Source organism: Conger conger, chromosome 7 (assembly GCF_963514075.1).
Source record: "Conger conger chromosome 7, fConCon1.1, whole genome shotgun sequence".
Classification (NCBI taxonomy): Eukaryota; Metazoa; Chordata; class Actinopteri; order Anguilliformes; family Congridae; genus Conger; species Conger conger.
The window spans coordinates 33,332,036-33,392,983 of record NC_083766.1 but is presented as its reverse complement, the minus strand read 5'-3'; the positions used below and the strand labels follow the sequence as shown (position 1 = coordinate 33,392,983).

The following is a 60,948-nucleotide window of genomic DNA, read 5'->3' as shown; positions in this document are numbered from 1 at the left end:
AAGAGAAAGTATGGCTGTAAGCAGCATCAATCAAGGGGTGTCCCATTCTAATCTCAGAGCACTGTTAGCCCAAATTACAGGAACAAAATACCTATGATCAAATGCCATTCTGAAATTACATTAGCTCCATCCACTTGCCTGCTCATTTAAATGTCAACTAATTATCACCCTTTTTTACCTTTGTAAAGCAACAATTCTGGTAAGAAAGAATTCCTTGAGATTTGAATCTTGATTTAAATAAAACAGGAGAAAAAATTGAAAGGCAGAAAAATGACTTGCCAAAGCCAAGTGTAATCTTGTTGTATGTCTCGTGTTAAATCCATTACGAAATGTTCTCATCAAATACACACTTGCCCCGCACACACCATACTGATACCCCAGATGCAGACGGAGAACATGCTGTGTGGCCTTAATGCGGCCAGACTGATTGTCCAATTAATACACTCCTTACAACAAATTCCAACAGAATGAAGAATATATGGTGTATTTAACGTAGAATATATATGAATACATACATATCATTCATCTCATTGAGTCACACAGACAAAAAAAATGAAGATAAGAACACAAAGGTTCATTACATGAGCTCTGTAGTAGCTCGAAATTAAACTATATTGAATGACTTTGCCATTTGTAGTTATTTCCTTTGAATAAAAGTATTTTTACATCAAATAATTGTGAAATTATAACAGAAACTGTGGAGGAAAATACATTTGCTTTGTTCAGTTGTCTTCCCAATGCATTTTTCAACTGACGCCATTTCAGTCCTTTCTACATATGCGATTAGAAATGTACAAACATTAACCAAAACATTTTAGTAAGATATCTATAAAATACCAGAAATTTAACAATACTGGATGAATTATACAGAAATATAAAACCACTGTAAATGTTAGGGTATGGCTTTTTGGAGGAACTAAATTTTCAGTTTATAAGTGATCCCTAGGAAAGTCAGTATACTCAAACTCAAGTTATTAGCAGTGTCTTATGGCAGCAGACTTATGTACAAAGATACAATGGGGTGCAAAGATTTGGGCACCCGTGGTTTAAATGTCTGTTACAATAAATCTGTATGTGATCAAAAGCAAACCTGAACTCTAAATGAGTTAAACATAATTTTATAGATTATTTTTGGGAACCTTTTTGGATTATTCTTTAAAAAGATGATTCCTAAGGCCCAGCTCGAGTTGATTTACTTCAATGAGTCAGGTGAGTATAATTTCAGGGCTTTTTATTCTGAAGTAACTCCATGCCTTCTAAAGTATCCAACTGCAGGGGCTGTTCAAAATTAAGTGTCTGAAGTATGCAAAAGAAAACATTGTACTTTGAACTGATGAAACCAAAATTGAAGGTATGTTTGGAGAAAAAATGGTGAAGTGTTTGTAGAGAAGAACATCTTGCCAACTGTGAAGCATGGAGGTGGATCCATTATGCTTTGGGGTTGTGTGGCTTCCAGGAAGAATGCATTCCACCCAATATCAAGAAATTCTAGAGGCTAATGTTCAAAGGTCAGTCCAGACATTGAATTTGAAGAGAGGTTGGGTATTCCAGCAAGACAATGAACCAAAGCATACCTGGAAATCAACCATGAAAGACAGATGAAGGTTTTGGAATGGCCACTACAGTCCCCAGACTGTAGTGGCCAGATGCCGAAGAATATTTCTGAGCTAAAGCTGTTCTGCCAGGAAGAATGGGGAAAAATTCCAAATGGGAGAATTGAAAGACTCTTACCTGGCAACAGAAAGCATTTACAAGCTGTTATAGTTGCCTGAGGAGGAGTTCCAAAATTTTGCACAGGGCCTTTTTTCTTTGTTGATTATTTTGAAACAAAAAAATGTAAATAGAAAGTAATCTTGCTTTAAATTTTTAAGCAATGTGTCATGTTTAACGTTTAGAGGTCAGGTTTGCTTCTGTTCACTTAGATATTAATTGTAAAAGGCTTTTTGACCAGGGGTGCCCACATTTTTGCAGACTGCTGTATATCCAAAAAAGAAATGACAAACAGAAAAGCACAATGTTATTAAAAGCGATAAAAAATATATTTCAGGAAAAACCTGACAATAACCATTCCTATTATTGTTTGGCATTTGACAACTGAAAAAATTATTTTATATTTGTGCTATAATAGAAAATCAGAGTAAGGTTTATTTTACACCTAAAACATGATGTGATTTGTACAAATACCCAGTCAATTTGAGAGCAAAGAAAATAAAATACAGAACACACTTAGCAAGGTGCAGAATATATATTTTTTGTCCTCCATTAAAATGGCTTTCTTTGTGTGGATTCTCTGACCCGCTGTCTGTGATGAGAAGTTTTAAAGAGCACTTGTAGGTATGGATTACTTTAAGATCTCTCCCACATTTGTGACGATGTATGTACAGGTTGGCCAGCTGTACTGAAACACTCAAGCCCCCTCTTGCCCCTGTGAGACACCTGTTTGCTGCTGTGTGCACTTATCTCCCATAATCCCTGCTTGCCCTATGTGCACGCCAGCCCTCCCTCCATTAATCACCATCTACAGGGAGCTGCTAGGGACTGTCGATTGCTTCCCGCACTTTGGCCTTTTGTCTCTCTCCCTAGGGGTGTCCATCAGTGACAGGGCCCCGCAGCAGAATCTGCAGTGCTGGGGAAGAGCGCTGTGCGGAGCTGGAGTCTCTCAGCAATGGAAGGAGATCTCCATTCATGTTTTTTGCTGCTGCTTCCACCCTGAAATATGAATGGGCAGCGAGGCCCAGCTCGCCTACGGAAAGGAAGCCTCATTGCAGTGACAGCACCGGCCCTGTTTCAGGAAGGGAATATGGGCAAACTCACTCCTGCCTCATAGAAGCCAGTGACTGGGGCCCCTGTTTGGAAAATAATGAGAGTAGCTGTACATGATGGACATTCTGTTTGCCTTTTTTTGCCCTATTCTGGGGAACAGGTGCTGCCACATCACCCAGTGACATGCGCGTAAGGAGCTCAAGCTCACAGCTTCCTGTGCAAAGAGACGTATTAGCCTCTCACGACATGCCTGATGCAGCACAATGCAACAAGCTCATTGGTGGATCCCATAAGCGACTCTGAAGGAGGGGGAGAGCTGGAGAAGGAGGGAGTGAGTGGAACCAGTCTCCTTCCTCAGGGTAACTGCTAACCTCTTCATCTGAACAGCTGATGCACTCAACAATATGCAAATGATGGACATAGACACAAAAGAGCGAAGATTTCTTATTGGTCTGACATGCTATTTGCAACCATGTAGGCCTATTTTCATATCTATCCAGGAAGAAATAGCTGACTGTAAGTTGTGTTTCAGCCTTCAGTGGTTCAGTAACCACCCTCTTTGTTTAATCTTAACAACTATTACACTCCCTGGTGTAAAATCCAGCATGACCAGCTTGAAATGACCAGCTACCTGCTGTTTCAAAATATAGCTTGTGCTGTATTTTTTCAGCAGGGTTTCCATTAAACAGACTAAAAACCCTGACAAATTCCGGAAGAAGGTCTGATATTATTATTATTATTATTATTATTATTATTATTAGTAGTAGTAGTAGTAATAGTAGTAGTAGTAGTAGTAGTAGTAGTAGTAGTAGCAGTAGTAGTAGTTGTAGTAGTAGTAGTAGTAGTAGTAACAAAAACACTGACTTTTGCTTAATTACTCTCAGTGGTAACCAATCGTAACTGGGACATATTCTAACAGTTCCAAAATTCCAAATTGTTCTGTCCCATTCGCTGCCATTACAGCCAAAGCACATGGTTGTTTGGTGAATGCCATTTGGCAGTCAGAGTGGTGCTGAGGTTTAAGAAGGGAGGACAGCTATGAACACTGGACCACAGCTTGCCACCGATGCTGTTCCACAGCTTTGTCTGCTAAACCTTTCATTGCTTCCAGTTTTAACTTCTAGAACCTCTGTTCTTCGGGGGAGAAAGGTTAACGGGTTGTCCTGTGTTGTGACGTCATCAGAATGGACTGAAGTGACAAATCACACACGCAGAACTTCCAGCAGGTGGCACAATTTAGAAACAGTATTGTGATGACATTTTTTTGTGGGGCTGAACACCCGTTTGCAAAGGCTTCACAGTAAGGTGTCAGCGTCCTTCAGGCCGGCCCGGAAGAAGCCGAGGAGGTCTTCCCCTCGCAGACGGCCACTCGTGTGACACAAACAGCATTACTGAAAGTAAACAGCAGTCCTGCTCTTCCCTATGCTGTCTGTTTTCATTCTGCTCAGGCTAAAAATAGCACAATGTCACTTCATCATGGGCTCCAAGGCAGTCCTCTCATTTCTGCAGATCGGATTCTCAACGGGCGCATTAAAAGCTGCGTAGACATTAACAACAAAAACAACAAGGGACAGCGAAATGGGGAGCAAGACACTTTCCCAGCAACTGTGGCCAGCGGTAGAAAGAAAATACACAAACCAGTTCATTCTTCCCAAACGTCATATACAAATTAAAGGGCCTGTAACAAAACACATGGACACACGGGAGTAGAGAGGGACTGAAAGGGGGAAACTGTATCCGGTAATGGAGCCTCTTTAACAGGATTATAGGCACGCAGACTCTGTGGAACACACAGAAACATGCACAGCCAGGGTCAGACGCACCTCCACAACACCGGGTCCGCATCCCAGAACAATAGTCTAATCTATATTTTTTGCATCCAGTATTGAGGAGAAGTATTATGTCTATAGCTACTTACATTATTGTTATGTACATTATATAGAATAATTTAACAATGTAGATTTTTTTTGTACATGCGTGTCTTTAAAAAAAACCCTAACGTAAAGAAAGCTTATTACATAAGGCATATGTACAGAATGATTCCTGCCCTTGTCTAACTGACTTGGTATCAAACAGCCGCCTATCAAATCTACAGGACCTTACTAGCTGGCTAGTTACAAGTATTGAAATATGTACAAAAAATACAAATGCAAATGCCCTAGAATATATATTTATATTTATATATATGTATATATATAGGTTAAATCTTTCAATTAAAAAATGAATGAAAATTATATCAACTCTTTAAGAAAAATGCTGTTTCAAAAGCATGCGTTTGCCCTCAGACTTTCCTGTCTCAGATTGATCACTTCAGCATTCTGAAGGGCAATGGTTTGGGGTGAGGAACGGCTCGTCACAAAGTGATGCCTGCCCTTCCTGCATCTCCCTTTAGACCTCGACTCCAGGCCATCTACCCTCTTTCCCCCTGCTCACCGGGGTCCATTGCACTAACAGACAATGTATAGAGAGGCTGCGCTGCGCGTGTGTCCTTCCATCCCGCCTACACTTTAGACTCGCTCTCCACGTTGGCGATGTCCCCGTTGCGCTCCGTCTGGTCCTCGCCCTCGCGTCCGCCCTTCTCCGGTCGCTCTTTCTCCCCGTCCGGCGGCGCCTGCTGGTTGAGCTTACTCGCTACGGACCAGGTGAGCGGGAGGCGCGCCCGCGCAGCCATCTCGGCCAGCTCCCGTGCGCTGCACGTGGGCGTGTTGGTCTCGTACACCTCGTGGAAGCTGTTGTAGTCCACCTCGTAGAAGCCGTCCTCCAGTGTCAGCACCGGCGTGAAGCGGTAGCCCCACTTGATCTCGCTCGCCACGTAGGAGCTGCGCGCCTGGCAAGTCATTCCTGAGAAGCGGGAAGAAGCGCAAAAAAAAGAGCCGTCACCCTCCGGTCACGTGCTAATCTGCCATCACGGTTTGCATGGTGAAGCTAGCGAGGAGCCTGACAGTGCGTTTGCAGCTCAACCCGACTTGAGCGGAACCTGCAGCATATCCAGCCGTGGTACTTAGCTGACTTCTCTATACCGCTCTGCATAAGCTGTATTAATGTTGTCATTACCCAATTGCCTCCTTTTAAAGAGGCAGCTATAACCTAGTTTTTACTGTCCTTTATTCACAGCGTTCTATGTGGTCTACCTGTGGCCATGCTGCTTGTTTCTCTTCCAGTACCTTCCTCCCCATACAAACCTCATACAGTAAATATTCAGAGATGCTCTTTGATGGACAGGCAGCAAGGCACTGACAGTTGGCACAAAATGAGTTGTGGAATGCAAAGCAGTGCATAATGTAAATCCACAGGATGGCAGCCTACCGAACGCTACGGATACGGGGTGGGTTGAAAGGGAACTATTTATCATTTCAATTGGAGGATCTGTTGGATGGATACTCAATTAAATGCTGACATGTTCCTTTTCAGAATGAGCGCTGGGTATTTGATCAGTGATTCCATTATGTATGTGTTGCATTGGCTTTATGAAACATGCATGGGAAATCCTAAAAAATGAATAAATCCCATTTATTTATTTGTTGTGTGAAACATGTCTGTATGCATTTGAATATCAAAATCAAGGGCCCAAGATGACAAAAGCCCTGGCCTACTTAAAAAGACCAGCTGTTGATAAGTGGTTACTACGGGTGATGTAACAGGAAGCTGCGATACTACTGTTATTGATCATGGACATGTTCACATCTTCAGATGTTATGGGGGAGAGTATCTGGGGTTAGGGTTATCATCACGTGTGATTTCCAGTTATGCAGTTTTATAATTACACAACCTAAATATGCAAAGTACAGTCTAGCTCTGCAATTCTGTTTTTCTGTTTGGCAGTTTATTTTCCATAATTCTGTGTGATTCCTTGAAAGAAACCTGGTAAGTCTGGGCCCTCTAGTGTCTACCTCTGTTGAAGCTGAATTAACAGTCAGCATTCAGCACCCCTGCATCCTGATTAAGACAACTATATTGAGACCCTTCCCATACTGTATAAATCAACAAGAATGGGTGGGAACTGAATACCAGCATATTGTTACTGAAAATATCTACTGTAACTCAACTGGAAATGTATAAGGCACCAAGCAATTGTAATAATCATTCAAATTAATGCATAACACTAGATTTAAAATAGTGTGGTAGTTAACAGTGCTGGAGTTTATTTCAACAGGCAGAAAACAATATGAATCCAGTCCACAAGGTTGTAAGGAGAGTTAATGAACAATATTTGCACTGGTTCAAGTCAATTTTATTACTGAGTTGAAAGCCATTTTATTACAGTGCTCAGTCACACAAACACACACACACACACGAGTGCACACACACACACACACCCAGGGAGGCGGAATATTTGGCTCATGCTGGAAACAATTTTATCTTTATGACAGATGATAGCTGCACAGCACAATAGCACATATTGATTTGGATAGAACATGTTTTTACAGTGAGCATGTTTATCCAGTTATGACGGTGGTTGTTCAGTCCATTAGATCACTTATCCAGCTGAAAACTGCTGCAGGGGATTACAGCCTGAAAGCTGACCTGCTGCAGTGGGGACCACATCGCATTGAGCTTCAAGTTACAGCAGAGATGAGACTGATCTGCTTAAGCACAAAATACAATGATTTGTTTCACATATTTCCTTTTAGTAATTGTTTAACATTGTATTGTGCTGCTGAGTGAAAGTAGAATGGTAGGCACTGTCCCTAATAAGGAAGGTTGTACAGGAAGAAGCAAGTAAGGACAGTAATTTATGAGAACAAAAGTTGAAAGGTACAGGATGTGTCAAAGATTCTATCAGGGAGGAAAAGGGCATTTTGTCTTAATTCAAGTCCTACATTAAGCATTTTATTTCTTCCCTGCAGGAGTGAATGAGATGAAAGGCCTGGCACTGGGGACCATGTCAGATGACTCGTGAACACATTCTGAACAGTTTCACCCATCCAGTCTCTGCTAGCGGGGGCCTAGGCATGATGAGAAACAACCTTTAAAAACATACTGCCGTACAGAAAATAATCTTTGGATGTACAGACGTTTCATCATCTCATTGTGGCATGAAGAGCTCTTAGTCTGTAACGAATATTTAGGTTTCCCTTTTTCAGGGATCCTCATTTTGGGGTCACCATGTAGAAACGACACGTTTTATACATACTGTAACCCCCCCCCCCTCCTTTTCAGGGCACCATAACATTTGGGACAAATATCTTCACAGCTGTTTTTGATTAGTCAGGGGTATTTAATTGCATCGTTTGTGCAGGTATATGAGAGCTTTAGGCATCGACTCTTGATTCTAGGATTAGGTTGCCTTTGGAGTTATTGGTGTTTGTCAACATGAGGACCAGAGTTGTGCAGGAAGCCAATGTGAGGCTGAGAAATGAGAAAATAAATAGTCAGAGATGTAGGCCAAGCAATAGGCTTACCAAAATAAACAGTTTCAACCATGATTTTTCAACCATAATTAGCCATCGTTTTCCCTGAGGGATGAATTCATCCTCTGCCTTATTGCACATTGGCGACTCCTCTGGCAAATCGCATGGCTGCACTCTGTCTGCACCAGAGGTGCAATCCACTGAATGGCAGCCCAGTTCAGCATGCGGACTGCAGAGAGAAACCAAGTTCTGGCTAGCTGGACATGCGTCAGAGGATACAGTACACGTGCTTGTCTGCGCTCTCCCAAACTGACCCACTAATATAATTGTGCACTCCAAATTTACAGAAATGAAAACATATTATTAAAAATGCACAATTATGTCAACTGGGCAAGTACTGTTTTTTTGGTAAGCAACTGCTATTTTCTAAAATATCCCCTTGGATAGAAGAAAAAGCCTGACAGTTAATCCACAGCAGAGCTAAAATCTGTACAGTAATGTCAAATCATTACAAAGCTGCCCAAGTCACAAATTATTCCTGACAACTCCACAAGGCGTCAGCTTCCATACTAAATGAGAGACATCCTTTCCTTTGACAAATAATGGCTGCATTAAACTCTGTGCTAGTTACTTTATGTATTGCACATATAATGTGCCATTCTTGTACAGGCAGACTTGTGCAGCAAAATGTCCAATTATCCTGAGATTTTACTGTCTGCCAGTAAGGCAACAACATATCTGCATTTAATGAACAAACTTGTTCCTGATTTGGCTTTGTATGATTTTGCCCTGCATAGCTGAATACAATTTAATGCAGTTGAAACCAAATGTGAGTAGGATTCACATGGACCACCTTTTGTCTAACACAGAATAATTCTTGCTGCAATGGACTAATATGCTTTTACTTGGCAAAACCTTTTTAATTTTAAATTAAGGTAAAGTGATAAATAAAATAAGCCCTGCACTTTTATGGTTACGATAACCCTTCATAAAGCCGCCAGGATTGTAAATCACGAAAAACAACCTTTATTATCATTTTACTAAATGTAAAGGTAACTTATCTGCCTAGCTATTTATAGCTCGCCAGCCTGCAGCTTATTGTAACTGCACACCCTTGTGACTGAACCTTATCAAATTTTAAATCCCCAGCCGAACAGCTTTTGTTTACAGGAGCAAATGTGCTGTTTCAGGCCTGTGGGTAAAAACACTAGGACCACCTGGGAGGTGAACTCACTGGCCTTGGATCAGCAGGATGCCACCTGTACGCAGCCTGTTTACAAATCCAATTCAAACATTGGAGATGTGGCCTAGCTCTAAATGTTGTCTAAAGCGTCTTAATTTCAGAGAAGCTCTTAGATTGTCTCAAATCTTTAGTGGCTAGCTAACTTCGGCTAACTCCTCCTTACAGATGCCTTGCTAACTAAAGCAGCATGTAGTGTGGTGTGGAATCCCACTCAGGAAACTGATCTTGGATCCCTGATGCTAATCTGCTTTACCTCAGCTGTATCAGTGAACTGCAGAACATGCACATCACATAGTTGGGCCCATGGACACGGCATTCAGCGAAGAATGAAACAAATGCGGTTTAAAGCAAAGTGTAAGAGAATGATCTGTGATTCAAACAAAGGCTTAGTTCAAAAGCAACAGGCATTACACCTTTCAAAGTGATTTTATTTTTTTTGTTGTACCTGCGATTTTCAGAAGAATGTGAAGTGTAACTTTTCACCTCTCGCCCCGCCCCCTGCAGGAACACAGGAGGGAGACTCAGGTAACTGAATTATCTGAACGATGACTGTTTTGGGGTGGGATCCCCAATGTTCCTATGCCAGCAATTTGTCTCAACTGCCTTCAAGACCCTTCAATAATTTAGTAGCAAGAAGGAGATAACTTGTCCTGTAATGTCACTTTCATATAAAAGACTCTCTTGTAAGAAAGACTAGATTTCATGACAGATTTTCGTAATGTCTCGATTTAAGCTTCTGCAAAAGGCTGCAAAAGACGGAAGGAGAGGTGAGATTAGGGTCTCATACAACAATAGTGTTTTAGGATTATTTTACTTGTTTCATGGAGAGGCCACATAGCATAATCCTGGATAAAAGCACTCAAACGCCTTCAGAAGCAGGAACTTAAAATAACATCAGTAGCCCAGAGGTAAATAGAAGAGGCAGATGCCCACGCAGACCAACCCCAATGCATTTATGTAACTGGCGCTTCAGAGACTGGGCTAGGCTGGGCATCCAGTCTCTGGCAGGCGAGCAGAAAGAGTCCTGACCGTGGAGCCAAGCATGGACACACGCTACCACCTATGCGTGTGTGCTTGTGTGTGTGCGTGTTTGTGTACGCGTGTGCATGTGTGTGTGCGTGCGCATGTGCGTTTGTTTATGCGTGTGTTTGTGTGTGTGTGTGCATGTGTGTGCGCATGTGCGTGTGTTTGTGTGTGCGTGTGGGTGTGCATGTGCATGTGTGTGTGTGGGGGGGGTCTGTTTCTGTGGGAGTGTGTGTTACTGCATGTGATGCCCAATGCAGCTCATAGTACAAACACAATTGACAGGTAAAAATAGTCTTATAGTACTGTATATCAAAATCCATTCCCAAGTCATCAAAGCATTTTCCAGTCAAAAAGACATCCAGCACAGTATGAACATTAAACAAATCAAACAATATCACCAATATAAAAAAATACAATAAACAAAATGAACACATGGGCAATATGAGATGCCCAGTGGGGATGAACAGGTCCCCCCCTCTCCCACCTTGGTGAGCACGGTATTGGCGGTGCTGTGATTGATATGCTGGTGTTCCTTGAACAATGACAAGAGCAGTTAGTCTGTTAGTCTCACAGTGTGATCTGACCCTTTAAGGTTCTTCTCCCCAAATGTACACAGCTTTCTCTCTCTCTCTCTCTCTCCCCCTCTGTCTCTCCTTGTTCACACACTCAATCACTTCAATTCAGTATATTCAATAATGTTTTAAAAGCATGACTGCATACAATAGAGTTCCAAAACCACAATAATGAAACAAGACGTAATACAGATTCAGTACAATTCCACTGAAATAAATACATTCAAATAAAGGAAATGAAGAAAATGATGATGAGGATGATGATGAAAATGAACCATTAAATAACAGCAATAAAAATGAACTCCCTATCCCTGTCTTGTTCTCTCTCTCACACACAAATACGCAATCTTTTTCCAACACACAATCTCAATCTCCTCACCTCTCTCTCACACTCTCTAAGTGATACCTATGTGAATCTAGCAGAATAACACCAGTATTGACAGATCTCCAGGAGAGTGTGTGCAACGGTATTGAGTGACTTACAAACCTACGCCACATCTTACGGCGCAGCTGCCTGAAAGCAATGCATAAAAACCACTGCAAACTCAATCATTTTTCTTTTCTATTTTTTCTATTGGAACAGTGGACAAACAATTGATTGTGTATACAGCTTATCTGTCAAGTACAACGTTTGAACTAGTTTATTATGCAGGTTTGCAATTTCCACATAAGATGCATCTGAAGGGGGGGAAGGGAGATGATTCATTGTTGGTCTCAAAACACAACAATGCATTAGACTGCACAGTTTCATACAGATATATTCCATAATCATGTGTGTGTGTGTGTGTGTGTGTGTTTTTCTTCAAGTTTGAGGAAGTGATTTCTGCTCTTGGCTTCATGTAACATTCTATTCTGGCCTCTCTCTCTCTTTCACTCTCTCTCTCTCTCTCACTCTCCATCCCTCTCAGCTGAAAACTGCTGCAGAGGTAAAATTGTGAGACCATATGTCTTTGAGCTTGGCGTTTATGTTTCAAACTGCATCTGTTATCAGCCTCCAGCAGGCTCTGATCAAAGTTCCCCATAACTCTATCATGTCAAACCAGAGCCACAGCAGGAATGACTGCCTCAAACCCATCCCTCTGCTCTGAGCATTCAAATGCCCTGTCTCATTGGTCATCAGCTTGGCCAATAGAAAATTGCAGCTGGTTTGCAGGATGGTCACTAGAACAACCATCAGGACTTTCCTACTAGCCTGTACAGAACAGAAAAGCTCATATAATAGCCTGTAACCTTTTCATATATGTCTATAGAATAGCTTGCAGAAGAATCATAGCTTTTTCCTATTGGACTGAAGCTTTCACAGCTGACCAATGAGGAAGACGTTTTAGAGGACGAAACAATGAACCAAGGCTACCATGCTGAGAGAACACTGCTCGGCAACCTGTCTTTCCCAGTGCGCCAGGCCGCAAAGCCAGCCTGTGGCTGAGAATGAATAATGCAGGCAGATGACCAACCACTACCACACAAATGCGGCTCATAGGGACATGCAAACAAACTGGACTTCATGTCTGGAAACCATGTAGTATTCCTGCAGGAGTGCCAAAGGGGACCATACCATCAACAGGGAACAAGTCACTGGAGATTGCCTGTGGGCTGTCCATGTGCCCTTGTATTCCCACCAACGTCCTGCCCACATTACTGCAGGCCAATAACAGCCTCTGATCTGGGAGTAGGAGGGGCTTGGGGAGCAGCTTTGTTTGGATGACAGGGCGAGATAATTACTGACATTGATGCTGACCAGATATGATGTGACCTGCGCTTTGCTGCCTGTCAAGTATGCTTATGACAAGTTAGTGTGCATTTATTTATTACATTTTTTAAAATGATTTTATTAGCTAATTCCTGTGGACCCCAGACAGGTGTTTCTCTCATAAAGCGTGTGATGTGCTCCTCCTGCAAGGCCGCAGACTGTCGGCCTTTAGTTCATCGGCTCACATATTCCTTGCTGTGTCTATCCCCTCCCAAAATCCTAAAAGCTCCCTGGCATGCCTCTCCTCCCTGCCCTCAGTCCTGGCCGGTGTGCCTGGCTCCTGTCGGCCTGTGTATCTCTCACACATAATGGTAAATGGTAAATGGTTGGCATTTATATAGCGCCTTTATCCAAAGCGCTGCACAACTGATGCTTCTCATTCACCCTTTCATACACACACTCGCACACTGACGGCGATTGGCTGCCATGCAAGGCACCGACCAGCTCGTCAGGAGCATTTGGGGGTTAGGTGTCTTGCTCAGGGACACTTCGACAGCGGGGGATCGAACCGGCAACCCTCCAACTGCCAGACGACTGCTCTTACTGCCATGTCATCCCCCACACAACACCCCCCGCACAAGTCACAAGCAGCAAATGTGACAATTACATGGCTCTCAGACGCAGGTGCGTGCAAACAGTCATTATCAAATAAAACACAAGAGTTGAACATGCTATCCCTGGAGCCTTTCTTGTGATTCCACCACTCCCAAGCTACATGGACAGGGCCATACACAGAGATAGAAGGAGGACACCTGAGTAATTGTCGTTTCGGTCTGGTTGATAAAGGCAAACTAGAGAAATTCGATTAGCAAGCCTGCATTTTTATCCTTTAGATTGATCCTTTTCGTGTCGTTCCTGGGAATTTCATTTTGTCGAGGACCAGATGTGGGTGCTATGAACTGCTTGGTGCTTTTATGACATAGGATCACGTGAGCTGTAAGGGTCCTGGAGTGGAGGTGCAGCACCATTGGGCAGCTGAACCTCAAATGTGTCCATCTGACAATGAAATCTCACCTCACCCCATATTCATATGAGAGATATTTCAGATTCTTCTATAGTATCACCCAAAAATTAGGCTACAGCGTACACACCAACAAAGAGGAACCAAGAGGCATGCACAATTCTCGCACAGCTTTTTCTGCTGTTTGCTTTCCGATTCCAGCAAGGAAAACCGTTTCTTTTTCCTGATCACCCAAGTCAAACCGTCTGGTGAGACAGATCACTATATCCATGTTACTGCACGATGTATCGGGCTGTAACTGTTCTGAAGCTGCCTCAAGCATTCACAAGGGCAGAGCCCATGTACAGTACAAGAGCAGATATCCAATGTACCTGTAAAGTGCTTGTTTCAACGACTGTTTAAAAAATGAAGCCTACTGGGTAACAGGGGGGACCGCCTACTTGCAGATTCACTTGTGTAGGAGGGCTAATAATAAAATGATACCCACTGGCTGGTGTGCCCTGCCTTTTAGATAATACCACTTACATAATGACAGTGGGCTTTCCTGCCTGCTCATTTTGGTTCTACCAGCGATGCATCCCTGACTGTGCTCACGCAGCAGCTACTGTCACCATGGCAACGCCTTAAACGACTGCCAACAGGGGTACACTGGCCTAGAGAGAATGGCTTTTTTCTTCTTTTCCTGAAATTCCTGGCAAGACACAAGTGAAATTCAGCCGCTAAAGATTCTGTTGTTGTAGCTTCTTCTTCTTCTTCTTCTTCTTCTTCTTGACCTTGAATTGGTGCATATCTCTCAAACTGTAAAATGGAAGCATTTGCATTCCACATTGGCTGAATGGGTTTAAAACTGCTGGTTTGCTTTTGTGTGTGTTTGCAGGAGCCTGCTTGCATTGTGAAGTGAAAAGGCCAGAGTCTGTTTGCTCATGCTTTCTCATCTGGTTTATTCACAAAGCATCACTGAACTGAGCCCACATTGCCCTGTCAGAGCTCACTAAAGGCCAGTCAGCTGTGCTACCATTCCCCCTGCATGCAGGCTATTGTCCAGTAAGCAAAATCCTTTTTCGTTTGCTGGGGTGGCCGACACTTAGTGTGAGACCCGTGAGAGGTTTTTGCACACTACTGTACATGCATGTTCTTTTTTAAATTGCTAGTCTGTAACAGAAAATATCTTTATATCAGATGACATCCTGGTTGGTTGCTTTCAAGCTCAAAGTCATAATCAGACCACATATGTTCCATCAAAAAGCGAGAATGTATCACGTCAATCAAATGTAATTAGAAAAAAGGGAGATGTCACCCCATAAACACCATTTTATTGCGGCCGAGGCTAACAGAGCTCTGACGAAGGCTTCACGCTGAAACGCCACGGCTGCAATAGCATGGTGTTTATCAGGTGATGTCTCTCTCTTTTCTATTTAAAGTTGGTGTGTCACAATCTCCATAACTTTATACTACGCTATTTTTCTCTCATTGATTGCTTTTTAGTAATAGCATACCTAGCCAGCAGGCATTATGAGGAAGTGCACCTGGCACCAATATTTGGCATCATGTTGATCTTTTGAGATTATTTTAGTATTTTTGTTGTTACAATGTCACTGGACTAAGTCAGGACAGTATAATTACCTTTCTCTTCCACTCACACAACCATTCCCTGCCCTTTCACACCCACAATAATTGCGTTGTGCTATATTTACTTCATTCCTGACTGACGGTGGGAGAGACAGAGGAGGTGGATGTGTGCTTACTGTGAGAGAGACAACGCAGCAGAGAGGGGACAAGTTCATCAGTCAGTAGGTGTTTTCTTCCACTCCCTCTGGATGTTGTTGGAGATAATGTGGGAGGATATGAATTAATGAAGACATAATAAAAAGACTGTAATTAGGCTTTCGAAGCTCATTTGCCCCAGTGCCACCAATTACACACACACACACACACACACACACACAATGAAGCGTATATGCACAGGGCCACACTCATATACAGTACATGTGAACTACTGCATGCATTTGAACAAGCTGACACTCTCTCAGAAGTACCCATTTTTTACCACCACTTTAGAATAACACCAAACAACCTAATGCAACAGTGTAGAGATTTACCCAGGAGAATGGTGCTGGCGTATCTCTCTGGGAATCGTTGAATTATTAATGTCTCACGTCACAGCTACCGTCTCATGGGATGTGACACAAACAGATGAACAGCATAAGAAAATCTGACGTCAACCATTCAATTGCTAAAGCAGTCGCAGTGCAAATAATGTTCTTACGTATTACTACACGGTGGCTTCTAAAAATTCGGAACAACTTTTGGGAAATTAATGGTCAGACTCTGAATGGAAAATGCCCATTTGATCTGTTTTTGACTGCAGGGTTCCAGTGAGGACCACAGTGGATGTTATTATTTTACATTTAAAAAAAACCTTTATTTAACCAGTGTAGTCGCACTGAGATTGACATATTTTCTTTGCGAGTCAGGCCTGGAGCCTGTATGTCTTTGGACTGAGGAGGGAAGTCAGAGTACCCAGAGGAAACCTGCACAAACACAAGAAGAACATACAGAGGGGATCCAGCTAGCTGAGACTTAAACCTGGATGGAGCCTCCCTGCTAACCACTGTGCCACCCCAAATCTGAGACTGAAGGGTTCCTATTTTCCTATTTTCATTCCTATTTTCTTACACTGGTGAGATGGCAGAAACACAATGTACAATGTAAAACTGTCCCATTTTATCATTTCCATATAACTGATTTCCAAGTCATACGAACAAGTCAATTATTCAGAGCTTTATTCAGAATATTGTGCCTTGTTCTGTTTGAACTGCTGTAGTATTCTGAGCTTTACCGAGAATATGTGTCTTACACTACTAATCCCATGATGCATCACTGGCATTGGCAGTTATAATACAATCACTATAACAGTTACAAGCTTGTCTGTTTGACATGTATTTAAATTTCAGGACCATTGATCATACTGGGATCTGGATCTGGTAGGAACTGCCCGGAACTGCCCCAATTAAAGATGCCCCTTACAGTAATCCGCTGAGAGGTAACAGGTCATGTGTCCAAGTTTAAGCCAGCTAGTCTGGCTCAGTCTTGGAAGATGGGAGTGAAAGAGGCCTCAAGGCTCCATGTGAACCTGCCTTTTATGCTGATGGACCAGGGAGCCGGAGGAGCTGCTCTTGTGTGATAAGGGAAGTACAATCATATCTCTCATGCCTCCCACACGACACGATGGGCTTAGTTCCACTACACAAGATCCCGATATCTTAGCAGTGGCAGCTCACCCTTTCTCCAAAACCAAGGGCCTCCATCCTCTCATGGTACCTTTTTTAGCATGACTTTGTTGATATTCATATCTTTTTTTATATCTTATATCTTATCTTATTGATATATTTACCCACAAGTCAAGGCTTTTGTGCACCAGTGTGCCATTCTTTCCTCACCCTTACAGTAATGATATCCATTTCTCTGGAGTTCTTCTTCACCATTTTACAGGCAGTCCATTAAGAATGCATTCATTAACAACAATGTGTGCATTCTAACAGAAGACCTAGCTAAAAAAGTGCTATAATGAGGATATTTAGTATGTCGTTCACCAAGTTCTGAAAAAGAGAATCCAATTATATCGCTGAATAAAATCAATTGTACATTAACAGTCTTTCCAACCAGCTGTTACAGTAGTGACGGGCTCTTGATTCTGTGCATCTCGATCTTACTAATGAATAAATATGTTATGAGCAGCTGTGGCCATTTTATTTCAAATGCACCAGTCATTCCTCATTCCTCCTGGGGGAAGAGAGAAGACTGAGCTTATTGAGTCATTCGAACTACAAGATGACTTAGCTGTTGTGAAGTGGTTTTGCACAGTGGCAAAGTCTGGGATATTTCCAGGTGCAAGCTCACTGTTGCCAGACAAAATGGGTTCACTTGCTAGTGATTATCTAAGGCTGGCAGCTGAGAAAAACAGAGTGATCAAGCAATTTTTCATTTTTAAATGATTCCCTATCATAATTTCCTGAGACGTCTCTTGTCACCACGCACCCGTGGGGACTAAATGATACATGTTCGGCGTAGATGATAATACACATTTTACACCAAATACAATTGCATTAGTACTTTATTGACTTTTTATCTACAAAGTGCTGATATGTTTCAAACAAGCCCTGGCTGAGTCAAATTGAAAATGACAGACTCAAAAGAGAGATTCACGAAGGGAGGAAAGCACACATCCAACGCCCACAGACTCCTTGGCTTTTAAAGTTTCGATCCTTAATTTTTCAGGTGGACCTGGCAACATCTGTGGTGACTGGTGGTCACAACAGTTCGTTTTTATGCTCTAAATCCAGAGCTGCTTTTGAAATGAAGCTGTAGCCCTAGACAAAGCATCGTCCCAGCACTGCAGCACAAGGAGTGAATCCAGGATTCATTGCCTAATCAGATCATCCAATGGTATTTTGGTGAAAGAAGACTGTCTAGAGACAGTCAGCAATGTCCTATGAATGGGCAACATATCACTTGAAAGCGTCAACAGATGTGGTGACATTTGATACATTTTGAGACATCAACTGCAACAAATAAGGGAGCTAATCAGTGGTGGCAGGTATAACTGGTCTAACAGGACTAAGCCCTCCCTATCTTTTGAAGAAATAAACGGGAAAATACGTTTTAAAAAATTACCGTTGTATTTCATGTCAATAAATGCATTGAAGCGGTTTATTTTGAATTATGGTGAAACCAACAACATGTGCTTTACATATAGTAACACGCCCACTCAATTTGTTATCCATTGAGGCATGTGAGTAGTGGCGAATTAATGAAATGGCTGCCACAAATATGAACGAGACTGACTATTGTACTTCGCTAGTCATCTTTTTTCTGTCTTTGGAGGAAAAACGTGAAATAAAGAGAATTTGGACCAATCGATGTGCAGCAACAGGACAAACACCAAAATCGTAAGATTTGTGTTTCTTGGTTTGAACGAAAAGACTGGCTAGCTAACAGCGAATGTAGCTAAGAATTAGCTTTTGTCCTTCCCATGTTTTCTTTTTGGAGTAACGTAAACTGGCCATGTTCCGAACAGAACACGAACAGAACAGAACACCAGAAGTGAACGTCCGTACAATAGTAGTTTTGCTCCTGAGGAATGTGGTTTATCAGTGGATAGGATCAAAACCTGTGGTCTTCACTGAAAAGAGCCGTCCATAATCACAAACCCAAGGATATCAATGATCTAGAACAGTTCTCATGGTGGAATGGTGTCTGCTATAATAGCCTAAATATTGTAGCTACATAATAGGCACTTGCTCATGTTCCTGTCAGGATAATCAGCTGATATCGGGCACAAAAGGGTGGAAAAGAATAACTGTAGGGGGGTGGGTGGTAAATGATTCGCTGCTCTGTGCTCGGGAACATGGCTGATGGAAGCAGACAGACACAGCTGTTCACCTGGGGATCACATTAACATAAGCCTTTTTGATGGTTTTAAAATAAAGAGCAGACATAGTCTCACACCAGCCGCCGCTACTGTTTTTCTTTTACTGGCCTGTTTTTCTTGTTGCTCACAACAAGTACTATTATGCGCCTGAAGCAGGAAGCATCTTGAGATTAGGCAAGCTCTCACAACACCGGGTGTAATAAAAAATACCAGCCTGTAGACCCAACCCTGAGCATCATGGGAAAATAGTGTGCATTGTAGACAACCACACTACATGCACTGAGTTATAATGTGCTACGAATAATTCATCCTTTAGCCAAGCCAATTTCTAAATCACATGAATGGTCTGGTAGAATTGTAGAAAGCCCCCTGCTCTTGATGTAATGTCACTCACACGCATTACCGTGTCTTCAGTAGCTTCACATGAAAAGTCACAGCCCACCACTAGGCACTCTGATCTGCTAACCGATTCTCCCACTCCTGGGCCCATTCACTCATTATTTCCTCGTTTCTCAAAAAGCAATAGAGACCACATCACTCTGCCCTTCTCCTGCTTTTCCACTTTCGTCTGAAAAAAAAGAAGGTGTGATTGCCATTGTACTCTGATACTGAATTTAGCGGTCTTTTGCTCTTTGAGACTAGTGATGCTCTGGTATTCTCACAGGGAGCCTGTCCTCTTGGTAAACATTCCTTGTCTTGGTCTTCAATGATAGATCATTTGTATTCCACGCTACATCGCAGCATAAGTCTCTGCTGGTTACCTCATAAAAAAGTAATCTTGTACCTGAAAGCAATTACACTGCAAAACTGTGAAGTACGCAGAGCGTTCGATTTCAATTACCCATTGACACACAGGGAAGTTCAAAGAAATCCATGGGCCAAACGTGAACTGATAGATGCCCTCAGCACTATAAACAATTACATACAGATCTTAAATGGATATAGGGTATATGTACTGTAAGTGCTCAGTGTGTGTTTGCATGTGTGTGTCTGTGTGTGTCTGTGTGAGACAGGGAGAAAAAGCATGTTTATGGTTGATGGGAGAACTTACCATGCCTCAAATACAGTCCAAAAACATACATTCATACATACATTTCATGCTCAGTAGTCAATTACCTCCACACTGCTAAAAAGAAGTGAACATTGGGGACATACAAGATATATTTATAACCAACAAGAGATTTGCATGAAACCAAGCTCTGTCTCATTTGAGGAAAACCAATATTGGCTGTGCAGGCCGCATTTGAAGGTATCAAGGCACGTGTCACGTTTCAGGTCTGTCTCGCCATGTTTTATGTTTATTCATGTTGTCTTAGTCAGGTAGTGTCTTATCATGTATTATGTTAGTCTAGGTTCGTCATGTTGTTTAGTTATGTTTCGTCACGATTTATTTTCTTGTCATGTTTAGTTATGTTTCGTTACGATTTATTTTCTTGTCATGTCTAGTTATGTTTCGTACGATTATATTACCTTGTTATGTTGATTGGTTATCGTCTTAGTTTCGCTTTGTGTTATGTTTTGATTTATGTTTATTGTTACGTTAACTGGTCGTTGTTTATGCATACACTTTTACATGTCTTTCCGCAAACCTTGCGTTCCGCCTTTTCTCTCTCTCTCTCCTTCTGTCATTCACTCCCTAATTGTTTCCATTTGTCTATTTACTAAAACTACTAACGCTAGATCAGGATTGGGTAGAAACTAACAAACTAATCATGTGTTCATGTTACCTTACGTTTCTCGTGCATGTCATTTACTAATTTAGTAATGCTAGGGCAGGATAGGTTTATTACTAACGATTACTAATCTCCTTGTTAAACTTGTCATCCATCGCACCTGTTTTCCATTTCCTTGCTACGCTCTAACTAATTGTCTACACCTGTCTACACCCGCATTTATAGCCCAGTCGCGCAACTGTTCTTCGCGAAATTGTCTGCCTCTTGAACTCCAAAGCAACGCTTGAGCATTACTATTATTGATTACACGTTACGATCCAAGCCTGTTTACCGACCATAGTTTATTGATTTCTGTTTTGTTGACCACCGCTTGTTTTTGACCACGTCCTCGCCTACCGTCTTTGTACTTTTGCCTCGCTGATTGTTTTATGGTTTCGACTTCCGCATCGCCCTCGACTACGACTCTGCCTGCCGTCCGCCTGTACTTCAGCCCCGCTGACCGCTCTCCTGCTACCGGACCTCCCTGCACGTTTACCGACTACGAGTTTGCCTCTTCCCTCGGCACCGTGCTTTTTGTTTGTTTATTTATCGTCTGTTTGGCTGGATCTACGTGTATGGACTTTGCTTGTTGTGACTACGCTCCTGGGATTCGTCCCAAATAAAGCCCTGACGGGACTTTATTCCATTATTGTTTCTGAGTCGTGCATTTTGGGTCCAACCCCCACGCACCCGTCTCAGCACGTGTCATTCCAAATTATGCCTGCCAAGGCGCCTTCATTCAGATGATTCTCTGGATAAGATATGCAATAATTCTGTGCAAACATCTCAAAAGTTAACTGTCAAAATGGAAGATAGTCAGTGGGGCACATATCTACAAATTAAACATTCAATATTATTTAGCTTTTTGTCAGGTCAATTTTGAAAGCTAAATGACTTGTGTATTTGACTTTAGTAGTTCCACCACTCTTTTGTTGCACCATTTTTTCCATTAATTTTTTTTCAACTTGGTAGTCCATCTAACTTAGGTCTAACTTATTTTTTATTAACTGTGAACGGTAGGCTCACGTGGACATAGGCCAGGGGTGCACAACTCTGGTCCTGGAGGGCCAATCTACGTGCTGGTTTTTGTTCCAACCAGTTACGTTAATTTTAATTTTCTGATCGCTCTATGAACTAAACTGGTTCACTCCTGTACTCAATCACAGTAAAATCTTTAGGATACACCTGCAGTCTGTGACTGGTGCTTATACACATATTGGATTTAGAGCAGAAGTTGCTACAAAATCCTGAAACTGTGCTCCCCTGACATAGCCTGAAGCTAATGGTTCAGGGTCAGTGAGAGGGTCATGTGATGGGTGCAAATAAATAGGCTGAACTTGTGTGTGAACTATGCACAACTTTCAAGCTAATGACGTATGTGTTGCCTTGGAAGCCTGGTTTCAGGTTTGTATTCAGGCACCTCTGAAAACGTTGCCTTTGAAGAACAGTGACTAAGGAGGCAGCAAGCAGCTGCACATGCGTCAGAGAAATCTGTAACCTGCAAACATGCTGGACTTATCCCTGATCCAAGATTTAGTTCCACCTGCATTTCAGACCAAGATTCTTACTGACTCTCCAATCAGATGCAAGTATCTGGTAGCATTTATTATGACACACATGGTTGAACAGGTTCAGGGAAGCACCTACAGTATCCTTTCTCTCATCCTATTTGCATTTCCTAACAATAAAGCTATTATGAAGCAGGTAACCACTAAAAAGCCCTCTGCGTGTCCACATTACCTTGACTATGAGCATCCCTGGCTGACTTACATGTAGGTAAGGCCTGCACAAACTGGACTAACAAATCCAGACATCTTTTCATTTGCCCATAATGCCCATAAAAATCACTGATTTTTCAATTGGACTTTGTTTAATTCACAGTAATTTTGTTCATATGTTTAATTCACAGCATTTTCTCTAAGCACCACATACATATATATGTATGAAAAATGGTCAGTGACACTTTCTCCAAAGGGCCCTACATACAGTATGAGCTGTGTAAAACACCAGAACACCTCATAAACATTGAAGTCAACTGATCAATATAAACCAATGTAATGTAATTTACAGTATATTAGGAATGACAACATAGCACATTATGTAAGTGTATGTCAGTTCGGATGCGTATGAATGTTTGCAAAGGCTACACGTAATTTTATGTAACACCCTTGACAGGAAGTGTTACCTGAATACCTGACATGGCATCTTACCTGTGGCTTCCACCATACCCTCCAGAATGACCACAATCTCTAGTTCCTCTTTGGCCATGTGGGCCTTGGAGATCTCCCAGAAGGGGCTGTGCTGGTTGATCTCATGGCAGATAATGAGTGGGGACACCAGGAAGAGCCGGTCGTCACCGGTGTCGTAGCCCACGTTAATGTCAGTCTGGTTGAGGGGGATGAACTCCCCCTCTTTGGTCTGCTTGGACTTGATCAGCTTGGCCCGAATGGAGGCCTCCACGATGTGCGAGTTGCGCAGGTCCCCCACTCTGAACATTAGGCACAGCCGGCCGTCCCGCATGGACATGACTGCGTTCGTGGAGAACACCAGGGTCTCCGCCCGCTTCTTAGGCTGCGAGATCTTCACGAACATGCAGCCCACCATGAAGGCGTTGACGATGGATCCCAGCACCGACTGCACCAGGAGCAGCAAGATGCCCTCAGGGCACTGGTCCGTGATCACCCTGTAGCCATACCCAATGGTAGTCTCTGTCTCTATGGAGAACAGGAAGGCAGAGACGAACCCATTCAGGTTATTGACGCATGGAGTCCACTGGTTGTCCCCTATGTGCTCCAGGTCACCTCGGATGTAGGCTATGAGCCACCACATGAACCCGAAGAACAACCATGTTACCGTGTAAACCAGGACAAAGATAAAAAGGTTGAACCTCCACTTGAGGTCCACCAGTGTGGTGAAGATGTCTGTCAGGTAGCGGTAGGTTTCTCGCACGTTGCCATGGTGAACGTTGCATTTCCCATCCTTCCGGACATATCTCTGGATCTTTCTTTTGGCTCTTTCCTTGTCAACTAGCTGCTTGGGAAGATCCTCTCTGACTTGTTTGGGCAGCTTGGGCTGTCTGATGGTTAGTGGGCTCTCCACATCCTGCTCCATTGGGGCTTCTCGGCAAATCTGAGCCTGAACATAGAGAAGATAGAGAGAGCAGTTTATGCCAAGGACAAATTGGTTTTGTAGTCACTACAGTCAAATAGCAATCTCCAATGCCTGCATATGTTGTTGAGGGGTCCTATATTAACTGACATACAAGTGAAGCAGATGCAGTAGACATTTAAACCAACATTCAAAATCTAGCAGTTTAAATGTCTCAGATAAACCTTTCATGGTAATCTCAATTTTTCACAAAAAAATATAAATAAAATATTCACTGGGTTTAGTACTGTACATTTGACATACAACTTTGACAATCCTCTCCTGTTCCGATCTTTCAGAATTTCACCTCTAATTTCACAAGGCTAATTTTAGAATATCTCTATTAACTGCTAAGCCTCTCTTGTCCATCCAGAAGGTTCTCAGCAATGTGCACATTGATCTGATATATTTGCATGCAACGCTATTTTTCACAGTAAAGCCACACTTTGCAAAACAGACTGAGTGGCACATCTCTCACTGACAACAACTAGGCACCTGTTAAGTAACTAGGTGATGCTACTACAGTGAAAATCCAAGGAGTGCTGGCTTATTTCAGCTTAATCATCTTATTTTCAGGCTTATTTCAATGATATAATGGTGGCTTGTGTCCTTCTTTTATGAGTTCTTGGTGTTTGTTGACTAATGACATAGCCCATATGCCAATTAGTGAGCACCTGAGCAAGATCCTTTCAAAATGGGGGGAAAAAACAACAACCACATGGTTTATAGGAAGACAATCTGAAACTGCCACAAACTGTCACCTGGTGTACCTCCTCTGTGATACACTCCAACCAGTCCCCAAAAGCTTAAACAACATTATAGCCGTTAAGCCTGAGCACCCTTTAGCACAAAAATATGCTTGAAATTCTACAGTATATAAATATTAATTACCGGTCTAAATTATTTATGGTTATTTTCATCAGCCTAAAAATATATTAAAGGAAATTATTTTCAGTCAGAAACATTTCACTGATGTGCCATTTAAAGTTTTTAGAAGTCAGTTCAAATGAGAACTATTATTTTATATGCAGAAATAAGCTTTTACCATTCCAAAATTCTGTTCCATCGTGATGCCTGCCATCTGACCCTCATCCATCCCACATTCAGGATTCACATCTTTTACATCCAGCCAACCTTTGAACGTGTTTCTTCCCTTTCACAGACAGAAAGTTATAAAAAGTTTAATCTTGGATCCATACCTTGAAAAAGAGGTAAGACCATTTCACATTGTGTCAGTTTTTCCTGCCAATATCTGTATGAAAATAAGAATGTGAAAAATACACAGCGCGATGTGAAAATGAGAGATTGGCAACAGATACTTTTCCCTTGGAACAGTGTGTACTGCACATACAACAGTTCCTAAGTGGGAGATGAAAAAATAATTATGATTTTCAAACAAATACCCAGCTGTCCCTGTACCTTTTACAACCTGATGAAAAAAAGTGGCCAATCAAGCGCTAAGATGCTCTTCTCCTGTATGTTTGGAGACCTATGGAGAAAATGACTTTCAGAAACTGGGATAACCTTTTTTTATGTTACACTCAGTGAGCACTTTAGGATTTATTACTTATTTTTTTAGAAGTATTGGTCTTCTGCTGCTGTAGGCTATCCACTTAGAGGTTTGACACATTGTGTGTTCAGAGATACTCTTATGCATACCACTGTTGTAATACGTGGTTATCTGCATTACTGTCACCTTTCTGTCAGCTTTGACGAGTCTGGCCCTTCTCCTCTGACCTCTCGCATTAAGTTTTTGCCCGCGGAACTGTTGCTCACTGTTTTTTGTTTTTTTGCATCATTCTCTGCAAACTCTAGAGACTGTTGTGCATGAAAATCCCAGGAGATCAACAATTTCTTAGATATTCAAACCAAACTGTCTGGCACCAACAATCATTCCACGGTCAAAGTCACTTAGATCACATCTTCCCTATTCTGACATTTGTCCTGAAAAACAGCTGAAACTCCACCTGCATGCTTTTATGCATTTAGTTCCTGCCACATGATTGGCTGATTAAATACAGGTCTATCTAATAAAGTGTAGAGTGTATATCACAAGTAGGACTGGGACTGTTAAAATGGCTGTAAATCAGTTTTTTTGTGGAATATAAAACATTTGACATTTCATTTTGTTTATTTCACCATAATTAACTTTCATTTCCTTCCGGCATGGGGGACAGATTATAAACTGAGAAATACATATAGTCAGTACAACATGCTCGTTCATTTTCTGTAGTTTATGTAAATACAATGATGGCCATTAGCAAGTATTTTTGGCCCTTTTCATATTTCTGCAGTACAATAAAATGGAGAAATACTGGTTGGCAACTGTAAAGACAGCCATTTTTATCAGACTAAAAAATGGCAAGTACTCCAAAACACTCAGAGAGAGCCCCGGCAAGCAAGGCCAATTTATCCCCATATCTGACTTATTATCTCACTATCCTCACAGAAATGGAACATACTGCCATATACTAAAATAAAATATTATAAAGATATTCTCAGCACATAAAATGTTACATGCATTTAGCATATTCTCTAAATACTTCAAAATATATGAGGGGGACCCTCCCAATATATTTTGTTGCAGGCCTAGGAATTCATAGTTGCGGCCCTGTTCCCAAAATATTTATGCCAATATATTTATCAACATTGAGTGTGCCCTTTCTGTAATAATCCCTTGCAACATGGTTGATAGTGTAAACTGACACACCATACAAATGTGTAGACAAAGAAATCAGGTTGAAATTAGGTTTCAATGCAATGAAAACTGAGTTCTGCTTTATTTTTTATGTTTTGCTTCGTGATGAAATGCTGCAAAGATGAGTGAGCAGTGTTTTGCTGTCACCCTGCCCTGGTGATGCCCGCAGCATGGGTTCTCTCTGGAGGGAGGAATAAGTCAAAGAGAGAGTAATCTGGGCTCTCCCTCGCACTCAGGGCCAATGTCACTCACTTTGAACCGCGCCCACGTTTCTTTAGCTTCCTTTTAGATTTTGCCGGTTCAGAAAAAAGTCAGAACGGATTTCTTTTCTTGAAACAAATGGCCATGACAAGAGGCAATGGTCAGCATTTGTAATTAAAACAAATCCTGTAGCTTCCACACACAAACACAAACACACACACACACACACACACACACGTACACACACATACTATACGTAAATAGAAGTAGAGAGAGAACTTGTCTCTTTCTACATATACATGCTTTACTGCCTTACTGAAAATACTTTTTTTGCACCCAGATGCGAGGCAGGTGCCCAGAGGGATGAAGACGGTCTGACAGGAATTGTGTGATCCTTGTTTTTGTGAGCTTGTCATGCTGCTACACCCAGGTGCCTCTTCCAATTATGCCTGTCTGTTCCTCTCTCCCCTGAGAGGATTCGAGCGCTAATGTTTCAAACCAGTCCCCAATTTTTACACTCGGGCTGGATAAACCATACAATTATGTGCACAGGCAGGGATTCAGAGCCACTGAAGGCTAGGCCACTGGGCCTCAGAGATGCTCTTTCCACACATCAATGTGGCTTTAAAGACAGCCAAGCAACACACTTAAACATGGACTTTGCCTCAGATAACACACGCCATATTATGTATTATATATGGTAACTAAAGGTAAACGGATAATCTCCTGCGAGCAACTCTGATTTAGCCCTCATCAGATAAGTGCCCCTATAGGTAATACACTGAAACTGTAGGAGAGCAGGTCTTATGACGAATCCCTGTGTCTCAGGACAGTGGCAGCAGTACAGACAAGGGGCAGGTAATTCAGTTATGACTGCCTCACTCGTTCCCTCTCTCCATCTCCTGCACAAGCAGCATTTGTACGATGTCTAAGAGGATTCCCAAACAAAAATGATCATAATATTCGCTAATATATTAAAATAATTTAAGATCACCCAAAATCACAAATAAGAGTGAGGCAACGTGGTGTCATAAACTTTCCTTCTGGTTACTAGGGAGACAACCCACAGAAAAAATGGTGGAGCTCAGTGCTCAGTGGGAGGGGGTAGTTCACCTAGATTAATGCAAGTCTATAACAAACCAAATGTGACAAATACATTCCCAAACCACAAATAATGCTAATGACCAAGGGGCTATTACAATCTATTGAATAGTCATCGCACTTCGCGTTAAAATAAGATAATCCTGAATTAATTGCAAGAAATATCAATGTTTTGTGACCCCTCAGAAGCATAAGCTCTATAGAAGCTATATATGTGTCTCAGCCCAATACTTGTTAAATCCTCATATGGTCCATTATTATTGCATTAGCATTTAAGCCTGAGTGTTAGATTTTATGTCTTCACTTTCAAAGCTGTTGATAGTACAGACTGAGAACTCATCCGCATGTTCATGGTTCAACAGGAGTCACAATATTGCTGTGAAAGAAATGGCAGCCATTTTTTATCTTACAGTAAGAGTCAACCTGTTATTGCTGCTCCTCTTACTGACATGAAATCATAGGATGATCTTTGAATAGATACAAAGCTACTATTAGCTGGTATGTTGCACTTGAAGTAGACTGCAGTTCTCTCTTTTTGTGTTATATACACTCAGTGAGCACTTTAGGTATTAGGTATTTATTTGACTTCTGCTGCTGTAGGAAACCCATTAGAGCAAATCCATGGTTATTTGTGTTACTGTCACCTTCCTATCAACAGTCTGGCCCTTCTCCTGACCTCTCTCATTAACAACGCATTTTTGACCGCAGAACTGCTGCTCACAGGATGTTTTTTTGTTTTTGCACCATTCTCTACAACTCTGAGAAACTGTTGTGCATGAAAATCCCAGGAGATCAGCAGTTTCTGGGATACTGAAACCACCCTTAGATCACATTTCTTGTGTCTACCTAAATACATTGCTCACTGATTCTATATGGAACACATTTTTAACCAATTTTTCACAAACCTACAAAATTGAGTTAAATTTGTTCTGTACTATATACTATTTGCCCTAATTGCTTATAGTATGTAACCTATATCTACATAGCACGTGACCATCTTTTTGGTTTTCGTTGGTTGGCCTCTGTCTGTTCCTTCTGGGATCTTTGCTATCTCTTGTTTGAAACCAACTCCTCACCTTTCCATCAGGGCAAATCAATAGGATTTCATTGTGCAATCTTGCTCATACAGCCACAGTAAAAATGAGTTAAAACTGTTAAGATAAGGAGTAATTCAATGGAACCGAGTAGCAACGCTCATCACTTTCAGTCACAGTGGCTAATTTACAGTGCCCCTCTAAAACAATTCCACCAGCCCTTGCACTGTGCCCTCAAGAAACATTGACTTCCGACTGTTCACAATGCAATGTGACAGTTTCTGATAATTTTGCCGTGGGGCTTCTCACCTCATACAGACCCGCACTAATCACATCATTGGAAGGCGATATGCTATGCCCTGCGTGGAGAATTGGGTCCACATATGTTGCATGCTACTACCAAGTGTGAGAGCATTAAGAGTTTCACCATGAATTTGTAATGCTTTCAGCCTTAGTACGTAGCCATGCAGTACGGTACATTTCTCTGTCTGTTCCATCCATTCCACTGTTATGCGTATTTACTCAACCATACAGTACACACATACAGTATATGCAGCTCTAAAACATGTTGAGAGTCGCAGCTTCCAGCTAAACTGAGAATCCAGGCTTTTTTATATCTATCATCATAAACATTTGGATCAAATTAAGCATACACGCAACACCCAATCACAACACAAAGTGGCGGTAAAGCTGACTCTGTTCACATTTAGTTTATAATGAAACAGAACATGTTTGACCTTTAAGTGATTTAATCTGCATAGATACATACATGCTGTGGTTTCCCATAGAGAGAGAGAGAGAGAGAGAGAGAGAGAGAGAGAGAGAGAGAGAGAGAGAGAGAGAGAGAGAGAGAGAGAGAGAGAGAGAGAGAGAGAGAGAGAGAGAGAGAGAGAGAGAGAGAGAGAGACAGAGGGAGGGAGAGAGAGAGAGAGAGAGAGAGAGAGAGAGAGAGAGAGAGGGAGAGAGAGAGAGAGACTCCTGTCTACTGTCTGTGGAAGGCACAATAGGGTGCATGTGGTTGGTGGACACTGTCCCAAGAGGTGATTGAAGTTACATGAATCAGTAGCAGCAGTCTGAATTACAATTGCATTTGCAGTGTCATTGGGGATGATCCTTATTATTGTTTCAAGAATTTCTGAAACCCCTAAATCAGATATAAAAATGGCAAAGCATTCTTTTGAATTGGAAAATGACAGAAACTCAAATGAAATGGCAATTAAGAAAGTCATTACTAGCAGATACTATTAATGCTGTCCATATCAGAATATTTATATTTCAGATAAAATGTAAAAAATATAAAAATAATAATGATACCATACATGATTACCCACTTGGTTAAGATCTGAAGTAAATAAAATAAGAAATAGGATATATGTCAAAACACACACACACACACACACACACAACTGATTTTTCCTTCCGAGTTTTAATTTCAGAAGCGATTCCAACTGCTGCCATATTAGTGAGAAATATAAGTGTAAAATATTCATGCCTAGTTATTCATAGCACTGGACTTCTACTGAGATGCACAAGGGAAAGCGGATCATCCGCCCTTTCATTAAAATTCACAGGGTATCTTCAAATGTGTAAGCAATCATTATTACATTTTAACAGAACGATAAAAGACAAAATATGCTTTTTGAGAACAGGGCTAGCCGCAGCAGGGGGGTTCTGTGAGGATAACTGGACAGGATTCCACCTGTCAAACGTGCTGACCAGGCTGCTGAAGGCTAGAGCCTCCAGTGGGCTCTCTCACATTCACACCCCCCTCACTGACAGAGCACAAGGTCCCGCTGAGAGCCTGCTGTCACAGATCAATACACTGTCCACACAGCCAAGCCATCCGACTGTGAACGCAGTCAAATCCATACAGTCCCAGAGATTTTAATCAACAGAACGTAATCATGGCAATAGGTGTATCAAATATATAGGTGTACGTATATAAAAAAACAAACAATATGTCATTGAACCATCAAGATTTTTATCTTTTGATAAAATTACACTCATTTTCCATTTTATAGCATTATTTTTTGGCCATTTTTTGAAGTTAGTCTGGAGTATGCTTTTTTAATTTGTTTTAAAGACATGCAAAACACCTGATGCAACTATAGAACTGCCTCGTGTCTACCTGACAGCTGGTGCTATTTGCCTTTTTAATTAAAGCTGTGGAAAATTCCCAAATGTCGGCCCACACCTCCCAGCAGTGCCCCTGCCTGCCCTCTCTCCACAAAACCCACCACTTTTGCAGAGACCACTTTTATTTTTTTTCGGTGGGATCAAATGAGAAAAGCTCCATCTGTGGAGAGAGGCAGAAAGGGCGGGCTGGCATTCCTTCACCCCTTTGTGAAACGTCTGTTGTGGATACACAGCATCCTCTCATGCTGCACTGGATCCTGGCTGATTAACACCAGGTACCCATCTCAACAACCTGCCTCACTGCTTTGTGGAGAGGGTTGGTACACCAACGGGTTCATGTTGTTGACTTTCATGTGGGTGGCACCCTATATCGTTGAGTCCGTTTTATGCCTTTAAATATTTGTAGATGTATGCTCACAAACACTCATAAAAAGCACACAGCTTTGGATGAGCCTTTTTTAGAGCAAGCCTGGAAGAATGCAGCAACTGTAGTAGTTCCTGAAACATTCTTCAGACCAATTTTAGGCATAACAATAGAAAAAAATGTATACTTGCAATAGCGTATATACGACTGAAAAACCTTTTGAACCTGATGACATAGTGATGAGAATATGATTGCGTGCTACAGTGCATACTCAAACCGGCCAGAGCATGCAACATACAGGCTCAGCTGTGCTGTGAAAATGATTTGTTTTCAGTTGTTAACACCTCTAATAATCAAATCATTTGACTTACTTTACAAAATTGAGTATTAAATTATGCAAACAAGAAGCAGCTTGCTCTGCATCTATCCCCAGAGACCTACACTGTGACCAAAGCAGATGGATTACCACATCTCCTTGGTAATAGATTTTCTTGTATTGCCTGCTACAATATACTGCCCATTTGCCAAGCTCTGATGGCAACATTTGTCAGCCAATTAATGCCCGAAGATTGTGGTAATACCCGTCATATGACCCTGACATTAGTATTTCATGCTTGAGGTTGCCTGGGACATCAAACTTTGTTAACATCTAAACAGTGTTTTGGAACGCAGGCTGGACTTCAAGGTCTGCAGATGATTTAAGCGACAATTTCTTTTCACCCACCCACATGACTCTTGGAGTTCAATATCTGGTTTTATGAGCCATGAGGTGGCACTGATTGGATAACAGTCACGTTCTGCCACCCTAGGGATAATTGAATCTGCCAAATCAGCAAAGCAACCTGATACGAGCTTTCAACATCAGCCGCCATTTGTTAGCAGTAAACAGATTTGATTACTTTTGGTGATATCGGCTACGAGTGCACATGCCACAGAGCATCTGAGCTCGAGAAGGCGAGCAAATTGCAATTTATTTTTCAGGAGATGATCATTTACAGCAGTCATCAGATGTGTAAAATACATTGTGGCGTGCTGCAAATAGGCTCTTCCCACATCCTTCCACAATGAAACCCTCAGGTCTCTGGGGACCTCCACGGTGTTCGTGGAGAACCCTGGACTCCTTCAATAATAAATAAGCAGGAAACTGAGAATCCCACTGCTGTGATTGACAAGTACCGGCTCCTCTTTAAAGGTGAAGCTTTCAGAAACTGACTTCTCATTTGCCTGGCGGTACAGTACAAGACACGGCCAATTGATTTGCGACACAGATCCATTAGCTGGGGGACGCTACACCCGGCCTGGAATTACTAATGCGATTATCGATCAGCTGTACCTATTTATGTTTGTAATGCTATATTTTATGTAATGTATAATGCTTGTGTTCACAACAAAACAGGTGAAATAAGACACCAGGCAAAGGTAGGTGGATATTGAAGTGCCCTACACAAGAATCAAAGTGATGAGCATCAGCTGGCTTGCTGTTGGAATTTCTCTGCCTGGCATCCAGGTTATATGTGAACTTACTCTACATTACCTTCTATATAAAGTACCTCATTGCTAGCCAATGAATGTAATTTTCTTTATTATGTAGAATAAATATTCACAGTCTTTTCATAGCCACCTCCAAATATAATGTTGAACATCAATGCTGCCTCCAAGCAATACCCTCACGCCCAGAAACCTACACCCCCCTGGCCTGGCCTGTGAAGCCTTTCTATTTAAAACACCAAAATAATGTCAATGGGATCGCCCACACCCATGACATAGACCCTCTGTTTCAGAACGATTATGCTGTCAACTTTTCAATGCCCTGATTCTCTTCCAACTTGTACAGTTTCCAATGCATGACTTGCCAAGAAGCAAAACGTATGTGACACTGAGACCATTTCTTACCCCATTATTTCAATGTGCCCCCATTACTGGTCAGTATTTCGAGAGCTCCTTCAAGATCCATCTTCAAGCAGCCTGTAAGGAAGTAAGTGATTGTCTTCAGACAACCCCGGTGTGAGCTTGTGAAGTGCTTTACGGAAGGCAGAGACCTAACAGTACTGTTATGGGGAACTAGTAACACAGTGGACAGGAATATGGTCAGATGGAAGAAAATGTATCCTTGTTCGAAGAAAGCCTCCCATGGATAAGTAACGGGTGAGGGTTTTTCCGTCTGACCTAGAGAGCCCACTGGAAGGGCAGAGCTGCACTGTATTTTTTCTCATTTTAATGGTCATGATGATTGGTAGGCTGGAGGCTATTGTCATTTGAATGCAATCGTTCCCAGCATACTGCTTTTGTAGGGCCCTGAGGAAGGAGGGAGGGGTTCCCAGCATACTGCTTTTGTAGGGCCCTGAGGAAGGAGGGAGGGGTGAAGGGTTGGCATAGTGCCTGGGAAAAAGAAGAAACACTGTGCTCAAACTCATTGCATTCCATTCCATTCCATTACATTAATGGCATTTAGCAGACGCTCGTATCCAGAGTACAGTTGATTAGACTAAGCTGGAGACAATCCTCCCCTGGAGCAATGCAGGGTTAAGGGCCTTGCTCAAGGGCCCAATGGCTGTGCGGATCTTATTGTGGCTACACCGGGATTGGAACCACCGACTTTGCGTGTCCCAGTCATTTACCTTAACCACTACGCTACAGGCCGCCCCTACTCAATGGCTAACAGAGCTTCAGTGTCCTGCTAGTGGTTCAAAATGGCTCAAAGACGGAAAAGGAAGACCTGCATTCACTTTAAAAAAATCTCCTTAATTATTTTAGATAGTTTTGGCTTCATCAGCCACTGATGAAGGCTTTGTAGCTGAAACATTCAAATAGACTATTATAAACAGTCTAAAATAAATAAGAAGATTCTGTAAGCGAGTGGTAGTTTTCCTTTTCGATGTTTCCCTTGTATCTGTGCCAGCATTTATTTATTATCTGTGAAGTTTTTCACATTTATTTTCTTTTATACTTCAGAGTACTACCTGTTTTACAAAGTCTTTACCCTTTACTGGGAGAAATACATATCCTGTAATCTTAGTAAACCAAGGAACCCAGAAATGCAACTAATAGTGATTTATTTTAATGAGTGTCAGTTGCAGCGATATAATATTAACAAGCATTGCCATCGTTCATTGATTATTTTTTCATCAAAGTCTCAGCCTGTAGGCCTCATAAAGCCAAGATGCTAGGGCCCTGCTTTCAGGCTCTGTCAACACAGTGTCCCCCTCCTCCTCCAAAGTTTCATGATGCCTATACCACTTCCAGCTCTCAGTTTGGAATAACTTGCTGGAGCAGAGGTCCCAATCCTATCCAGGAAGTGTGGATCTGTTCTGCTCCAGCACCTAAACAACCGATGCAACAAATGACCACATGTTCAAAGTAGAACAGCAGTCGAAGTCCAACACCCACAGTAGTATATCTCAGGTAAGACTTAACACCCCTGGCATGCACTGTACTGTATGCTATGGGAACATCTTTGGATGCTTTCTGATTGAAAAAAAAAGTTAACTTTTCTTCATTTACAGTCAGTTGGGTTTCCTCTTAGTCCCCTTGTGTGCTTCATCATTCATACACTTGACTGCAACAGTTAACATCAACCGCCCATGACAGTCCATTCATAAAAAAAGATGACTCAAGACAGCTGTTTGTCAAGATGGAACAAAGCTTTGTCGTGTTGCTTACATTCTCCACCACACTACTGACAGAACTCACTCCCATTTTTCCTGGAAGCTGTATCTCTCACAAGAACTTGACAGTGCACTCAAATAATTCATATTATACAGTGCAGTCCATAAGTACTTATGCCATGGTACAATTTCTGTTCTGTTCTGTTCATTGGATTACATTGGATTTGAAATAAAACAGTGAATGCAGACTGTCAGACTCTAATTTGAGGGTAATTGCATCCATATTGGGTGAACCATGGAGGAATTACATCCCTTTTTAGACATAGTCCCTCCATTTTAGGGGTCCAAAAGTAAAAAGTGGATTCTCAACTGTTTCTGAGTAGTCAGGTGTATTCAGTTGCTTCCTTCATGCAGGCATAAGAAAGCTTTCAGTATCTAGTCTTGATTCCCATTAAAAAAAAAATACATTAATAGATTTTGAAGGCTGCAAAAAGTGCACCAATGTATTCCTATTGGAACCATGTCTTGAGTATCAAACTCAATTCTGAAGCAATCAGTGAAATTGTGGTTTCTGCTATTCATGACTATCTGAAAATAGGACCTGGGCTAAAAAGAAACAGAACATATCCTTTAAGGCAGTATAATTCAGTTATTGAGGCTTCATTAAGGCTAACCGCACTGCATTAAAGAATATTACTGATCCCACTTGATGCAGGGCCATTTTAGTCAGTGCATTGATAGCTTGGCCCAGGAATTAAAACCTACCTCTTTCATTCACACTCAAGCCCCATGTAACACAGTGGTTAGGGGTGGATTTCTCCCAGGAATGAAAGCCCATCTTTTTCAGTCACACTCGAGCCCCATGTAACACAGTGGTTAGGGGTGGATTTCTCCCCACATGGGTGCATCCTTCTGGTCTGGTCTTGTACATGGCATTTTGTACACAAAGGGAGACACTGCTGAGCAGTGCAGGCACAAGACTCTGACATTTACCATCCCTGTAGTTCTATCAGGGTGAGTCAGCCGTGGACAACAAACAGATGAGCGGGCTGTGATGCCTCTCACCCTTGTTCTCCCGGCCCTCACCGGGCAAGACGTGACAACTTATCCATTACCAAACTCCTGCGGCTGAATAATCAGCAAATGTTACAAGTAATGAACACAGACTGGATGCCGCACACAGCTTTAACAAAGAGAGAAAATGTGATTTATTACTCTGACCTCTAGATTGCCGTTTTTCTCAATATAAACCATATAACATTTGTAGAAAATGGGAGTGAATGAAATTGATTGTTTATATTAAAATGAGCCATAATGATACAAGTCGAGACGGTTGTTTTATGCTTTTTCATAAAATCCATGTACTGCATTTATATCTGTATGGTACATTAATCGTGTGGGTAGTAATTGTGTTATTTAAAAAAATAGCTTTCAGCACAGTTCTGCACAACTCATTTCGCTCGCGTGCACATGCACACATGCGCACCCTATCTGTCTCTCTCTCTCTCTCTCTCTCTCTCTCTCTCACAAACACACAGGTAAAATTCATCCTTTTTTCTCATTGATTCATTTCACAAATCATCTGAAGGGGCTTATCTGTACATGTGTCTGTGTGTCTGTGTGTATGTATGCGCACACGCATGTGGAAGTGGTCTCCACTCTCTGATGTTGCACAGATGCAAATCCAGATAGGGGCCACAGCACCAGTAACCCCCCAAACAGGCTGCTGCTCATTAAGACTGCTAATATAAAACCAAAGAGACAGGGATGAGACCTGATGCAATTGACCTCTGTTTTTTCCAAAGGCCCATGATCCCCTGACAGGCCCAGGCATGCCTTGGCAAGCCTGCTGACGGCCCACTGAAACAGGAGCAGACAGATGCCGTGTGAGGCAGCAGGGCCTGGTTTGGGGCGATGAGGGGGCAGAGAGCTAACGTGGGGGACTTCAGTGTGAATGTGTGTCTCGCACTGAGGCATACTGTATTCCTGGTGCCACATACACCAAACTAACACCCACCAAAAGCCACCAAGGCTACTGTAACTTAAAGAGAGCACTGGGTCTTACTGTGTCTGACAGAAGAAGAAGAGATGACCATGAGCAGAAATCACAATGCCCTCCCAGAATGCTGAGTCTCATTTAACATTCATAATAAACACAAAGTTAGGCTTCAGTAATATGGTTATAAGCACAGATAACTACTGTTATCGTTTACTAGCTTAAAGCAACATTTTTTTTTGTATATAACATCACATGCAGTTACATCACTGGGGTCATAATGCTTGTCATTACATGATTACTTCACAGCATTATATTACATTGCCAAGTGTTGTATGAAGCCTTATTCAAGCTGGATTAGTTTTATCTGTACAGAATAACAACTTCTGTAATTCCTACAATAATTACCACTGATAGTCCAGATATAAGCATCACTAACTGCACTTTCATGAGACAGCTAGGCTAGTTCTAATCTGATTATGGGTCAGCAAAAACCAATGCAAACACTTTCCATATGCAAATACATTACAGCAAGGTCAATTCAAAGTATTTTGCTATTGCTGAAGGACCTTGGAGTTTTGTGAAACACAGAACATAATTTGGATACATTCTGGATTTGCAGATCCATGCTGGCTTAAAATCACGCATCCTGACGGTAATCACTTAAATCATACAATCTCCCTTCGTGAAACTAATCCAGCTCAAATAGGATTAAGTTATTTTGAGATCTTAAATATGTACAACCAATTTAAACATTGTCAGTCACAAAAATTACAGAAACAATTAGTTTAGCTACAGATTTTCTGTACCAGGTGTTGTGTTTACTTCAGAAATGAATTTTCTCTTTTCAATTGAAACAATTTACTTTTTTTTTTTTAACAAGTGGACTAGTTTTTGGGGTTTTTGTGTGAGAGCTCCATCAGCTCCATCAATTCGGTGTGTATGCAGGATTATAGCAGGGATGGGCAACTCCAGCTCTGGAGGTCCGATGTGTATGCAGGATTCTGCTGCCACCAGTTAACCTGGCTTAATCAGCCATATGCGCCATGACCAATTCACTCTCAAATTAGACCACAATGACAAGAACATATATCAGCTGCTGTTAATACCATGGAATGTGGCTATAAATAACAGATTAAATGATTGGGAAAATTAAATAATTAAGAACAGAAGTTCTGAAATCCAGAAACAGATACGGCCCGCCTTGGCCATGACTGACATAGACCTTAACCTGTCTTCTTGTGCCAATGGGACAATATACATCAGGTACTGTACACTGTAAAAAATTACTGTAAAAATACAGCCAAATTCTAACAGTAATGTACAGTTTTACTTAAGTACAGTACAATACTGTAAAATGCAGCGCTTTTTTGGCGCCAAAAGCATGACTTGCCGTAAACAACATGCTACCGTGAAATTTTACAACTATACAGTACAATACAGGTTGTTGTTTTTTTTTTTTTAAACCAGAAGACGGTTGATTTTGAGCCCGCCCAAATGCGCCCATAACTGTGGACTCACACCTGTATTTTTCCCATAAAGTTTTTTTCACCAACTTCGGTGAAGTTAAGTGATTTGTTTAGCTATTTATACAAAATGTGAAGAGTAGAAACTGCAGCCACGACGGAGGAAAGGCTTTCATCGTTGGAAACCTGTCTTTAGTTCGGTGAGTAACTAAAATATTATTTCTGGAGACTGCACTTCACTGAGTAACGTTAGACCGAACGAAAAACCCAACAGGTGACGCAGCTGGCTAACTCACACCGTTTATTGTACGCAGTAAGCAGTAACGTTAACTGTATATTTCCGTTCATCTTCTGGAGGAAAATCACATGCATATGCTGCTTGCTTTTAGCTTTGGAATACGATTCAGGTTCAGTTAGAATGTTTGGCGAATACTGTATATTGCAGATCTAGGCTACAATAAAACAGCCAGATAGCCAAGTACCGTTACTTCAGCTAAATAACGTTACCCGCAATTTCTGACTTCCAGTCTGGTTTACCAGCGTTAGCTTTTCCGGTCATTTGTTGAAGCACACTGCTATTGTTAGCTAGCATAATAGAGCAAAATCAAAATATTTGACTGGTAATCTGTTCCCTCTGTTTCATGTTATTATCCTGTGAGAGTACATCACAAATATATGATCACTCCAGAACTGTAAAAATCTCGTGCAGCACCGTGACCTTCTTTGGAGCTTTGATCAACCTGCGGAAACATTCTGTTGTTACCTCTGGCTGCATCCATTTTCCCCACCAAGGCTAAAGAATGCAAATACCAATCCAAAGGTGGCCCCTTTTTTATATGTGGTAACGGGGCACAAACAACAAACACCTGGGTAGGTTGTTCACTGAAATTACTGCCAGGTGTTTCAGCAGTACATATACAGCAGTAATAGTGGAAAAATCTCTTCAGTGACAACTACATCTATATTGACCCTATATACATGCACATTTCAATGCAAGTATGATCACTTTTGTATAGATGGTAACAAGGCTGCAAACAAAAAAAAATTGAATAAACGGAATAAACTTTCTGCTCAAATCAGAATGATCTGTCTTACGTATTTCAAGCATATAGTTTCATTTATCTGCCAAAATGCAGCATATTTCCTTCCACAAGAGGTATTCCATGAGAGGTATTCATGAATTTTGGAAGAAGTGGTGATTGAATGCCTTTAGTATGAAAGCAATGCAAAAATATCCACAGTTTAGTTCACATAGTCTAATGATATGGTGAATGTGTTAAGTGTTTTGAAAAAGTGGACATGGTATTGAGACGATGTGAAAACGATTGTAAAAAACTGTAAATATTTTTTTTTCTTCAGGAAACAATCTTTCTTTTTGTGTTTAAACTGTTGAACTACATTCCATTACTAAAAAAATGTTGGTGAGTAATATGCATTGGCTTTAATAAATGTTGTAAGGCCATCTCTTGTCTGATCCATTTGCTATGCTAGCAATTTTCAGGAGTTTTTCATTTGAAATATCACTTTTTAAAATCATTGACTTGTTGAAGAAAATCATATTATCCTGCTGTACTTTAATTTTACAGTAATACGCAGTATAATGGAAACCAAACAGCCGACTGTATCCTACTGTAAAGCTTAAACAATATTACTGTTAGTTTACAGTAGGTACACTGTAATGCAAATCGTATATACAGCCCAATACTGTATATTTACAGCAATAACCTGTTAGTTTACAGTAGGTACACTGTATTGCAAAGCTTATATACAGAACATTACTGTATATTTTTACAGTACTAAATTGTTAAATTACAGTAAGTACACTAGAATAACTGTAGAGTACTGTAATACATTTTACAGTAATTAACTGTTGAAATAAATTACGGTAGAGGCACTGTAAAAAAACAGAAGAATACTGGCGAATTTAGCTGCCAGTATTTTACTGTAATTTTACAGGATCAGTGTAGACTGATCAGTTTGCTGCTTAGAGATACTGACCACAAGAAGCCATAACTGGCAGCTGCAATCCAGTAAAGCCATAACTGATCATAACACAGCACACAATTCCCACACAGGAGCTCCAAACCCAAATTAATGAACACTCAGTATAAAGTGATTGCAACTTGGTTAGGAAATGAATTAAACCCAGAAAGCTTTCAGCTCAAACAACTTGCATTGCTACTGCAGTGTTTGACAGAGAGCATCTATGTGGAATGCAATTATGCAATGATGTTGTATTATTTTAACAATGGAGAGCTACTCTATCGAATGACTCAATTATGTGATCTATTCAATTGGCATGTGTATCACTTAATTGAAGCACCGTTTATGTAACAGAAAACCAGCTTCACAAATTACTTGTGCCAGGTATAACTTTGACCATGCAAACAATGTGCCTGTTGATGGTGCTACTACTGCCAAAAACATGATCTCCTGTCCTTCATAAGTGAGATTGTCCACATTGCTTACCATGAATTCATAGTCAAGAAAATAGTCTGATTGGTATTTACACATTTAAAAAAAAAAATGCAGGCAGCATTCTACATTTTTAATAACAGCGAAAGGCCGAGAATACAAGATATAAAAAGCTGATAGTTGCTTTGACAGAATGACCAGTATGAATTGGGAGGTTGTAGCTAAAACAAGCTAGAGTTGAAGCCGTGGAAGATCAAGGTCACACTCCCCAAAATCTGGCTTACAGACGTACATACGTCCCAACATAAGGATGTCCCAGGAGCGGAAGCACTCCAGCAGGTTGGAGGAGTGCAATCATATGGCTTACAGTACATCTAATTGGGTTGCACTGCATCGATTTTTACACCACTGAAGGTGGGTCAGTCACATGGGGATAAAAGCTGTTTTGAAACAGCTGCTCTTCCAGGTTAGCGCACTAAAGGTAATTATTCAGCTCAGTTCAATAATTGCATTTGTATAGTGCTGTGACATTGTCACAAAGGTGCTTTACAGGGAAACAGAAAATATAATTGTACCTGTATTCAGTTAGGTTACTGAGCTGTGGGGGAGTAGAAATGTAATGTTAATTAGTTTTTTAAAGTGGTGTAAAGTAATAACGCACTCTATATTATGTACAGTAAATACCATGTTAGTGTAGTGGAGTACAATTTATTGTATATTAGTACTTCCATTATTTTTGGTCATAGTTTTTCTCTTGTTCCACTAAATCATTCAAGAAAATATGTACTTTTTACTTTAAGAAATGTCCCTGAAAAGTTACAGTTACAATTATTTGATGACACACTATAGCATTTAATTACCCCATAAATCAACACTCCGCTCAATGGAAAAAACATGCTGACAGCGTTACAGTATAACAATACATTTGTAACTTGTGTTATTTTGGCAGCTGAGTCAGAATGCCAGAAAGCTAACATTTATTTGGTAGCGCTTGCAACTCTTGAACACACTAAAATAGAGCAGTCAACGAGGGTCAATGGTCATAATATCTCCTGATTCCTCTTCGACCCAGGCAGAAAACCACAGGCTTTCACTCAATATAAATCAATTAATTAAACTGATGCTTTCATCCAAAGTGGCTCGCAAGGCCATTATGACAAACAAGGCTAAGTATAGATTGCAAGGGTAACTAAGGGGATAAGCACCAGAACAACAGTAACACTATCAATATTTAGTGAAAATGTAACAGTCTGCTGTGAGTTTTGAACCACAGGGCCAGCTGGATGCTCAACACAGCAAGAGCTACTGTTAGCCTGCTGAGCTAAAGACCAAGGTCCCCAGTAAAGTTAATGCCAGAGTCTGCTGAAAATATTCACAAGTGCACTCAGGTACTTTGAACTCTGCTACACAGGGCTGACTGGATTCAGCCACCAGTCACTGTTCTGCTATAATACATAAAAAATAAAATATTAAATGAATACAGTAACTGTTTCATTTCCTCAAAATGGTACCATTGCTCTGATTTACAATTTTAATTTAATGAAACTCGTAATATTGAGAGTATTATGGGGGAAAATACAGCCTCAGTATTTTTCACAGAAAATCAGTTGCCATAGAAACATAATTTCAACTGGTCTCATGGTTTAATCTCTAAAGACACTAACTTCTCTTTCTTCCTGGCTTCACCCTTGGGTTGACCTTCAGCTAAGCATACTCAGATCATTCTCCAGATCTGAGGAGTGGCTCACAGTGAGGCAGGATGGCTTCTTTGAGGAAGGCTAAAGCAAAATGTTTGTAGCACCAGTATGTACTGCAATTGCATCTCTACTGTTTTTACAGCAGCTACATGTGTGTTATTACGTTGACTTTTGGTTGCTCCATTTTGTATTGCTGAATTTGTGTCTCTGAACTTGTGTCTCTGCGTTTGTATTTCTACAGTACATCACAGTATTAAGATCTTTATATTACCCTTAAGTAGAAAAAATTAATAACAGACTGCCTGCTTGAACACAGCCTTGCAAAATCCTGATAACCACCTACGGTACCAGCAAGACCACAGCACACCATGACTCACGATGGGTTCTGCAAAGAAACACAATGCATTTCCCTCTTCTCTCCTCTCCTCTCTGTGATTAAAGACAGTCTGTGCCTAACATTAATACATTTTTATTAGTCTGATTCTTAATTGACAGAAGCCCAGAGTAGGAGACCACAGGTAGCTTTCTGCCTCAGACACTTCTTTCTTCAGCACACATAGCACATTTCATTTATGAGATACAGTGGGCTCCAGGATTACTGGCACCCTGAATTAAAATGAAGAAAAAAGGCTTTATATAATAAACAACACAGATAATAATACGGAAAAACAATATACTTTTATTTCAATACATTTCCTCGAAGGTTTCAATGTTTTTGTTAATGTGCATATAGGTACATGTATACACTCATTTTGTATGTGTGTGTATGTGTGTGTGTGTGTGTGTGTGTGCGTGCATGCATTGTCTACTGATCTCAACCTGTACAAATGGAGGAGACATATTAACATATAAATGTGGACTCACACCCTGTGGCTGTGTTCCTACTGATGAAGCACATAGAGCTGTTCCTAAGGTCTGCCTCTAGCTGCTGGACTACTTTCCCAATACTAGAGCTCTATCACCAACGAGGCGGCCATTAAATTCCCAGTTATTACCACCACCATTACTTTACTCCGCAGGTGTGGGGAATCTGTCACAGCCCTGCCAGCCAATGATATCTGTCATTATCCATGGGAACAGTGCCCATCCATTAGCTCACATCACTCATTTCACAGTGCAGATAGAGTGCAGCACTCCTGAGCCAACCTCAACAGAACAAAGTGTACTATTAATCACTGAATCACCGGTGTTCTCTTACAGCACTGCAGGTCTCCTATTGCCTGTGGTCATTACAAAGCTGGGACCTCTGGACTCCTGGGGGTCTGTGAAGGATATTTGCACAGCCTTTGTCAACTTAGGCCTATATTCACACTATATATATATATATATATATATATATATATATATATATATATATATATATATATATATATATATATATATATATATATATATATATATATATATATGTATATTCCCACTATATTCCACACCGGTTTATTTAATATGAATAATGACATGGTTAATTACATTGTTGGATACCACCTTAATATTTTTTTCATAATGCACCAACACCAGATTAAGAATAAATTCCTCCCATTTCTGATCCCAAAGTTTGTGATTATTTATATTATATCCTCATATTATGAAGTTTTTTATGTGCGCCTGGCTTTATTGAAAGAGAATCCCCTCAGGCAGGGACTGGCTTTCATTCTCACAGTGTTCCGTCTCAACGTATACAGTACAGAACCAGCCCAGACAAACAGTCCAGTCAAATAAGCTTTTCATCTCTATTTAAGGCAATGCTGTACTGTTTCTCCAGAACAGGAGCTGACATACATAAATACATGCTGTATTGTTCTTTACAGCAATATGTATCTCAGAGTCTCTTCCCTGCTGAAAAAAACAGCTCAAGCTAGGTTTTGAAACTGCTGATAGCTGGTTGACCAGTTAGACCAGCTCTATACTCAACATGGTTTTACCAGCTCAAGCTATGCTTTGAAACAGCTCATAGCTGGTATTTTAAGATGGTCATAGCTGGATTTTATCCCAGGGTTTACACGGTTTGTGACCATTATGTCTACAAAATGGCAAGGGCCCACTCTTGTTGAGGACCCAACACAGTCAAAGGCAACTGGTAGGGGAGCCGCGGTGGCGCAACAGGCTAAGACGCAGCAGACTTGCGGTTGCAGTTTGCTGCAGTTGCACACTGGGGACCGGGGTTCGATTCTCAGTCTTGCCAAAAGCCAAGTTTGGCTGGCTCACGTGGGGCAGCAATAATTGGCTTGCTGCTCCAGAGGGAGGGACTTGGCAGGGTTATTAGATCGCCGCACAATAAGCACCTCGGGCACGAGACGAGACGGCTTGAAGAAGGCGTGTCGCTCTCATTCGGGCCGCCGAGGGACTGGGAACGGGTGGTACATCTAATACGACTACCTCCAATTGAATCAGACGAGGTACAATTGGCTACCAAATTGGGAGAAAAAAGGGAAAAATCTAAAAAAAAAGGCAACTGGTAGACCACACTTTTCTGAAATACTGGGCTTTGATTTGGATTACATCATGCTGTGAAAGTGCACTTATAGCTTTCATGGAATCTGTGTGTGCATTTCTCACTTCTGTGATATACTTTACAGGATGAGTGAAATTAGAATTTCTCTCGTCTTTTTATAGAGGACCATAATCTTTCAATGATTCTATACTACATGCAGATATACTGTATTCTTCACAGAGTGAGGCTACTGTGCAGTTTGAATTCATATTTATACAGGCTGCAGACTGTATTGGCTTCTTCATCTGCAAACCTGTGTTCCCTCCATAATCAAATACGTAAGAGAAATAGCAGCTATCTCTAAATGTCTTGGATTAAAAACAAAAGTGCCAAACTCATTCTATTCTGAATGCACAATAAATGCAGACCTTTTATTAGCATTGCTTAACTACTGTATACATTGCACTCTTGGAATTCAGTTAATCTAAAGGAGATGACATATTGTACAGTTTTTGGATACTTCTCATTAATTATTTTGCACAGGGAAAGTGCACAGTTTGTCAGTGATACAGTATTTGTCTTTGTGTGTGTCCTCGCTACAAAACAGAAATCAATGTAGAGTATAATTTACCCCGGTAGAGTAAATTTATTATCCCTTGTGGACTCATATAAACACCCTTGCAGCTGGGTTAATACTGAACGGGTGTAGGAGTCCCAGGTACTGCAATACTGTTGCAGCATACTCGAGAAGGCACTGACAGCTTTGTACCAACGAGGAGGAAGCAAAGCTCTGGAATTAGACATGGCTGCTTATCTTCCTCTAAAGGGAGAACACGACGGTCACATTGCACAGACAGATGTGCAAACAGTTGCGGCTGTGATTAATTAGTGTCCTCTCGCTGTTTGTTGAGCCTTCACCTGAGCCCAGCTGTGACACAGGCCATGCTGCAGACCCCTGCAGTCTGGTGTACCGTGTACACTGTAGCACAGAGTCTACAGGCAGACACCTCTGTCACTGCTTCTGCTGTCTATTGTTTACTGTTTTCTTGTATCCTCACATAAATTAGTTTGTGAGGCTTCCTTTGCGTGGGGACTGAGCATTCACATTGGACTATAAAGCAGTTATTGATTAAAAAATAAAGTAATCTTCTTGGAAAAACAGAAGCTGCGACAATATTTTTGTATGAAGCGTGTATTTGTGGGTCTCTCTCTCTCTGTGTGAACGACCTTTAAGTGCATGTGTGAGTGCATCATTAATGTACTGTAGTGTGGTGACAGACTCCAGTGAAAGTCCATTAGATAGAACAGTTTCAGAGAAGCTCTCCCAAATCCTCATCACCAGCATCCACCATTCAGAAAGAACACAACATCACTAATTCTGCAGCTGGCTGGACAATCAGCCTGCTTAGTGGCTGGGTGCTAAATGTGTTTCCTATCCCAATACAACAGGAGCTATTCTCTCAAGGGTTATGATGGCCATTTGAAATTCACACTCCTTGAATGCAATGCACACCTACTGTTGTGCTGGCAGGCCCACATTACGCTGTTAGGGTCTCAAAATGGACCGCATGAAACAATTTAGAAAAAAATCCCAATATTCATGAAGCCCCTCAAATGGTTCAACCAGATGCTCTGTCACATATAAATGACCACATTTCCATAGCTGTTGTGTGCAGATGGAGCAACTTTATTGTTCTCGGATCCAAGTGCCGCAGATGTCTGCCACTGATGGCTGTATGAAAAAGAACCCTTACAGTATACGCTGCCGGAGATTGGTAGATCTTTATTTTGGACATAGACATTAGAGTGATACAGTTCTGGCTCTGTACACCTACACCCTGGAAAACATCGCCCAATCGAGATGAAATGACAAACCGCTCGCCGAAACACGTCAGCCAAAAAGAAACAGAAAAACAAAAACGCCCCCAATAATTATCCATAATGAAAGGGAAGATGTGTAATTCTCGTGTTTCAAGACTCTGCAATTGTGTTTGATAATGACAAACACAGAATCCCTTTCAGAGGAAATAATTAAGCAAGTGCAGTCGAAACAGCCCTCTTTAATCCTCAGCAGCCATGCACTGCATTTTCACTGGTGGCTCAATGTGAGAGAAAGTGTCTGGAGCCAGGCTGCCAGCTTCTTCCGACCAACAACAGCAATACACACACGGACATACATTTGAGCAGCCGTATTATACAGGAACACTGGCAAAAATATTTCCTTGGGCTCCTTTGGATGAATCAGCCAGTTTCAAGGCTAGCATTCTCTCACGTTTACGATTAAACCAAACGACACCGGAAGAATTATGAAACTTTTATCTCGGAAATAAATGTTGCAATATTGCTCCACCTGCCTTGCCGTCCCCCAACTTATCAAGCATTGCCACTGGCAAATGCAGCAAAATGGTGGTTTATTTAGCTTTCCATCTGCCTCAACCAACCTTAGCACAACAGTAAAATGTATTCAGCCCATAAAAGTACACAGAATGAGAGAAGCTTCTGTGGGCATGATACCTTTTGCTGTCCTGTAGGAGTGAATGAATCCATGACTGAGAACATTACTTGGTAGCCTATAGTACTGTGGCAGCAGACAGGAAGTGAGATTCCATAGAAAAGGTCCATAACACTTTCTATGAAAAACAACTGTCTGTCATGGTCATGGTACTTGTTGTAGCAGTGGTGTCATGACAACAAGTTGTTTGTCTCTTTTCATTTACTGACGTTAAACATTTATGAATGATTATGTAGTGCTTATGAAGATGCTGTACATCTTGTGAGGTTGCAAAGCCCAAAGGAAAATTAAATGCTATTTCATTGAGCATCTAAAGGGTTTTTAAAATGATTATTTGTCTGGGACCTGTTGCACTTTGTTGTACGTCACTCTGGATAAGAGTGTCTGCTAAATGCCACGTAATGTAATAATGTAATGTAACCTGTTCCATTTCACCCCTTTGATAGCGGTTTCCATAAAGATCTAAAAAGGGTTCCTTTATGGAATCATGCCATAGAATCCCTTCAGAACCATTTTTTATATGACACCAAAGTGCTAAAGACATAAACGTTGGTCTTTAATAATGTCCTTTTATTTCTCTGTAGGCTGGGGAATTAATCTGCAAATACATGTCTATAAGAACATAACCATCTTATGATTTTATGATTTTATGATTTCCCATTCTTTTCATTTTCTCTCAGCAGGAAGCTCTGGTTTGGGCCATGGTACACTTCAAAATGGCCTCCCCAGCCAGGCCTGCAGTACAGCATGGTTATCTCAGACACATTGCTCAAGATGCAGAAAAAGTGCAACCTTTCCAGTGCTGCATATTTAAAGGCAGGCTAATTTGCTTTCACAGGATTCAAACAGCCTTAAAAGCCCGGTGAACCATAGAATGGGGACTGCACAGCGCGATCTCCAGCGACCTGATGTAATGTGGCAGTGTCGGCAGAATTTGCAACAAAAAACCCCAAAACAAAACATAAAACAAACACAAAAAAACAAGATTTGCATACAATGAATCAGATGAATGTCACCATTCCAAACATAAACACAGCAATTTCCACAAACGGTGGTGATGTCATGGATGAATGACTGTAATGTTTGCTTATAAATACCATCGGCGGTCCAGCTCGAAATGCTGAGTTTGCTTCCCCAGGTTGTTTTGTCACACAGTTCAAAAATGTATGTATGCATAGGATACAATGCAAAAATGCATATACCCACACTATACTCCCTGCAAATTAAACTGCTGATCCATTATATGGGTTTCCTTTACTGGATAGAGACCAAGGGAGAGCATGAGGAAGAAACACTATGCCTAAATCTCGGTTCATTATATATAAATATAGATAAGATCTCTTTAACCCTGCATCATTATCTCAGTAGAGAGAATGGAAAGAAAGAAAGTCTTTCAGTAGCGTAAATGGTGGTGGTGTGGGGGGGGGAGCACATTACAATCTGTGGTTTTGGGAAACCAGAGATAAGCTTAAAAAAGAACAGGAATTAAGTACTTTTTTTCTAAAATCGATTGTTATGAGACTGCAAAGGTCATGTTGCTTTAAGTGGACTGAGTTCAATAACTAATAACACGGAGACCACCTGCCAGGTGTCAGGTGCTGCTTAAAGGGTGATAGTCTTCAGAGCAAAGAAATATAAGAAAGTGTCTGTTTAACAGTGAATATTTTCCACCTCATCACCACCCAGGTGCCCTGTCTGTCACCGTACATGCCGGGCCTGCTCTCTTTGTGTGGTCGCTCATGAATCCCTCTCTTTGCCCAGCCTCTGAAGCAGCAGAGGCACAGCGCCGGGTGTCACGTTCAGGAAGGCCCCATCAAGCTGAGTAGTACAAACGCTGCTGCCCATATATTTACTGAGGGATGAAAAATGCCGCCGTAATTACTCCTTTAAAGTGGCTATGTCTGTCCAGTTAAGAGGCTTCATCTCTGACCCGACCTCTCCTTCCCTCGCTCGCTCTCATTCGCCTTAATTGAATTTCCTCAGCTGCCTCCACTAAATCAATAATTTGTCAGAAAAGGGATCAATCGGATGAACCTGCCTTCCCAGGAGCCTCAGAGCCAATCACCTGTGCACACTGGACCGACTCTGGCTCGTAAACCTGGGCCTTATGTTACATCACAGCAGAAACGCAACAGAAATGAAATATACTGCAATATACAAGCCCTTTTGAAAACAGGACAGCAAATATACAGTCTCTGAGGTGTAATTTTATGTAACCAGTCAACCAGTGGAGGACAGACATGTCTGCTGTAGGAAGTATGGTGGGAGACAGAGCTGGCAATGTGCGTCTGTATCCTGTTTTAGTGACCCTGATATAACTCCACTTCTCTGTGTTGTGACAATAAGACTAATGAGAGATTACCTCATTACATGTCCATAGACAGCCACGTGCCCCCCTCAATCATCTTTCCCACAGAACCGGATGGAAGCATGCTGCTTCCCTTATCCCGGACCCCAGCTGTGTTTCCACAGCATTTTCCACCCCTCAGACCAGCGTGAACCAGCCTGCTGACATCACAGGAGTGCTCTGAGTGGAGTCAGGTACTCCAGCACTACCATCTCAGTGCATAAACCTTGGCGACAAAGGGGCTACCAATGCTGATTATGGAGGTACAGTAGATGGATGTAATGCACAGTTTATTTTCCTGGGGAAAACTCTGGCTTTGGACCACGGATTAAGTCGGGACATGCCTCTCAGATCTAGGCCAACGGTAGTATTCAGCGCGACAGGTCTGGTCTCCGGTAATGCAATGGAAAAACAATCACGCTGTGCCAGGTTAGCTGGCTTTGGCAGCAGCTCGTGCCAGCCTGGCTCCAGTTTTACAGAGCAAATGGGGTATAATGTTCCTTTCGGATGTCCAGGCAGGGCACACTGTGAATGCTCACACAGATTACAGATTAGCAGTAAGCAATTACCTGAAAAACATCAATCAGTTAGTAAAAGCGCTTAAAAGCCCCACAAAGCCAATTACATATTTGAGTGAAATCATCTGCGAGCATCATTCTGTATACAAATCAATTTCTGTTTCAAAAGCGAGCATTGAAACCAATCGATTTGGAGCCAAATGCAGTAGCTCCAGCTGCCACTTGTTTATTATCTATATACCGATACCATCATCATTTTGTGTAAAAGAAGAAATGAAGATATATGGTCGATAAACATTCAAACATTCAAAAGCGGGGAATCAGTGACCACCATTGCTACCTGAAGCCCTGAATAAAGCCTATGACTATTTTCCCACAGACTGACCTCTATGCTGAACAATGCCATTGGCTGCAATCCTGTAGATGTAGAAACTTGAATTGAATTATTACTACTGTACTTCTCCTGACACAAAAGGCAGTACATTGGTGAAGGTAGATGACTGGGACCCTCAAGGTCGGTGGTTCGATCCCCGGTGTAGCCAAAATAACTGTTGGGCCCTTGAGCAAGGCCGCTAACCTTGCATTGCTCCAGGGGAGGATTGTCTCTTGCTTAGTCTAATCAACTGTAAGTCGCTTTGGATAAACGCATCTGCCAAATGACATGTAATGTAATAATGTAATGTAATTAGACTTCTGTGGAAGCAATATGTCTCCTTGATCTGAAGTTCATAATGCAGTGAGATAAAAATCACATCAAAGATGTTTAATAAATTAAAAAGAAAAACTGTTACGCTTTGGACTTCAGTATTGGATATATTGCGATTTGGAGCCATAGCTCTAACTGTGCTGACTAGACTTGCAATCTAGGTCACAGTGCGCTCGGACAGTGAGGTGGATGAAAGGCGGGAGAATGAAACATAGCCGGAGAATGACAGTTCTGAAAGCTCTGCTGGAGGACTGCGAGAAGGGTTGCAAACTCAACCGTGTTTGCTCCTCAGGTGAGTCTAGTCCATCTGGTCACCATGTCAGGGGCCCAGTGGTGTGAAAGACTCATATATTAAGATCCCCCCAGTTTAGAAAGCATTTAATAACAAGAGCTCAGGGTGGTGGTGCCCAAACTATGACGTGTGTCCAAACACCACTGGGTACAGGAATTTATTATTAATGTGAAACATCTAAAACGGGGAAATGGAGCTTCCATAAGACATCTGTATCCAATGCGATTCATTCTTTTAGCATTTTCATTATTATTTCACTTTACATTTTCATTCCAGCAAAACAGTAGTCTTTGATGAAAGTAATCCTGCTCTCTTGCATTGTCTCCTCTTTCCACTCGTGTGTGTGAGGACAGTAGCCACTGGGTGCAACCTAATTCAAACTGCCCTGCATGTATGCCCACCAGCTGCTTGACTCAGCAGAAAGAAATATAAAAAGTAGAAAGCAGAAAGTCAGTCGGTCTTGAAATGTAGTCAACAAAAGTGTGTTCTCCACCAGTCCCCTCTTTCACATATTACAGTACATCTAGCTTCTCTGAACGCACAACACGTCAAACAGCAACAGACGATTTTATAAGTCTAAAAAATAAATACCTAATAAAGTGCTGACTGAGTGTAGGTAGGGCTCTTATTATGGAGACGATTGTTCACCATGGCTTTCCTCCTTTTCTCCCCTTGCTCTGCTCAATGGGTCACACAGAGAGCGTGCAAAAGCATGAAATATTAAAGCGCTTTCCGTGAGTGCCTGCTGGAGCCCAGTAATGAATACAATCCCGGTGAACGCCGACGTACCGGGGAGCTGATGCGAAGAGGCTGTGTGACCATGGCTGAGGCTCTACTACGACCACACAACTCAACTACGACCACACAACCCAACTACGACCACACAACTCTACTACGACCACACACCTCAACTACGACCACACAGTTCTACTATGACCACACAGCTCTACTACGACCACACAACTCTACTATGACCACACAACTCAACTACGACCACAAACTCAACTACGACCACACAACCACACAGCTCTACTATGACCACACAACTCAACTACGACCACACAACTCAACTACGACCACAAACTCAACTACGACCACACACCTCAACTACGACCACACAGTTCTACTATGACCACACAGCTCTACTACGACCACACAACTCTACTATGACCACACAACTCAACTACGACCACAAACTCAACTACGACCACAAACTCAACTACGACCACACACCTCAACTACGACCACACAGTTCTACTATGACCACACAGCTCTACTACGACCACACAACCACACAGCTCTACTACGACCACACAACCACACAGCTCTACTATGACCACACAACTCAACTACGACCACACAACTCAACTACGACCACAAACTCAACTACGACCACACACCTCAACTACGACCACACAGTTCTACTATGACCACACAGCTCTACTACGACCACACAACTCTACTATGACCACACAACTCAACTACGACCACACAACTCAACTACGACCACAAACTCAACTACGACCACACACCTCAACTACGACCACACAGTTCTACTATGACCACACAGCTCTACTACGACCACACAACTCTACTATGACCACACAACTCAACTACGACCACACAACTCTACTACGACCACACAACTCAACTACGACCACACAACTCTACTATGACCACACAACTCAACTACGACCACACAACTCAACTACGACCACACAACTCTTACTACGACCACACAACTCTACTATGACCACACAACTCAACTACGACCACACAACCCAACTACAACCACACCACTCAACTACGACCACACAACCCAACTACAACCACACCACTCAACTACGACCACACAGCTCTGCTATGACCACACAGCTCAACACATTGCCCAGTAATGAATACAATCCCGGTGAACGCCGACGTACCGGGGAGCTGATGCGAAGAGGCTGTGTGACCATGGCTGAGGCTCTACTACGACCACACAACTCAACTACGACCACACAACTCAACTATGACCACACAGCTCTACTATGACCACACAGCTCTACTATGACCACACAGCTCTACTATGACCACACAACTCTACTATGACCACACAACTCAACTACGACCACACAACTCAACTACGACCACAAACTCAACTACGACCACACACCTCAACTACGACCACACAGTTCTACTATGACCACACAGCTCTACTACGACCACACAACTCTACTATGACCACACAACTCAACTACGACCACACAACTCTACTACGACCACACAACTCAACTACGACCACACAACTCTACTATGACCACACAACTCAACTACGACCACACAACTCAACTACGACCACACAACTCTTACTACGACCACACAACTCTACTATGACCACACAACTCAACTACGACCACACAACCCAACTACAACCACACCACTCAACTACGACCACACAACCCAACTACAACCACACCACTCAACTACGACCACACAGCTCTGCTATGACCACACAGCTCAACACATTGCCACAGAGCAGCTAGAGAATCAGGGCATGCTGCCGAGTGACCAGCTCCCTCACCACCATTCCCCCCAAACACACGTTACACCCACCCAACACTCACCCTCTCTTCTTATATAGCAGATCTTACTCATGTGCTTGACAACATGGAGGGAAGTATATTGCCTTTGTGCATTTATTCCCCATTTAGATATACCGAGGAGCTTCATGGCATAATGGTGGTTCAGGCAGTAAGAGCAGTCGTCTGGCAGTTGGAGGGTTGCCGGTTCGTTCCTGGGTGTGTCGAAGTGTCCCTGAGTAAGACACCTAACCCAAATGCTCCAGACGAGCTGGTTGGTGCCTTGCATGACAGTCATTTGCCGTTGGTGTGTGAGTGTATATGTGAGTGAGTGTGTGAATGGGTGAATGAGAAGCATCAATTGTACAGCGCTTTGGATAAAGGTGCTATATAAATGCCAGCCATTTACCATAATGAACAGTTCTGTTTGCCGTGACTTTGGCAACCGACCACAGCCACACATAAAAATGTGGCTACAATGAAAAATGTGACTATGTTTACTCTTTTTTTTTTTTTTTTACATATCAATAAAGCAGAATGGCTGAATACAAACATAAGCTTTTCCCCTCCCTGCTAGGCCTGACCTCTTTGTGTCACTTTTTGTAGACGTTTATTTATTTTTTCACAATAGGAGATGTAGTTCTTTCACTGCCTTAAACACAAGAAGCGCAAGCATTGACTGTGCTTTGAACCTGAAGGTGGAAGTTGGCCTGTGTTTAGTCATAGAGTAATAATCACGATTGCTCAATGACCCATTAGTGGATGTTTGAACTCTGTATGTAACTACATTAGCTTTTTGAATGTTTGTAAGGTGACAGTGTCAACAAGCCACATGTGATTAAGAGAGTGCATTTTTCACGCTTTTTAGGCATGCTGTCATGCAACTCTTGAAAAAACATGTAAGACAAAAGCTGTCTTACGCATGTCATATGACAGTAGTGCATAGTATCAAAGAGAGAAATGGCTCCCTTTCAAAGAGAATCAATGCGTGCGAACACTGGTCCAGACCCATGTACCTGCAGTGACTACGGCTTATTTCACCTGAAGTGGGGTCCAAATGGCCCTGACACCCGAACACATCATAAATCACCTTTTGTGACTCTGAGAGGTTTGGTATTGGAACATCCCCTGCTGCATTAAGGCAGTTTGTCTGAGGGGAGGAAAGAAATGCCTGGGTTTCACCAGGGGAATATGAGCTCGGCAGTGATGATCTCCATGGTAACGCACAGCTCAATCCATCAAGCTCTCACTATGGCAGATCTACAATGTGGAGTATGACCTGGCAGCATTCTGCCGGGGTCGCAGACACATCGATTGATTTATTTTTATGTCTTCGCAACACATCCCCTGCTGACCACTGCAACACACAGATATGATTAACACTGAAGGACTGTCCATGCATCATTAAAAATCCACAGGGGACTGGGACTACACACACGTATGCGCGGGTGCATGCACACACACACACCGACACACCCACACACACGAGCACACACATACATGCTCACAACACACGCACACACATGCGCACCCACACACACGAGCACACACACACATGCTCACAACACACGCACAAACACACATACACAGATAAACACACACACACACATAATGAATGCACTGTAAAGCCTTATCTGACCTGTAGTATGACCATGTGAAGCACCGTTCTTCAGAGAACATTGAGGCCCTGCAAGAGCACTGTGCAGCAACTGTATGCTATCTAATGTCTAATAGCTACTGTATGTGTGAGTGAGGTACAGTACGAGTGGTGTGAAGAACAGCAATTCTACAGTTTAAGCCTACATAATACTGCTAACCCTTCACACATATTCAGCATTCCAAATGCAACTGTAAACTGAGGGCAATATATCTGCAAACAAATCTTAACCAGATTTTGTTTTAGGCATCATCTAATTACATATAATTTATTATCCATTGTTTTGAGATCATACTGTAAATACAACAGCAAGTGAGCTGTAGACGGAGCCAAGAACTTGGACAGTGGACACTGCCACTAAACTACAATTGGACACCTATGAATGAAACAGATCATAATCTAAAATAAATGCTGATGTAAAGCAATTTCCCGTCTTAGTTGGTTTCTAAAATCAAAAGATCGTTAAGTGAGCCACTAAGAATGTGTAGTGCGTCGTTCGCTCTCCAAGGTACTGAAAATTCCAATCCAATCTAATCCAGTATTTTGTAGCAGTGATCACTTAAATTGGGGAACATGAAGACAATTTATTTTCTCCCCGCCTACTTTTTGCGCAAATAAAGCTAGTAATAAATCAACCAGAATAACCCTATGAACTAGGAAGCGAATGCCTGTCATGGCGGAAAGCGCCGAGGAAAGACGCACGCAAAAAACTGTCAGAAAACAACAAATGCAAAAGGAAATATATGCAACATAAGCCGAGCTACTGGGGCTCCATGACGTTGCACATTCATCATGATGTATAAGATACATTAGAAAGACGATAACGCATGACATATGATGCAGGGGAACTAGATACCCCTAAGGCGGTCACTTCCCTTTTCGCTTTTTCACAAGCTGACCTGTCGTGTTTAATGATCTTAAGGCTGCAGCCGGACATGCACATAACACATTCAAAAGCTAAGTATAAGTCTATAAGTAAATAAGTATAAGTTATTCAAATGAGTGCGAATCGATAGTTAACGCATTAACGTTTCCAGAACTTTAAGACATCTTATTCTCCCATTTGGTTGCGCGATAACTTTATGATGAGAGCACTGCCTCAACATTCTCGTAACATTTTAGGGTTCCGTCAAAGTTTTACTGAAACACTCCCTTATGGTTAGAATTCACAGTAAAAAATAAATGAAAAATCGTATATATATATATTTTAATAGGAACAAAATTTAATTACGCACTAAGGGTGCATTTCAAAAGTGTCAAAAGATAACATTGCCATGGATATCCAGGAAACGGAACAAACATTCATACTTGGAATATCTTAACATTTCAGGAATTTTCTGAGAACCAAAAACATGCTAGCTGGGCATTAGCAGATTCATTGTCAATTTCATTATATGATATGATATGTAAACTACTGCGAATTCAGTCTGTGTTTCTTGTCTAGGCAAGGCTTTATTTGTGGTTGTTAATACCCAGACCAGCTATCCAAATTGGATTATAAATATACACCGTTGTGGTTTATTCTAATTAAGCCATTTCTTCACACATAGCCAAGAATATGTCTTTATGTATGCATGTTGGAGCCAATGTTTTTGTTGGTGCCCCTCTCGTCAGTGACCTCCAAATAAAGTATATCCCCAGTTGGAAGTAAAAGCATAGCCTATAATTTAGACTTGTACCATCGACTTTAAAACTGCAGGTTATGTCACATATGTGTATGCTTTACACTGTAGTCCTATTTAATTAGTTTAGAATTCAATGGCTTTTATCTTGCACGCCCACTTTTCTGTTCTGAGAGTACAGTCGAGCCACGTTGCATTTTGAGCGAAAGCGAGACCACGTCTTTATGCAGCTAAAAGTGCGCGTTGTTACCAAGCACACCATTTTCCTAACTGGTCTTATAATTCGCGAGAAAAAAAAACAATCAAATGAAAACCGCATGTGGCGTGATTAAACTTCCTCACATTTAAGGGGTGAAGAACCATTGAAAACATGAGTTGAACTTCGCGGTGTCCATTCAGAATTGGAACTTGTTACGTTTATTTTGTCGTAGTTGCAATAAGACCCAATGCGCTAATGTAGTTGTATCGAAAAATGTATCGCCAAGTTATACATGATGCAAGTTGAGATTCATTTGCTTCACTAGTTTGTAGTTTCCCCAAGAGTTCAAGTTCCGCGACTGTATTGTTTGAGAACACCTGCGCCTGCTTAATCTGTCTCCAAATTTCTACTTTCAGCCCAGGATTCAGCAAGCAACAGGCTATGCTCAGCGTTGCTGCCTGTGGTTCACTCACCCCGCTTTGGTTCACTGAAGAGAAGACTATGTTTTAGACCTTGCCACTCTTCGGTTCAAGAGCAGACAGCAGTTTTCAAGCTTCACTGTGCACGTCACTCTATCTTTCGCTTTGTACTGACACCGGGCCGACTCCCTCCGAGTGAGCTGCGCGCACTCTCCATGGTTTTGAATGAGAGATTTCCAGGTCGCCATGGAGATGGAGGGAGCTCTTATCCAGACTAGAATAGGTATCACTTCATTTGCAAATACCTCGCCAGCCGAAACCCACATCAGTTTATTTTGTACATTCACGATAATAATGACTATGGAAAGAAATCGTATGAATGTCCATGTACAGCAGATAGTCCGCTTGTTTGTCCAACGGCCTTAAACATACTCAGCTATGAATATTATAACATGTATAGTTTAATAAGCCAATTCCGTTTGGCCTATAGTTAGCAAAACCTATGGAACACGGTTTCATAGCTACAGGAAATAAGTACGCATGACATTACAGTAGCCTTGCAGTGGTCAACTTTTTTTAAATACACAAGACAGTTTGCTACTCTAACAGGCTTTCCGATACCGAAGCAATCGAACCAGAGGGTCTTAAAATCTTCAGCATTCATCTCCAGTGTGGATAAAGTAGTTGTGTTTCGTGTTATTTTCAATATACGAAGCACATACAATGTGCACTATGGTACTATTGCAAATATACCTGCAGTGTAGCCTATATTGCTTCATTTAAAATAAAATAAATAAAAAATCGCATCCATTTGTCGTTTCATTCCCCACAAATGTTTTCGTTGTTGTTTTAACATAGTCGTTACTTGTGATGATGGTTGGAATTCCCTAGATTACCCTCCCGTAATCGCATAATTCAAGATCACTAATAAAACTACATAACGTCGTTATATAACTGACACCTTCACGCTTAATACACTGATTGGATACCTTTTCTTGTCATTCTTTAGATTCTTCCGACGGAATCAACATAATTGGTAAATATACACTGTGCAGTAAAGAGGAGCGAGAAAAACAGTTTTACATACCTAATTGATAGACTCTGCTTTCATTCATTCATGATCCACCGTTTTACAATTATGCCAGGTTCACGAAGGTTGGTGATTCACGTTGAGGGACGTTTAAGAGTTGTTAATATCACCATTTCTCCCCACATCACGCGGAAAAATCCATCTCCTGTCATTCTGTCATGTCCCCTTCTGTTGAGCTCGAGCAGAGAAGAGTGTGGAAGAGATACAGAGACAGTGTGTGTATGCGTCTGTGTGTGCGCGCGCGCGTGGTGTGTGTGTGTGTGTGTGTGTGTGTGAGAGAGAGAGAGAGAGAGAGAGAGAGAGAGAGAGAGAGAGAGAGAGAGAGAGAGAGAGAGACGCACAATGGCACTGAGGTTAATGCAGATAAAATAAAATACGGTCCGAGGAGACGGATAGCAAGTCAAGATTCACACAAGGAAGCGTCATCAGCTCAATTACGAATTCTTAACATACTGCTATTTTCCACTGCTACACAGCAATTCTGTGCTTGACGACGCTAGATAGACCGATTTCTCTGAAACAGTGCCACATGCTGGGAGTGAGACCGACTCTTAGTTTGTAGATACTGTATTTTGTCAAGATTTGTTTTGTGTGTGTGTGTTTGAGGAGGGGGAAGAGAGAGAGAGAGAGAGAGAGAGAGAGAGAGAGAGAGAGAGAGAGAGAGAGAGAGAGAGAGAGAGAGAGAGAGAGAGAGAGAGAGAGAGAAACTGTACGCGCGTGAAACAAAATCATATTAAATCCTAGTTTTGTCTCTCCGTTGTCTTGTTTTATTACAGACATTGTGCAATAAATAGGCAACATATAATAACCATTCCTCGATATGTTGCATAAATGGAGGCATCTGATGAAAGTAGCCGATGTTGCCTTTCAGCAACAGAGCTCAGTCGGCATGGAGAAAATGTAATATTCTGTAATATGGACCACAAAACACTCTTGTTATGCTATGACTCAAACGCAAACACACTCCGTCCTTGTAAACGGACATCTACTTAACCCTCCAAAGTCAGGTTAATGCAATCTTTCTCCCTGCTTCATTGGCCTTCTAATTTCGGGTTATCCTTATATTGACAGGACAGTTATTTCAGATTGTTCTTTAAGTTATGTTTTACACATTTCTATCAGATCAATATAATTATTCGCAGATAAAGAAGCCTCAATCTTGTACGTCATTTGTCCTATATGTGCTGAGGAAAATACATTCCATTTTGCTTGACAATTAAAAACAAACAAACAAACAAACAAACAAACAACAACGTGTTTATCAACATGATTTACAATAGGCTGAGAAATAGAAATCACAGTCATTTATCATTTTGTAGCATAGTTCAAATATTAGTGAATTCTTTTCTGATTTATACAATATCAGGGAATGCATCATAATACCATTTTCTAAAGTAAACCCATGGCATACTTCCCCCACTCCCTCCCAAAACATTATTATAATTAAATTGATCTGTTACTTTCCATTAAGATTATTTAATTTTTTGGAATCAAGTTGAAACCTGGTGTTTATTTACCATAGAGCTGTATGTATATGAATAATTTCAAGCCTTAAATGTGCAATGTTTATTTTGTGAAAATCAGTCCAACAGTTGAATTCTGAATTTGAAATTACTAGATATTATTTTTAGGGACACATGTCACAGTATAGAACATTTTAAAGCCTCTCCCAACAAAACTGCATTACAATTGGAACAGCTGCTCCCATCTCACAGATCAGAAGTAGCTATTCCAGGTCTTATCTGATTCTGTAGTCTAAGGGAGGCTTGTCATGTGGATTTCTGGGCATCAGATAGAAAACGAGGTGGGAGGTTTTGTCATTTGTGAACCTTTATCGCTAGTTTTCTGTCTTTCCGTGGAAATAACAGGTTGGAAATTATATATTTTAAGCATTTCTGTCCTTCATCTTGGAGCAAATTACTACA

General features: G+C 41.5%; 1 protein-coding gene across 1 annotated transcript; it reads right to left on the bottom strand.

The window, feature by feature from the left end:
- Positions 1-5,263: 5,263 nt before the first annotated feature.
- Positions 5,264-59,139, bottom strand: kcnj6 (potassium inwardly rectifying channel subfamily J member 6). Its single transcript, XM_061248842.1, has 3 exons — positions 59,021-59,139; positions 23,020-23,944; positions 5,264-5,604 (listed from the first exon to the last, which is right to left on the bottom strand). The coding sequence occupies exons 2-3, from the start codon at positions 23,918-23,920 to the stop codon at positions 5,264-5,266; spliced, it is 1,242 nt and encodes a 413-aa protein (XP_061104826.1). The 5' UTR covers positions 23,921-23,944; positions 59,021-59,139.
- Positions 59,140-60,948: the final 1,809 nt, after the last annotated feature.

What these genes read in the sequence shown, in the direction of transcription:
- kcnj6 (XM_061248842.1), bottom strand. Translation starts at nt 23,920, where the DNA reads ATGGAGCAGGATGTGGAGAGCCCACTAACCATCAGACAGCCCAAGCTG. An exon ending in GGGTATGGTGGAAGCCACAG is followed by an intron (nt 5,605 to 23,019) that starts GTAAGATGCCAT and finishes CCCGCTTCTCAG; the next exon opens with GAATGACTTGCCAGGCGCGC.